Genomic DNA, 64,046 nt, shown 5'->3' on the forward strand with positions numbered 1-64,046 from the left:
GGCAATCTGGTAATGTCCATTTTCCATTTTCTCAATGGATTCATCAACTAATTTCAAAAATTGTTTATCTTGAATACTGTTCTCGAGTTTTTCTGATACAGGATTTTCAGGAAAGTCAAAATTAATAGATTTATGTAACAATTGTTCAAGTGTGTCTATTTCACTCACAACATTTACTTCACATCTATTGACAATAATACTATTAACAGTTTGAATGCTCGTAGTAGGAGATCTTACAAGATTACACACACTCCAACCTAGTTTAGTCAAACATGCATGAGGCATATGTGATTCACTGTTAATTACTTCAAGGGGTGTGTAAGCATCAGCAATTCTGCTACCAATTAATAAACCAATTTCTGCGTTGATTTGAGGCAATTTGATGTTCTTAAGATGATCCAATGCAGCGATATCGTGTTTTGTTGGAATCAGTTCATGCGTCACAGGAATTTTGTCTAGTTGATTCATTAAATTTGTTGTACAAAATGTTGCACTACTGCCATTGTCCTTAAAAGTATAGGTTTTGATTGTCCTAGAGCTACCTTTAAGCTTCACTATAACTGGTATAATGTTCATTGTACATACACCGTCACCAGCCTCCGTAGAGTCACTACATGCTGAAGTTATTTGTTCTGTCACAGATTGTTTATGCTTGCCTTCGAAGTTTGCATCATGTAGAATAGTTGGATGCCATCTATAACAACTATCACATTTTGCCTTTGATTTACAGTTCTTAATTGAATGTCCAGGTTTTAATCAACCATAACATAATCTTGAAGATTTTAGACAATCAATACGTTCTTGATAAGGTTTTTTTTCTGGATTGTTCTACATTCTGATAATTGATGTGGATTTTACAGAATAAACCAGGTTTCTGAAATGCTAATTGTTCTTTTACTTCATTGTTGGATGAGACAGATGTTGTCAGAACTTTATGGTTGGTAAAGGATCTTTTAGGTGTATTTGAACTAGAATGTTTATTCTTATCACTTAACGCTTCTCTGCCAAATGTTGGGTCATTGGATTTTCGTGCTTCGCGTTTAACAAATTTGACAAGATCATGAAACTTTGCCCTCTTGTGTTTATCACTGTCTTTAAATGTTTTGAACTACTGTCCCCCATTTATCATGAAGGTTATAAGGAAGCTGTTTTACTAAGGATTTTAGACTGTCACGATGATCTAATACACCAATATTTGACATACTACCAACTGCGTACTCACACTCGCATAGGAATATAGCAAATTTGTCAAGTTCCTTAGAATTCGTTATTTTAGGCCAAGCAAGGGCTTTATCAATATAAACTGAAGCGATGGCTTCTTCATCACCATAGCGATCTTCTAGTTCATTTAATGCAGCTTTATAACCTACTTCTGATTCCATGTGTCCGAATCCATTTACGATAGTACCAGCTTCACCATCTGTATAGAACTCTAATAAATTCATTTTTTCATCATGACTATCTATACATGTCACCACATAGTTAAATTGTCTGACGAATTTCTTATAAAGCATAATGTCACCACTAAACTTTTCTATTTGAGCCTTAGGTTTTTTAAGTTCTTTAACAACTGTCATAAGCATACCATCAGTTGAACTTTGATATTGATCAGGTTCATTGTCTGTCTGCAGTACATTTTCACTTGAAGCGTTTATAACTGGAGATATATTTCTTGTAGGTGTAATAACTACAGGAGAAGAATGTTTTTCAGTTTTTATTACAGAATTCCGACTTGTTCTAGAATGCAAGCTATGTCTACTACATGATTGACTAATATGACTGCCACATTCAGATTCAATGTCAAGTTTTGCATTTGCTAATGCAAATTCCATTTTTAAAGCTAACAATTCTTCTTGTTTCTGAATTTTAAGTTTAGCCTGTCATCAGCTGTGATGGATTCTTCGGAATTCTTAATAAACCATGGTAGATCAAAATCACGGGTTAAGTTCTTTTTCATTTCACTGGCTTCATACATTTTTGGTTGTGGTGAAACCTCATCAAAATCAAGAATTTGTAAAGTTTGTCTTTTACTCATTTTGATTGTTTACCTTTCAGAAGCTGATAAAATATATGTCTTTATCCACATAAAAGGTCTCGATATGTTATATATGTTGAAATACTTCATACTATAAAATGTCTAATACGTTAATAGAATATTGTGGCTGCCAGCGGGTCAGGAGGAGGGAGTGGTACGATAATGCGCTGTGGATATAGTTGAACAAGAATCTGGTTTTTTAAATGTTTATATAATTAAAAGCATAAAACATAAGATGAATGAAAAGTTGAATTATTATACATCTGATAACTGTAGAAGTAGAGTGTAGAGCGTAGAGCGATTAACGTATTATTAGACATTCCTGGCCCCTTTTACAATATTGATATAACAATCTGATAAAGTCTGAGAACTAACTGAAAACTGATAAGTTCAAACTGATAAAAAATGTTAATTTGAGAATTCTACATTCTGTCATGATGGTTCATTAAAAAAAATGGTTCTTTTATGCATCAATTGTCACAATAAGAAACGAAAAGATAATATGATATATTATTCCAGTCTAATTAGCTTGTGTACTATTGTGAAAAAACGAAATAAGTTTAAAACATTCAATAAATGCTAAAATGGCCATAACAGAATGTTGTCCCAACATTTTCACATACAAAAAGTAAAAGTAAACTAACTTTATCATTAGTGATGGGCAATCGGAAGAAAATAATAGTCGATTAATCGAAATAATCGGATAGGCATAATCGATTATGTAATCGATTAATAATCGAAAATTAAATGAACATGTACATGTTTTAAGGCTTTATAAATTAATTTCATAGCTGTTGTGTAAATTATGATAGGTTTGATGCAGGTAATTACACTGTAAGTCAACACTCTGAGAAAACAAATTTGCGTACCAGCTTTTTGCTCTATGGACCGAAATTACACAGAAGTTTAAAATAAGCACGTTTTAAAGATGTAGAAGTCTTGCTATAAATTAATTACTTTTAATAAAAGTTATTCAGTAGTGTTATAAAAATAACTTTATTCTGGAATTGTAATTCTAATACTAGTACAAAAAATAAATACAACAGTAGTAGTCTTTCTTTAACATCAAATGTATTCTTATATCCATGCGATGCGCGTCCATTTGACACACGAGACGAAAAAAACCCAACAAGTCGGCATAACGCAGACACCATAATATTACCTCACTTAGGCTTATATGACATGTCCACTTTTTATAATATTTCCTCAATAATGTCTTTTCATATACTCAGGATATCTTCAATGTTTTTGCAAAAAGGCCATATCTATGTTGTTCTATCTATTTATGTGACAAATTATCAGGATCTCATTGTTTCAGTCAACCAATCTTATAATAAGTTAAGTTTAATTTATTTTTAGAATTTTTTTTATTCAACACAAAACAAACAAAAAACAACAAGACTGACTTTTATATTTTGTTTGCCAACGTCTCCGACTTTCAGTTTTTCAGAATTTCACCGATCGATAATCGATTGTCGCCGACAATCGGAACATCACTTTTTATCATCAAAACAAAACAATACAAATCCAAGCCAAATTATGAAAAATTCTGAAAAACTTAATACTGGGTTCACTTCACAAATCTAAAAGACATCTGGAAATAGCGACTTACATAACGATGGTAACATTTCCAAAACAACTTTTATTTTAATCTAACTGGTGACATCGTAATGAAATCAGTTGGTAAAACAGATCTTTGCACGCAGCCTATTGATGGAAGCCATCTCTATCTGGTGTGACATAACATAGTTTGTGAACCTAGATGGTAATCTTGTCTCTTGTAACCATTCCTCGACACTTGAAAAAGGATAATATTTCGAAAACTTTCATCTTACTTTATATATCCCCAAACCCAGTTTGATTTATTTGCATAATTCGATCCCCACATTTTCACGCTAGCATATACAGTTTCCTCCTGTTACATCCGCTGTACATTCCCTTTCTAACCTCAAGTTATTTTCATTATGCTCCCCAACTGCAACAACCACTGGCAAGAAGCCAGACATAGAAACACTAATCGTCAACCAAACCAATATCACGTACCCTACAACGGCCCTGTCTTCCATCGACCTCTACCACCTACCAATCGCCGACCACCAACCAACCCATCCAGCTATATCCCACCCCATCGCCGACCTACCCACAACACCTACCAATCAAGAGGTAACCATCGACCTGACCAACAACAGAAACGACTACCTGCCCACCGACGCCAACCAGTCCCCACTCATAAGGAGGAAGAACCCTTTGTGAAGGTGTTCTTCCAAGTTTTGCAGTGCCTCCATCATTTGGCAATCCTTACCCTTCAACAGCAAGGCCAACCAGCGTTTACCTTCAAGCGCAAAGTCTCTGAGTTGGATAGTTTTATCCGTCCAGCAATGAAAACATCAGCTGTTGACGCGAATATTAGATCCCTCAATCGGACATAGCTCTCTAAGGTTACGCAGGTCCTGATCGACCATTACCAAACCACACTTCAAGAGAAGCTGACCACCATTCGTACCAAGTCTTTATCATCACCTGCCGTCGACCGCATCGTTTCTCATGCCCTGTCCTGGGCCCGTCGCTCCTATGGGAAACGTCTCACTCAAGCTGTAATCACCAAGTTCTACCAAACAATCAACGAAACAAAAACCAGAGTAACCATATCTCTACCAACTGAAATGGACACTACACCTGCACCATCTAGAGCCACGACGCAGCCGAACCAAACCCCTAAACGAGCCCGAAGTTCACCTACTCCTAGCCCAGCAGACATAGGTAAACGCTCTCGTAGAGAGGGCACTCCCCTTCTCTTTTCACTTTCAGACTCGTCTTCCCCATCCACACCATCTGAATCTTCACCACGTGATCCAGGATCCGCCAACCTTTCTTCCTTCTGTGCGTTTTTGGACCAGCAAACCACCCCTCAGTCTCCATCCAAGTCGAGACGTGTATCCAGATCCCCTCGAACGAGATCCCCGTCCGTTCAAAATGCTACAATTCTAATAACTAACATTATATCCGCTACCAAACCGTATTATCACCAAACCAAGGACAAATCATTATGGAAGCTACCCGCTCTAAAGACATCTACCTTAATTATTGGATCATCTAACCTGAATCGAATTACCAAAACCAGTTCAGACACTGAAATACATTCTTACCCCGGTGCCCAAATCCATCACATACAGTCAATCATGGAATCATACGACCATGATCCCAAACCTACTACCATTATTCTTCATGTAGGCCTCAACAACCGTGATCAGCTACCAAAGACCTCCTTTAACCAAGCCCAGAAATTAATCGCCACAGCCAACAAAACCTTCCCAAACTCCAAGATCCTCTTCACATGTATACCCATTTCAAATAAAATCTCGAAGAAAGCACAACAGAACCTCAGCACTCCCAACAACATGATGATGGAGTCCAGTATCAACAGCGCAACAATCTTACCACCCTACGAAGAAGAATTCGAACCAGTTGATAATCTTCATTGGTCTCCAGAAACAGCAAACAGCATTTATTTGTTTTGGATACACCAGCTTCAAGCATCGAGTAAGTCTTTAAACTAATTACTGGGGATAAAAATACTGAGAGGCCACCGCTAGGCCAAACTGTAGTTGACTTGAGCCGCAAAATTCTTACACCCCTTCACCCCTTGAATTATCTCCGACCATCCATTGAACGATTTCAACGAAATCTTAGCTGCACATATTTTTTTCTAAACCACCCCCCACGTGGTGCTAGAACAATGTTTATTCCTAAATCCACGTGGACACCCCTTCAGGCCGCCATCCATCCTGAAATATTGAAAGTATTTGCGAGTATGAATAGCCAAACAGTGAACCTTTCCATAACACACGAAAAGCCTAATCTCACACGAGTGGAACGTGAAGCGTTAAACTTACTTAAGAAAGACGATAGCATTGTTATTAAAAAGAGTGACAAAGGTACATGTTGTGTCATTCTGAATAGGGATGATTACGTTTCAGAAGCAGAGAATCAACTGAATAATCCTAAACATTATGCCATTTTACCAAACCAATTTTCAAAGAAACTGCTAACATGATTAACAATATTCTTGCCAATTTAGTCAAAACTAGTTATCTCAAACAGAAACAATATGACTATCTGTCTGCCAAACCTGATTGTCGCGAGAGACATTTGTACACTTTGCCTAAAATCCATAAGAATCCAACCAAGGAGTGGTTTATCTCGAATAAAATCCCTAAAGGCCACCCGATTATATCTGGCTGTGGTAGTGAGTCATATGCAGTGTCAGAATACATTGATCATTTCTCACTACCTCTAGCATGTCAACATCGCGCCTACCTTAAAGACACAACCGATTTTGTCAATGAAATAAAAAATCTTCGAGTTCCCTCTAATGCTATTTTAATTTCTATCGACGTTTCTTCTATGTATACCAATATCGATAACACTACTGGTTTAACGGCAGTTCGTAAAGCTTTTAATAGAAACCCAGATCCAAACAGACCCGACGATGCAATTCTACAGCTTTTAGAGATTTGTCTTAGTCGAAACGATTTCACATTTAATGGTAAAACATATTTACAAACTTCAAGGACAGCAATGGGCAAACGATTCGCCCCTTCGTACGCAAACCTTTTCATGGCAGAATGGGAACGTGAGGTGTTGCCCCTCTGTCCATTTGACCCACTTTTTTACGGACGCTTTTTGGATGACATTTTTATGGTTTGGACTTATTCTATCGAACAGTTTTGGGAATTCTTTGAAATTCTCAACAACCACCATCCTTCTATCAAACTAACCGCAAACGTGAGTGACAAAAGCATAAACTTTCTCGATACCACAGTCTTTAAGGGAGATTCCATAGCAGAAACAAATAAACTGGATATTAAAGTGTATTTCAAAGAAACTGATACTCATCAACTCTTGCACAAGAGCTCCTTTCACCTAAAACATACCTTTTCTGGTATAATTAAGTCACAAGTTTTACGATTTCATCGAATTTGTACAAGATCTTCTGATTTCAACCAAGCCTGTACGATTGTTTTCTCAAAACTGAAAGAGCGTGGGTACTCTAAACGATTTTCACGAAACATAAAAAATTCCACTATAGCACAGATAGCAGCTAAAAACAGACTTTATGCCGAAGTACCTCCAGGTTTAAGAAGTGCTCCATGTTTGTCCAGTAGATGCAAAACATGTCCCTTTATATCAGAAACTCATTATTTTGTAAGCAACTCTACGAATAAAAGGTACCCGATCCAGGAACATCTAACATGTGAACATTCGAATGTAATATATTTAATTTCATGCAAGAAATGCCCCAAACAATATGTAGGAGAAACTAAGAATAATTTACGAACTCGCTTTAATGCTCATAGGTCAGACATCAAATTAAAGAAAGACAAGCCTGTTTATAATCATTTCAACCTCGACGACCATTCAATAGACGATCTCGCCCTAATCCCAATTGAGCGTATAGAAATTGACTTGCCCGAAGATGAAACTACCAAATTCCGTCAATCAAGGGAAGCCCATTGCATTGAGACATTGAATACAGCAAGACCTATAGGACTAAATATTCATCATAATGTAGGCATAGCACCCTTTGTTGTCCCGTTTAATACAACCAGCAATCGGGCAAGCAAGATAGTTCATGCCCACTATAAGAGCCTTCAAGAGAAATTCCCCCATGTCTATAAGCAGAAAATGATAGTTGCATATTCAAAAAATAAGAACTTAAATGATAATATTGTTCATAGTAAACTAAAAACAATCAGTACATAACAGATACTATACTTCTCGCTATTTTTTCTTATTTCAGATCAGAATAAAAATAGAAGAAAACACAATATCAAGACCCTTAATCCTAATTTCTAAATAAAGTGTCTGCTCCACCCTAGGCCTGTACATTTGGGAGAATCAAACCCTCCCTTCCCCGAAATCTAATACTAGTACAAAAAATAAATACAACAGTAGTAGTCTTTCTTTAACATCAAATATATTCTTATATCCATGCGATGCGCGTCCATTTGACACACGAGACGAAAAAAAACCCAACAAGTCGGCATAACGCAGACACCATATATAAAATTATTGTTTTCCTTATGTTTATTTTTTTTGCAGTGCTTTGTTTTCGTAACGATTATTGCAGGGCGTCCTTCGAACGCACTGCTTTGTTTTCGTAACGATTATTGTGGGACTTTGCTTTCAGCAAAGTCCCAGTTTGTAGGGCACACAGCCTAAGCTTCAATAGCTACATCAATATTTCTACATGTGTAAACCTTCTGCAGTGGCAACGTTGTTAATGAATATGAATTGGAACATATTTGCAAAACCGTAAGTGCCACAGTGCAACATATGCAAAAACTCGTAAATTCGAAACATCAATTAATCAAATAGTTTGCTTAATTCGACACCAAAAAATAAGGAAATCTTTAAGCAATATAGAACTTCACAATCACAACCAGACATTCATTAGTCAAAATAGGTTCCGATGAAAACGGGAAGTGTCATCCGGATGATAAAGTGGTAGTCTGTGCTGGTTCATTGCCTATTTCAAAATAATTACTTAAAGTTTTATAGAATGCCAATTCTGAAAAAATTTTAAAAATCAGATTGTGTTATAAATAGGTAAAAGGAAAGCATGTTGTTAAAATTCAAATCATGATCATATTAGTATTATTCAAGTTTTGATGAAAACACTATTGCTTGCTGATTCCACTTTCAACTCTATTGCACCTGACTTCACTTTTATAGCACGATTATTTGCTCGGTTCAGTGCAAACTCTATTTCTCTGTTTTTCTAGCTGTTTTCACTGTTGACACTATTGCTTACTGATTTCACTGTCAACACTTGCTTGCTGATTTCACTGTCAACACTATTGCTTGCTGATTTAACTGTCAACACTATTCCTTACTGATTTCACTGTCAACACTTGCTTGCTGATTTCGCTGTCAACACTATTGCTTGCTGATTTCACTGTCAACACTATTCCTTACTGATTTCACTGTCAACACTATTGCTTGCTGATTTAACTGTCAACACTATTCCTTACTGATTTCACTGTCAACACTTGCTTGCTGATTTCGCTGTCAACACTATTCTTTGCTGATTTCACTGTCAACACTATTGCTTGCTAATTTCACAGTCAACACTATTGTCTACTAATTTCACTGTCAACACTATTGCTTGCTGATTTCACTGTCAACACTATTGCCTACTAATTTCACTGTCAACACTATTGCTTACTAATTTCACTGTCAACACTATTCCTTGCTGATTTCACTGTCAACACTATTGCTTGCTAATTTCACTGTCAACACTATTGCTTACTAATTTCACTGTCAACACTATTCCTTGCTGATTTCACTGTCAACACTATTCCTTGCTGATTTCACTGTCAACACTATTGCCTACTAATTTCACTGTCAACACTATTGCTTACTAATTTCACTGTCAACACTATTGCTTACTAATTTCACTGTCAACACTATTGCTTGCTAATTTCACTGTCAACACTATTGCTTGCTGATTTCACTCTCAACACTATTGCTTACTAATTTCACTGTCAACACTATTGCTTACTAATTTCACTGTCAACACTATTGCTTGCTAATTTCACTGTCAACACTATTGCTTGCTGATTTCACTGTCAACACTATTGCTTGCTCTTTTCACTGTCAACACTATTGCTAGCTGATTTCATTGTCAACACTATTGCTTGCTGTTTTCAATGGTGACACTATTGCTTACTGATTTCACTGTCAACACTATTGCTTGCTGTTTTGTAGTTAATAGTGACTGTAGATAAAGGTTAGTGTTGAAAGATGGTGATATGGTAGTTAATAGTGACTGTAGATAAAGGTTAGTGTTGAAAGATGGTAATATGGTAGTTAATAGTGACTGTAGATAAGGTGAGTGATGGAAGATGGTAATATGGTAGTTAATAGTGTCTGTAGATAAAGGTGAGTGATGGAAGATGGTAATATGGTAGTTAATAGTGACTGTAGATAAAGGTGAGTGATGGAAGATGGTAATATGGTAGTTAATAGTGACTGTAGATAAAGGTTAGTGATTGTATGATATCAGTTGGTAGTTAATAGTGACTGTATAATGATAAATGATGGTGGTTTGGTTGTTAATGATGATAGTAGATAAAAATAAGTGATGGTAGATGATAATTTGGTAGTTAATGGTTACTGAAGATAAAAATAAGTGATAGAATATGACAAGTTGGTGTTTATTGGTTATTGATTGTAGATGGTGATATGGTTTTTAAATGGTGTTTTATATACATGTTATGGTAAGTGGTGATAATGATATTTGAACTCACTGATGGCATTAGATAAAATAAAGTTAATAAAGAAATTTAATGTGCTAAATTACAAATCAATTTTTCCATCTAAATTGTTTCAAGTTATTTAAGAGTGTCCAGTCCCTTTAATTGATACAATTTAATTATTTCGGCTACAAATGAACCAACAACTTAGCAGTAAGCATAAAACCAGGCCAGATTACATTTGGCATGCATGCACTCAAAAGCCTCTGTCTCTGGATTTTGAAAGTTGGCTTAATTCTTTTTATTGATTTTACATTTCAGTAATGTCTTCAAGATTACAGGAGACAATATTGATCAACTAAAAGAGGAAATTATTGCTTACCAATAATAAAGAACTGTTCATAGTGGTGGAAATATGTGGACAGTGAAACAATAATAGTTTGGACAAATGAAGCTTAATAGATTTAATCAAATAAATTTCTGCTAATCTGTCAGATCAGTCTGTCAAATGTGTTGCATTTTCTTCACTTGCAGCTGGTGGCCTTGGAAATGGTTCTCTTAATTGTTCATTATATTAAAGTTATTGTGCATATTGGGTGTACATCTTAGAATATTTATAGATTTTCAATGTGAAGCAAATGAAAATTTTTAAAAGTTACTGTTATAATAATTGTTAGATAAGATTGTATATAAATATTTAATGAATGTGTTGTTTCGTTTTAAAATCCTATGTTTAATATGGTTCAAAACTCCATCCGATAAGTAGTTTTTGGAGAGACGGCCTATGCCCAACCTAAATAATCTCCATGATATAGTCTGATCAGTTCCATGTAAAACAGTCGTTTCCGCACAACATTCATTTTTTGCATAGATAAAGTCGGATTATAAGTAAGGTCTACCCTGTCGGTATATGCACATTTCCAATTTTTTACGCATTTTCACTCTGGAATTATGCCTATAATGGGTTTGGGTGAAATGTTAAGAAGTTTTGAGGGTTTGACACCCCTCCCCTAGCCCATTTAACCCCAAATACGTCATATAATACTCAGAAATGTCGGAGTTATCTCCAAAAAATTGCCCCTTTTCGGACCCCATTGGATTCTAGGCGCTGAAACTTTTCCAGGTGATAGTCAGATATACTCTCCAACTTTCCTGCAAATTTCGACTCGATCGGTTGAGGGGTCCATTTTTGGCATCCGTTTCCGCACAAAATTGAATTTATGCATAGATAAAGTTGGATTATAAGTAAGGTCGACCCTGTCGGCATATGCACATTTCCAATTTTTTACGTATTTTCATCAAACTCTGGAATTACACATAAAACTTGCTTGGGTTAAATGTTAAGAAGTTTTTAGGGTTAGAAAAGGGTTTAACACGCCTCCCCTAGCCCATTTAACCCCAAATACGTCATGTGATACGCAGAAAATGTCGGAGTGATCTCCAAAAAAATGCTCCTTTTCGGGCCCCATTGGATTCTAGGCGCTGAAACTTTTCCAGGTGATAGTCAGATATACTCTGCAACTTTCCTGCAAATTTTGACTCGATCGGTTCAAGGGTCCATTTTTGGCATCCGTTTCCGCACAAAATTGAATTTATGCATAGATAAAGTTGGATTATAAGTAAGGTCGACCCTGTCGGCATATGCACATTTCCAATTTGTACGCATTTTCGTCAAACTCTGGAATTACACGTATAATGGGTTTAGGTGAAATGTTAAGAAGTTTTGAGGGTTAGAAAAGGGTCGGACACCCCACCCTTAGCCCATTTAACCCCAAATACGTCATGTGATACGCAGAAAATGTCTGAGTGATCTCCAAAAAATTGCCCCTTTTAGGGCCCCATTGGATTCTAGGCGCTGAAATATTTCTTGGTGATAGTCAGATATACTCTCGAACTTTCCTGCAAATTTCGATTCGATCAGTTGAGAGGTCCATTTTTGGCATCCGTTTCCGCACAAAATTCAATTTTTGCATAGATAAAGTCGGATTATAAGTAAGGTCGACCCTGTCGGCATATGCACATTTCCAATTGTGTACGCATTTTCGTCAAACTTAAATGTTAAGAAGTTTTGCCCCTTTTCGGGCTCCATTGCATCTTAGGCGCTGAAATATTTCCTTTTATATAGTCAGATATACTCTGCAACTTTCCTGCAAATTTCGACTCGATCACTTGAAGGGTCTATTTATTTGCATCCGTTTTTGCACAAAAAAAAAATCATGCATCAATCAAGTCTGTTGACCTAATTAACATAATATCCTTATTATGAGACCCGAAAAGAATTACTTTATTGATTTTTTGTCAAAATCCCAATTGTTTCTCCGTCACACGTCAGTACGTCAGTCAACACGTCAAACACGTCACACGTCGATGCTACCTTATAAAATCAAGAATCATATTATTTTTAGTCACAAAACGAAATAAAAACGATATTTTGAAAATGGACACGTCAATGATACCTAACAAAATACAGAATTTCAATATATTTCAACGAAAAACGAAAGATCATTTAGAAAATTCTGTTATGAAAACAAACACGTCGGTAAACACGTCAAAAAAGTAGGAATTGCCAATATTGTTCTTTCTTTACAGAGTTTTTATAAAAAACGCATTAACAATAGGAACTTTCTCAAAGGGCTGCTTTTTTGGAAAACTCAAGATCTGTGTGGCATCGGGTATTCTAGAAAGGTTAAGTGTGCGTCAATACGTCTGGGCCGAAATTTCATCACACGGTCGAAACATCGTCAGTAAACAAATCAAAGAACTCGTCTGCGTCACACGTCAATACGTCAGTACACACGTCAGACGCGTCAAATAAATGAAAAAACGTCAAACGCGTCAAAGAACTGTTATCCCTCACAAGTCAGTCCGTCAGTAAAGAAAAGTTAATCAAACTATGTGAACTCTCTTAAAATACCACATTTTAGACAGACTCAATCGCAAAGTGGCCTCAGGTGTTCCAGAAAGTGTAAACATGCCTTAAAATGCTTAGGCCGAGTTTTAAACACACCTCATTAGGTAAAAACTTCAATCCGTCAGTAAACACGTCAAAGAACTGGTCTTCGTCACACGTCAATACGTCAGTACACACGTCAGACGCGTCAAAGAGATGAAAACACGTCAGACGCGTCAAAGAACTGTTATTCCACACAAGTCAGTCCGTCAGTAAAGGAACGTTAATCAAACTATGTGAACTCTCTTAAAATACCACATTTTTGACAGACTCAATCGCAAAGTGGCCTCAGGTGTTCCAGAAAATGTAAGTATTCCTTAAAACGTTTAAGTCGAGTTTTAAACACACTCCAGTAGGTTAAGACTCAAATCCGTCAGTAAACACGTCAAAGAACTGGTCTTCGTCACACGTCAATACGTCAGTACACACGTCAGACGCGTCAAAGAAATGAAAACACGTCAGACGCGTCAAAGAACTGTTATTCATTACAAGTCAGTCCGTCAGTAAAGAAAAGTTAATCAAACTATGTGAACTCTCTTAAAATACCACATTTTAGACAGACTCAATCGCAAAGTGGCCTCAGGTGTTCCAGAAAGTGTAAACATGCCTTAAAACGCTTAGGTCGAGTTTTAAACACACCTCATTACGTGAAAACTTCAATCCGTCAGTAAACACGTCCAAGAACTGGTCTTCGTCACACGTCAATACGTCAGTACACACGTCAGACGCGTCAAAGAGATGAAAACACGTCAGACGCGTCAAAGAACTCTTATTCCTCACAAGTCAGTCCGTCAGTAAAGAAGAGTTAATCAAACTATGTGAACCCTCTTAAAATACCACACTTTAGACAGACTCAATCGCAAAGTGGTCTCAGGTGTTCCAGAAAGTGTAAACATGCGTTAAAACGCTTAGGTCGAGTTTTAAACATACCTCATTACGTGAAAACTTCAATCCGTCAGTAAACACGTCAAAGAACTGGTCTTCGTCACACGTCAATACGTCAATACGTCAGTACACACGTCAGACGCGTCAAAGAAATGAAAACACGTCAGACGCGTCAAAGAGCTGTTATCCCTCTCAAGTCATTCCGTCAGTAAAGAAAAGTTAATCAAACTATGTGAACTCTCTTAAAATACCACATTTTTGACAGACTCAATCGCAAAGTGACTTCAGGTGTTCCAGAAAGTGTTAGCATGCCTTAGAACGTTAATGTTGACTTTTAAACACACCTCAGTTGGTTCAGACTCAAATCCGTCAGTAAACACGCCAAAGAACTGGTCTTCGTTACACGTCAATACGTCAGTTCACACGTCAGTACACACGTCAGACGCGTCAAAGAGATGAAAACACGTCAGACGCGTCAAAGAACTGTTATTCCTCTCAAGTGATTCCGTCAGTAAAGAAAAGTTAATCAAACTATGTGAACTCTCTTAAAATACCACATTTTTGACAGACTCAATCGCAAAGTGGCCTCAGGTGTTCTAGAATGTGTAAGTATGCCTTAAAACGTTTAGGTCGAGTTTTAAACACACTCCAGTAGGTTAAGACTCAAAACCGTCTGTAAACACGTCAAAGAACTGGTCTTCGTCACACGTCAATACGTCAGTACACACGTCAGTAGGTAAAAACTCCCTTTCGTCAGTAAACACGTCAAAGAACTGATCTTACTCACACGTCAATACGTCAGTACACACGCCAGACGCGTCAAAGAAATGAAAACACGTTAGATGCGTCAAAGAGCTGTTATTCCTCGGAAGTCAGTCCGTCAGTAAAGAAAAGTTAATCAACTATGCTCTCTTAAAATACTGCCTTTTTGACAAGCTTAACCGGAAAGTGGCCCCAGGTGTTCCAGAAGGTTTAAGCATGCCTTTATACGTTTAGTTTGAGTATTTGTGGCATGATTGACGCATTGGCTTTTTTTTACCTGTTGATCGTGTGAAAGATGGAATGCTCTATCTAAGAACTACTGTTTCCGATGAACTGACAGACTTCTTGGACTATGTTGATAATACATATGTGTCTGATGGATTTCGTGCTATACAGCCCCCCTGTTATTGTTCCAGGAGGTCCTCTTCCCCCAATAAGAATGAGTAGGCGACCAGCTCTTTTTCCTCCCGAGCAATGGAATGTACATCTGGCCACCTTAGATAAAGAAAGTCGTACCAACAACTTTTGTGAAGGGTGGAATTAGTTGGTCACAGTCATCCTGGTATCTGGACTGTGATCGACAACATTCGGAAAGATGCATGTCTCGTAGCAACTGCTTTCTATCAAGATGTTAGGGTGAACTACCATCCAAACGCACCAAACGCTCTACCCAGCAATTGCAGGTCCGTCTTTATAGTTCACTATTTAGCATTTAGCAGCTATCCAGAGTAGTAATCCATTACAATAGTGACACTACTTATTTTCCTGTTATCCTAGGTGTAAGGTTTAAAATTTTAGTAACCTTTCAAATTTTTTTCTTCTGCTTAATTTACCTGCATTTTACACCCTATAATTCCTAATCACTACCGATTGGACTAGAAAATTAGTCAAAAGTATGACCAATTACGAATCTTTCTTCATGAGTTATTAAATTGCCCTTGTACAAAACCTTATATGTCATTAAGCCGACAAACATCAAAGTCCTAATTACTGTGCTTAACTTAAAACATGTATTACCTTTATTACTTTATGACATTCAGAATACCCACAATCTTAAGTTAACTTTGTTGGCTACTTCTACTACTGAAGTGTGATGAATACTCAAACTAAAGGCATGCTTAAACCTTCTTGAACACCTGAGGCCAATTTGCGATTGATGGTATTTTAAGAGAGTTCACATAGTTTGATTAACTTTTCTTTACTGACGGACTGACCTGAGAGGGATAACAGTTCTTTGACGCGTTTGGCGTGTTTTTATTTCTTTGACGCGTCTGACGTGTTTTTATTTCGTTGACGCGTCTGACGTGTGTACTGACGTATTGACGTGTGACGAAGACCAGTTCTTTGACGTGTTTACTGACGGATTTGAGTTTTAACCTACTGAGGTGTGTTTAAAACTCGACCTAAACGTTTTAAGGCATGCTTACACTTTCTGGAACACCTGTGGCCAATTTTCGATTGAGTCTGTAAAAGAAACAGTCTTTAAAGAGAGTTTACATAGTTTAAGTATGACATGTGACGAAGACCAGTTCTTTGACGTATTTACTAACGTACTAATGTTTTTACCTACTGAGGTGTGTTTAAAACTCGACATGTACGTTTTAAGGCATGCTTACACTTTCTGGAACACCTGAGGCCACTTTGCGATTGAGTCTGTCAACAATTAAGGCAGTTGTTTTAAGAGAGTTCAAATAGTTTTAAAAACTTTTCCTGACTGACTGACTGAAGTATAACAGTTCTTTGACGCGTCTGACGTGTGTACTGACGTATTGACGTGTGACGAAGACCAGTTCTTTGACGTGTATACTGACGGTTTTGAGTCTTTACCTACTGGAATGTGTTTAAAACTCGACCTAAACGTTTTAAGGCATACTTACACTTTCTGGAACACCCGAGGCCACTTTGTGATTGAGTCTGTCAAGAATGTGGTATTTTAAGAGAGTTCACATAGTTTAATTAACTTTCCTTTACTGACGGACTGATTTGTGAGGATAACAGTTCTTTGACGCGTCTGACGTGTTTTCATCTCTTTGACGCGTCTGACGTGTGCACTGACGTATTGACGTGTGACGAAGACCAGTTCTTTGACGTGTTTACTGACGGATTTGAGTCTTAACCTAGTAGAGTGTGTTTAACACTCGACCCAAACGTTTTAAGGCTTACTGACACTTTCTGGAACACCTGAGACCACTTTGCGATTGAGTCTGTCAAACATGTGGCATTTTATGATGGTTCACATAGTTTGATTAACTTTTCTTTAATGACGGACTGACTTGCTGACTTGTGATGAATAACAGTTCTTTGACACGTCTGACGTGTTTTCATCTCTTTGACGCGTCTGACGTGTGTACTGACGTATTGACGTGTGACGAAGACCAGTTCTTTGACGTGTTTACTGACGGATTTGAGTCAAAAAAAAATCGACCTAAACGTTTTAATGCATGCTTACACTTTTTGGAACACCTGGGGCCACTTTGCGATTGAGTCTGTCAAAAATGTGGTATTTTAAGAGAGTTCACATAGTTTGATTAACTTTCCTTTACTGACGGACTGACTTGTGAGGATAACAGTTCTTTGACGCGTCTGACGTGTTTTCATCTCTTTGACGCGTCTGACGTGTGCACTGACGTATTGACGTGTGACGAAGACCAGTTCTTTGACGTGTTTACTGACGGATTTGAGTCTTAACCTAGTAGAGTGTGTTTAACACTCGACCCAAACGTTTTAAGGCTTACTGACACTTTCTGGAACACCTGAGGCCACTTTGCGATTGAGTCTGTCAAAAATGTGGCATTTTATGATGGTTCACATAGTTTGATAAACTTTTCTTTAATGACGGACTGACTTGTGATGAATAACAGTTCTTTGACGCGTCTGACGTGTTTTCATCTCTTTGACGCGTCTGACGTGTGTACTGACGTATTGACGTGCGACGAAGACCAGTTCTTTGACGTGTTTACTGACGGATTTGAGTCAAAAAAAACTCGACCTAAACGTTTTAATGCATGCTTACACTTTTTGGAACACCTGAGGCCACTTTGCGATTGAGTCTGTCAAAAATGTGGTATTGTAAGAGAGTTCACATAGTTTGATTAACTTTTCTTTACTGACGGACTGACTTGTGTGGAATAACAGTTCTTTGACGCGTCTGACGTGTTTTCATCTCTTTGACGCGTCTGACGCGTGTACTGACGTATTGACGTGTGACGAAGACCAGTTCTTTGACGTGTTTACTGACGGATTGAAGTTTTTACCTAATGAGGTGTGTTTCAAACTCGACCTAAGCGTTTTAAGGCATGTTTACACTTTCTGGAACACCTGAGGCCACTTTGCGATTGAGTCTGTCAGAAACGTGGTATTTTAAGAGAGTTCACTTAGTTTGGTTAACTTTTCTTTACTGACGGACTAACTTGTGAGGAATAACAGTTCTTTGACACGTCTAGCTGTTTTGTGAACTGACGTATCAACGTGTGACGAAAACCAGTTCTTTGACGTATTTACTGACGTACAGATGTTTTTACCTACTGAGATGTGTTTAAAACTCGACCTAAACGTTTTAAGGCATGGTTACACTTTCCGGAACACCTGAGGCCACTTTGCGATTGTGTTTGCCAACAATTAAGGCAGTTGTTTTGAGAGAGTTCACATAGTTATTTTATTTTTTATTTATTGACGGACTTGAGTTTTTTACCTACTGAAGTGTGTTTAAACTCGACCTAAATGCCTTAGGGGACGATTACACTTTCCGGAACACCTGAGGCCACTTCGCGATTGAGTCTGCCAACAATTAAGGCAGTTGTTTTGAGAGAGTTCACATAGTTATCTTATTTTTCATGTACCGACGGATTGATTTGTGAGGAATAACAGTTCTTTGACGCGTTTTCATATCTTTGGCATGCTTACACTTTCTGGAACACTTTATCCCAGTTTGCGATTGAGTCTGTCAACCAGGCAGTTGTTTTAAACCCCATTATAAATCATTGAGAAAATATTCTTTTTCTCTTTATAAGTAATAATTCTTAATTTGTACGCGGCACTAATTGAATTGAAATGACTGTAAAGAATGGCGATTTGTTTTGCAAATTTCTTGAAATTTCGTTTTTGGATGTAGTAGTTTTTATAAACATAAGTTATAAGTTTGTAAGGTAGCATCGACGTATTGACGTGTCTGGCGTGTTTACTGACGTGTTTGACGTATATACTGACGGGTCTGACGTGTTTACTGACGTACTGACGTGTGACGGAGACCTTACTCCAAAATCCCCCTCCACTCTCACTCTCTTGACCACGTGATCCGTGATTGACAGTCATTTCACTCACTACTATTTTATACTAGCTACGATTAAGAATTTATCATCTAGAACTCGTAGAAGTATATGTTCATTGCAGTCTGGTTGTCAGAGACTAGCTTCTGGGGAAATCCTTCGAGCTATAAATAGGTTGATTATGTCATAATGTAAATCTCCAGTTTCTGAGATTAAAATAGTACAAAGAATGATTTCCTGCAAGAAGACAGACTCTCTCACTCTTTTATCCATTATTCTTTCAGGTTTGTCCTGCCAGCAAAAAATTGTTCGTAGCTTGTAATTCAACTTTCAAGACTTTTCTCCTTACTAAGTAAAAGGTGAGTTATAAAGTTTAAATTTTGAATGCGAGTGATAGGCCCAGTTCAATCGAGACAATCGACTATTCACATCCACAAACTCCGAATGATGATTTTTGATACCTAGTCACATAGGTGAGGGCTAGGGACGTCAATTTGTATGTCAGACAGGAATGTTTTTTTTTTCTCTATTTAAGAATCCATGCATATACTCATGGAAATGTGAATGTATATTGCAGTCATTAATATTAATGAGATCTTGGTCAAGTTCGAATTTGATGTTTTCTAGATGAACATTTCTTGAGTTATTTCCCTTCCAAGTCTTCAAAATTGTTCATGTGTAAAATAGAGACAGTTTTTATGTGATTTTTATGAAATTTGGTGTGATCATTTATGTTGATAAATGAATGAAGTGAACTGAATGGAGTTATACGTGCTATTTATTTATATTGATGATTGGTCAAGACGGAATTTGACGATTTCTTGCTTAACAATTTTTAAGTTATTGCCCTTGACACTAGAGCTGTGTGATTTAATAATTATATGTATTTGGGTTATTCACCTTGATTTAAACAATGTTATGGAAAAACTCAGTCACTCAACACTGTATCATCATTTCTGCCAGCAGGGATGTGTGATTTTTAAAAGTCATTTACGCGTAAAAATCTCTTTTCCGCGGATTTCAAGCTCACAACTTTATTAAAAAAAAATCAGACTTCGTATTTCATTCTCCGTTTTACTGCCGCGGATTGTCCATGTTTTATCCAAAGACATATTAATCTGCTATGTTTATTGTTTTAACGTCAACAGGAAACAGTTTGTACGCATGCTCCACTCAATTGTTTCGTTCGATACATCTCGTGATTATCGTCATTATAGGGTAAATGTTGTGAAATCCGAGCGGGCCTTCACCGCGAACGTGTGTAAAAAATATCAAATATTGCAAGAACGTTTTTAACGTTTTTCGACCAAACATGTCAGTTTGCAAGAAAGTTGTAAACACCATTTCACGGAAGGTATTGAACGAAGCATTACATGATTATATGGCGAAAAGCACAGCACTTCGTGATTCCTCGAAAGTTGATTCTGGAGTGAAAAATCTGTGGCGCACTGTTTGGCTCGAAAAGAAAGTGGATGATGTCAGTTAAGGAAGTGTTTTTAAGAAGGTCAACGAACCTTGTATGATTTTGACTTGATTTTTCAAAAATTTGGGCGTACATAGTATAGTCATCGCCCCTGTCTGTCTGTCCGTTTGTCTGTCTGTCTGCAATAGTTTGTGGACAAGATAGAGAGCTGGTTTCTTGATGGGTTTTGACAAAACTTGGTGTTAGGGTGTATTGAGACGAGTCTCAATGAAAGCACTGGCCTAGTGAGTGTTTGTAATCATCCAAGGATAAACCCTATTGAAAATCAGACGAATCGAAAAATATTTACTATGAGTTATTGCCCTTGTTCTTGAATTGTTTGTGGACACGATAGAGAGCTGGTTTCTTGATGGGTTTTGACAAAACTTGGTGTGAGTGTTTGTAATCACCCGAGGATAAACCCTATTGAAAATCAGAAGAATCGAAAAATATTTATTATGAGTTATTGCCCTTGTTCTTGAATTGTAAGCTGTAATTTAACTCTCAGTAACATTCATTTACTGATAACTCTTGTCAACCTCCCGGACAAATTAGCTGCCATTACAATTAATGTGGGCGTATTACGATGGCATCACTATTTTTATATATATAACTCTATGGTCTTATCTGCGTAAAAACATTTCTAATATCCTGACACTGAATTGAATAACCTTTTAATAATTGTGGGACTTTGCTTTCCAGTTTGTTATCGAAATGTCAATTCTTTTTTTTTGTGTGTAGAAGCAAAGTCCCAGTTTGTTATAATATTTCCAAAATTTTTTTTTTTTTTTTTTTTTTTTTCGATTTTTACACACCTTCCTGAGCTTAGACTACAATAGTTGCAGCAACCATTCAACATTCACGAACCTTAGATATAGGCGACGATGTACATAAATATATTTTGGATCTTTTTTGCAAAACCGGAAGTGCCACAGTTCAATATGTGCAAGAATAGATAATCGGCTCTAGAAGTCGTCACCTCTTTCCGTCCGTCCGTCCGTCCACAATTGCTCGTAAACACTCTACAAGGTACAATTCTTGACTGATTTCAATGAAACTTGGTATGGCTGTTTGTAATCACCCAAGGATGAACCCTATTGAAAATTAGACGAATCGAAAAATATTTACTATGAGTTATTGCCCTTGTTCTTGAAACGCTCGTAAACACTCTAGAAGGTGCAATTCATGACGGATTTTGATGAAACTTGGTATGAGTGTTCGTTATAGCCCAAGGATAAACCCTATCGAAAATCAGAAAAATTGAAAAATATTTAGTATGAGTTATTGCCCTTGTTCTTGAAAACAAGTTCAATTTTAGCTTGTAAACACTCTAGAAGGCACAATTCTTGATGTATTACGATGAAACTTGGTGTGAGTGTTTGTAATCACCCAAGGATAAACCCTATCGAAAATCAGAAAAATTGAAAAATATTTAGTATTAGTTATTGCCCTTGTTCTTGAAAACGCGTTCAATTTTTAGTTTGTAAACACTCTAGAAGGCACAATTCTTGACGGATTTTGACGAAACTTGGCATGAGTGTTGCTTATCACCCATGGATAAACCATATTGAAAAACAGAAAAAATTGAAAAATATTTAGTATGAGTTATTGCCCTTGTTCTTGAAAACGCGTTCAAATTTTAGCTTGTAAACACTGTAGAAGGGACAATTCTTGACAGATTTTAAAGAAATTTGGCTTGAGTGTTGGTTATCACCCAAGGATGAACCCTATTGAAAATCAGAAGAATCTAAAAATATTGAGTATGAGTTATTGCCCTTATACTTGAAAACGTGTTCAATTTTTAGCTTGTAAACACTCTAGAAGCACAATTCTTGACGGATTTTAACGAAATTTGGCTTGAGTGTTTGTTATCACCCATGGATAAAGCCTATTGAAAATGAGAAAAATCTAAAAAATATTTAGTATGAGTTATTGCCCTTGATCTTAAAAAACCTGTTCAATTTGTAGCTCATAGCATGATTCTTGCGAATTTTGACAAAACTTGGTTTTTATACGCCAACATGAATATGTGGTCGTATATTGTCGTCGCCCCTGTCCGTCGGTCCGTCCGTCAACATTTCTTGTGAGCGCTATAGAGACTACAGTTTTTATCTGATTTTAATAAAACTTGGTGTGATACTTTAGATTGATAAGATCTCGGACAAGTTCTAACTTGACGCATTTTCAATGAACGGTTTTTGAGTTATTGCCCTTGACTTTGTTAAAATGCGTCGAAATTTGTTAAAAATAGTTTGTGAGCAGGATTGAAGCTACAGTTTTCAACCGATTCTGATGAAACTTGGTGTGATCATTGGAATTGATAAGATCTCGGACAAGTTCTAACTTGACGCATTTTCGATGAACGGTTTTGAGTTATTGCCCTTGACTTTGTTAAAACGCGTCGAAATTTGTTAAAAATAGTTCGTGAGCAGGATTGAAGCTACAGTTTTCAACCGATTCTAATGAAACTTGGTGTGATCATTGGAATTGATAAGATCTTGGACAAGTTCTAACTTGACGCATTTTCGTTAAACAGTTTTTGAGTTATTGCCCTTGACTTTGTTAAAATGCGTCGAAATTTGTTAAAAATAGTTTGTGAGCAGGATTGACGCTACAGTTTTCAACCGATTCTGATGAAACTTGGTGTGATCATTGGAATTGATAAGATCTCGGACAAGTTCTAACTTGACGCATTTTCGATAAACAGTTTTTGACTTATTGCCCTTGACTTTGTTAAAATGCGTCGAAATTTGTTAAAAATAGTTTGTGAGCAGGATTGACGCTACAGTTTTCAACCAATTCTGATGAAACTTGGTGTGATCATTGGAATTGATAAGATCTCGGACAAGTTCTAACTTGATGCATTTTTGATAAACGGTTTTTGAGTTATTGCCTTTGACTTCGTAAAAACGCGTCAAAATTTGTTCGTGAGCACAATAGAAGCTACAGTTTTCAACCGATTCTGATGAAACTTGGTGTGATCATTGAAATTGATAAGATCTCGGACAAGCTCGAACTTGACGCATTTTCGATGAAATGTTTTTGAGTAACTGCCATTAACTTACGAAAAACGCGTCAAAATTTGTTTGTGAGCACAATAGAAGCTACAGTTTTCAACCGATTTTGATGAAACTTGGTGTGATCATTGGTATTGATAAGATCTCGGACAAATTGTAACAAGAGATATTTTTGATGAAAATTTTTTGAGTTATTGCCCTTGACTTTGTAAACACGCGTCAAAAGTTGTTTTTTGCCCTTGATTAGAGCTGTGTGATTTAATTGTTTGTTGTATTTGGGTTATTGATATTGATTTTAAAAAATTTTGTGGAATTATTCAGCATAAATAATTTCTTCAATATGATAAAATTCGTACTTTAGTCACTAAAGACTGTTTTATTATTTCTAACAGCTGCCAGTGGGCGTATGTTATCTTGCATAACATGTTTGCAGGGCTGTCAAAACATTAAAAAAAATCTGAAGGATACAGTGGCTCACATACGACATATTTCACTTTTAATTTTGAATTAAAAACATTAATTATCACCTAGGTGAAAATTTGGTAATTATTCCTGTAATTTTTAATTTAGAATCTTGTAAAATGTTATTAATTAAAAATTCTTCAATTATCACCTAGGTGAAAATTAAAGTTTTTAATTAAAAATTACACGAATTATCACCTAATTTTCACCTAGGTCAAAATAATTATCATCTGGGTGAAAATTAAAGTTTTTAATTCAAAATAAAAAGTGGAAAATGTTGTATATGAGCCACCGTAGAAAGACATAAAATCAACTTAAAACTGAAGCGAAGGACCCCAAATCTTCATAAGATGCACAACCATTCTCAAGAAAGTTTTTCCTATTATAACAATTGCATCATGAATTATGTGAAAAAGACCAGTTAAGGCCCTTAATAATGATTATCTACATTTGGCAATTTTCATTGTGGGACTTTGCTTTCAGCAAATGTTATCGAAATGTCAATTCTTTTTTTTTTTTTTTTTTTTTTTCGAAATTTACACACCTTCCTGAGCTTAGACTACAATAGTTGCAGCAACCATTCAACATTCACGAACCTTAGATATAGGCGACGATGTGCATAAATATATTTTGGATCTTTTTTGCAAAACCGGAAGTGCTACAGTTCAACATGTGCAAAACTCGAAAATTGGCTCTAGAAGGCGCATTTATGCGTCGATTTTGCTGGGGTTTTCAATTTTAACATCCGGTGGCTAATGTCGACTAGATAGCACTTGAAAAATTTCGAAATTCGAAACTTTGTCGCAAACTTTTTGCGATCAAATTTTTCAATTTTTTTGCTACTTTTTTGTATTTGCATCGATTGATCTGAAATTAAAAAGGAAATAGACATCACTTAAGTAAATGATATGATACAGTCAGATTTTTTACGTCATTTCCGGTTTCGAAGTTTGAGTCACTTCAAGTCCAAAATCGAATTTGTCGAATAACTTCCGGTGAAATTTATCAAAATGAACGGAATTTCGTTGATCGATATAAAATAAAAATCTATGTCCGATTTTAAAATAAAATTCCGACCGGAAGTGATACTTTGGCCGCCATTTTGATTTTCCTGAAACTCTTCGGTTTTATTCAGCCAATTTGGCTGAACCGAATTTCAAAGTTTTGGTGTCAAATGAAAGAACATAAAAATCAAGAAAAAGATCGCAGGAAGCCGATTTTTGAATTTCGATTTTGCTTTTTTGTAATTTGCGATTGAATTTTTTTCAATATTTGATGGCGTATATCTCGTGACCTTGACCTTTGATGACCTTGACCCTTATAGGGTCAAAGGTCATTGACCTTGGCTATCTTTTGATACTTTGACCTTTGACCCCCAACATGTACTTCCGGTTTTATAGCTATCCGTAAAAAGCCAAATTCGCAACTTTGGACTGCTCTAGCACGTGACCTAATTAACCTAGAGGGTTAATTTTTTCGGTTTCCTAATGTGCTTTTCATGCACTTTACATAGATATAGAACAATCGTTCTTTTAAAGCAAAATTGAAATTGGTGATTTTTTCAAATTTGAGTTTTGTTTTACCATATTTGTGTCATTTTGATCTTGGTGTATGTATATCTTATGACCTATTTTATGTAGAACCTTGATATTTGGAATACTACTAGACACTTTGAATATGAATTCACCTATGACAAAAAAATTGGGGTGGGCGTGGCACATCCGGGTTGAATTACTAATTGTTTACATTTTGGGGCTGGGGCATAACTCGCATAGGATACGTTTGTTAAAAAAGGGCCTTTGCACACAATGACCTCATCCTTTTTGGCCAGTTTGTGTTAACAGCTCAGTTGTTTCAGCTTTATAGTTCCAAAAAAGGAACGGGTTTTAACATTTGGATATTTTCATTTTTCGATTTTGACCTTTGTTGACATTTGTTGACCTATATCTTTTGACCTGAATAATGTAGAAGCTTGAAATTTAAAACACAACATAACAATTGGAATATCAATTACCCTATGCAAAAAAAATTAAGGTGGGCGTGGCACATCTGGGTTATATTACTCATTATTGATATTTTTGGCCAGGAGCATAACTCGCAAAGTATAAGTTTGTTCAAAATGGAACTTTGCATACAATTACCTCATATTGTGAGCCACTTTGTCTTAGAATTTCGGTTGTTTCCGCTTCTTAGTTCAAAACAGGTTTTCGAAATTCAAAATTTTCAATTTTTGACCTTGACCTTTGTTGACCTTGACCTTTGTAGGATCAAACGTCATTGGCATTGGCTATCTATTTGTACTTTCATATTTGCTGTCCTATGTCAACTTCAGGTTTTATAGTCGTGTGCAATTAGAAATTTTGATGACGTATATCTCTTGATCTTGACCTTTTTAGACCTTCTCTTTTACAAGATCAAAGGTCATTGACCTTGGCTATCTGCTGATACTTTCATTTGTGAGGTCTGACGTCTACTTCCGGTATTAGAATCTTCTAAAAAATGAAAATTTCTCAACTTTAGACTGTTCTTGCGCTTGATCTAATTATCGTGGAAGGATGATTTTTTCGGGGTCTTTTGCAATTTGCTACATTTGCAAAGTCCCACTCTGTGCCACGAGTGGCTCTAGTCTCTTCTTGTTTCTAGGTTTTTGGAACATAGATAGCAGAAATGTTTAGAAAACATTGGTTTTATGAAAGACAAGCATCATAAAGTTCTTTAATATATGAAAATTTGTATTGTAAATCTAACATTGTTATGTATTTTTGACAGCATGGTATAGTGGTATGTAACCTTGCCTTCTAAGCTATCACATAATATTAATCAACTATTAGTCATTTCCCTTTAGACTTGAAATTTGAATAAAGTATCATTTTCTTTTATTTCAATATGTACGCCTATATTTTAATCTGTTTCATAAAATAGAAAACCACACACCATTTCACACAATAAATTTCAAGTCAAAAAAAAAAATCTGCTAAGAAAAACAAGAGTAGTTTCAAGAGCATAAAAGGTGCCTTTCCACATGGACAGACACACAATTCAATATGAATTTCTAATTCATCATTTTTTATACTCTCACATGAAAGGGGGGGGGGGGGGGTATATTGTTGTCACTCCGTCCACAACTGCTAACACTGTAAACTGTACACTATAGAAGGCACAATTCTTGACTGATTTTGATAAAACTTGGTATGATTGTTTGTAATTCCCAAGGATGAACGCTGTTGAAAATCGGAAAAATTGTAAGATAATTAGTATGTTATTGCCTTTGTTCTTGAAAACGCGTTTAATTTTGTAGTCTGTAAACACTCTAGAAGGCACAATTCTGGACAGATTTTGACGAAACTTGGTGTGAGAGTTTGTTATCAACCAGGGATGAACCCTATTGAAAATCAGATTAATCGAAAAATATTTACTATGAGTTATTGCCCTTGTTCTTGAATTGTTTGTGAACACGATAGAGAGCTGGTTTCTTGATGGATTTTGACGAAACTTGGTCAAACCTATTGAAAATCAGAAAAATATTTAGTATGAGATGACAATATTTTCATTTTTTGAGGCCAATTAAGGTGATATTGAGGACTATAATGAGTAATACCATATATATAACTCTTCATCCTAATTCTTTCTTGAGCTGGCTGTCCATGATTTATTGTGATTGTGTGCCCTCTAATGTCCACAAGGATTTTTACGCCCTTAACTTTTGTATCTATTTTCCTTCACAAATAAAGAAAATTAACGTGGTATTTCCTGAATGTAATAATATACTTGATTTATTTCCAAGATGCCCTAGAGTTTTAATTTCTTGTTCACAAATTGTAGGCTTAAAAGCACTGGGGCTGAAAGCTAGAAGTTTCAAAATGTTCATATAAGGTCTCACTGCCATGCTCAGAGCTGTGTATTACACAATTTTTGTAAGATTTAGACGAAACTCAGTAAAATTGTTAATTATTACCGTATTGAAAATCAAAATAATTTAAAAATATTTGATATGAGTTATTGCCCTTCTTCTTGAAAACTTGCTAAATTTTAGTCTGTTAACACTGAAGAAGGCACAATTCTCAACAGATTTTTAAAGAAACTTATTGGAATTGTTTATTGTCACCGAGGATGATAATCAAAAAAATAAGAAAAAGGCTGTGAATAAACTTCTTGTAAGATGAAAAGTAAATCTCGGAATGTTTCATTTACTGATAGCTTTTGTACCAGACAACTTGGCTGCCATTACAATTGTGGGTGTATCATATGTCTGTCTGTCTGTTCGCATTTCCTGTAGGTAAAATATAGGCTGCAGTTTTTGTCTTATCTTGATGAAACTTGGTATGCATGTATATATAGATGATATCGGTCAAGTTCGTAATTGGTAGTAATCAGATGAACGGTTTCGGAGTTATTGCCCTTGACTAAATAAAAATGCGGCAAATATGACTTGTAGGCATAATAGAGGCTGCAGTTTTTATACGCTCACACATAAGATGGGGGCGTATATTGTAATCACCCTGTCGGTCCGTCCGTTCACATTTGGATCATGCTCACTCTACAGGCTACAATTCTTTACAGATTCTTTTGATTTTGATTTTGATTTTGTGTGTCAATGTCATTATGAAGATGATCCCTATCAATTTTCGTGATGATCGGATAATTTTTCATCGAAATATCGTGTCTGACTTGACGTTTCACTCTATTAGCTATATTGTGATCATTTATACTGATGAGATCTTGGTCAAGTTTAAATTTGATGATTTTTCCATGATCGTTTTTTGAGTTATTGCCCTTGACTTAAAAAACATGCGTCAAAATTTGTTTGTGAATACAAAAGAGACTACAGTTTTCAACAGATTTTAATGAAATTTGGTGTGATCATGTATATTGATGAGATCTTGGACAAGTTCGAATTTGATGATGTTTCGATGAAAGGTTTGACTTATGAAAAACGCGTCAAAATTTGTTTGTGAACACATTAGAGACTACAATTTTCAATTGATTTTAATGAAACATGGTTTGATCATGTATATTGATGAGATAATTTGATGTATTTTGGTTAATTGATTTTTATTTGTAATTTGGTATATTGATTTTTAAAAATTTGGTGAAATTTCTTAGCATAAATAACTGTCGGTAAATATAATTATATATCATTGAATTCAAACTATTAAAATTTCTTTGATATGAGAAAATTCATACTTTAATCATTAATGACTGTTTTATCATTTCTGACAGCTGTCAGTGGACGTTTGTTACCTTGCCTGGCAAGCTATCTTTATTCGATCTTGTTGAAACTTTGTATGCATATTAGGGCTGGGCGATATACCAGTATCAAGATAGGAATTTATATCCTTAGTTATATTGCCTGATTAAAAAAGAATTATCACAATATTGTGATATATGGTTGGTATCATGATATATCGTCAAAAGTTTGTTATTGCCCTTAACTCAGCAAAAACAGGCCAAATTTGGCTTGAAGGCACGATAGAGGCAGTTTTAATATGATCTTTTGAAACCTTGTATGCATGTATGTTGATCAAATAGCACTCATCTGATTATGGAGTTATTGCCCTTGACTTAGAAAAAATGGGTCAAATTTGGCATGTAAGCACAATAAAGGCTACACTTATTTACCTGATCTCGATGAAACTTGTTATACATTGATATTGGTCAAGTTCGAAATTGACAATATTTTGTATTTTTTAGGAATTGGCCTTGACTTTTAAAGGGTGTTATATTTGATCTGTAAAGATTATAGAGGCTACAGTAGTCTTATTTATTCAATTTTGATGAAATTTGAAAAAAAGGTGTATGTTGATGAGACCTTGTCTATGTTTAAATTAGCTGATTAACTGTTTTTGAGGTATTGCTTTGACTTATAAAATATATCTAAAGGGGCATTCCTCTGATTTGGTCAAATTTTTGAAAACTATACACCAAAACCTGGAGAAATATGTTCCTTAACAGGCCTGAACGCATCTGAAAGTTTGAAATAAAAAAATCCAGCCGACTATTTGAAATGTTAAACTAAGCTTGCATATACTGTTAAAGTTTGTTATACTTTTTGGAAGCTAATAGAAAATTACAACTGAATGGATTTAAGTAACATAAAAGCTCAATTGTGGGGAAATATGTCTACTAGTATTTTAAAGGTTTCAATTTATAACATAGAGCCAATGCAAAGCCAAACGCTAAAACTAGGTCAAACTGCTTAATTAACAATTAGTCATCTCTGTTTTTGAGTAACCCTTTTAAAACAAATTCAGCATAATTTAGAAATATTTTCAAGTATAATTTACAATGTTTTTGGTAATGAAAACTTTTTACAAAAAAATGTCCCTTTGAGATTATGAGAAAACACATTACTAAAGACTTTACCATTTCTGACAGCTGGTGGTGGGTGTATGTTACGTTGCCTGGCAAGCTATCTTTTATTATTTTATTTTCAGGTGGAATGGCCAGTCAACATAATAAATGTATTGGTAATTGTTTCAACAAATATGGTAGAATTATAGCCAATAATCCATGGTGGTTTATAATAATACCAGTTATTATATGTGGATTGTTTGGGATTGGACTAATAAAACTTACCAGTGAATCAGATATAGAGACACTCTATGTACCTATAAATAGTCAATCTGAAGAAGATAGAAGGACTGTTGAAAAATTGTTTCCTGATAAATCTGATTCAAATTACTTTGTTCAGAGTTTAGCTAGACTTAATATGTATGGTGATATTATTTTTAAATCCAAAAATGGTGGAAATGCTTTAAGACTTGATGTAATAGATGAAATTAGAAGTGTTGTGTCCAAGGTGAAAGAATTTACTATTAATTATAATGGTACAGATATAAATTATTCCCATGTTTGTGCTGTACTTGGTGGACAATGTTTTATAACTGGAGAATACATTCTTCATCCCAATTTTCTAACTTTATTTGAAACTGAGGACATTACCTATCCAATATGGAGAACTATTAACGGTACTCAAGAGGATGTATCAAAGTCAATGAATGGTATCAGTAAAAATGGAACATTGCAGTCAGTAATTACCATCAAAATTATCTTCAACCTACGCCAAACTGATGTCGCCATGAGTAAAATATGGGAAGAAAAGTTTGTAACTGAAATGTCAAATCTCACAACTAATTTAACTGATTTTGTTTTTTCAACATCAACATCTTTGGACAAAGAACTCTCTGCTAACACTGGACAAGATATTACTTCCTTTTCTTTATCATTTACTGCATTGATAGTTTATGCTTCTTTTGTTGCTTCAAGTGGTAACTGTGTAGCTAATAGAAGTCATTTGGCCCGTGCAGGAGTTATGGGGGTAGCATTTGCTATCCTAGCTGCCTTTGGTCTCTGTGCACCAATCGTAAATTTTGTTGACATAGTTGGTGTGATGCCATTTTTAGCATTAGGTAAGTAATCTATTTCACATTGTAATTATGAATGTTATTGCCAACAATGTCGATGAGTTTACTTTGTGCAATTTCAAATCTCTAACAAAACAATTGACCCTGCTTTGGGTACTATTTTGCTGAAATATAAAACTTGGTGTGATCTTTGGAATTCATAAGATCTCGGACAAGTTCTAACTTGACGCATTTTCGATGAATGGTTTTTGAGTTATTGCCCTTGACTTTGTTAAAACGTGTTGAAATTTGTTAAAAATAGTTCGTGAGCAGGATTGAAGCTACAGTTTTCAACCGATTCTGATGAAACTTGGTGTGATTATTGGAATTGATAAGATCTCGGACAAGTTCTAACTTGACGCATTTCTGATAAACGGTTTTTGAGTTATTGCCCTTGACTTTGTAAAAACGCGTCAATATTTGTTCGTGAGCACAATAAAAGCTACAGTTTTCAACCAAATTTGATCAAACTTGTTATGATCATTGGAATTGATAAGATCTCGGACAAGTTCTAACTTAAGGTATTTTCAATGAACGCTTTCGGAGATATTTCCCTTGACTTTGTAAAACGCTGCAAAATTTGTTTGTGAGCACAATAGAAGCTACAGTTTTCAACCGATTTTGATGAAAATTGGTGTGATCAATGGAATTGATAAGATCTCGGACAAGTTCTAACTTGACGATGAACGGTTTTTGAGTTATTGCCCTTGACTTATGAAAAACGTGTCAAAATTTGTTAGTGAGCACAATAGACGGTACAGTTTTCAACCGATTTTGATGAAACTTGGTGTGATCATTGGAATTGATAAGATCTTGGACAAGTTCTAACTTGAGATATTTTTGATGAACTTTTTTTGAGTTATTGCCCTTGACTTTGTGAACACGCGTCAAAAGTTGTTTTTTGCCCTTGATTAGGGCTGTGTGATTTGTTGTATTTGTATAATTGATATTGATGTTAAAAATTTTGTGGAATTACTCAGCATAAATAACTGGCATATATATGTAATTGAATTCAAACTAATTAAAATTTCTTCAAAATGAAAAAATTCGTACTTTAGTCACTAAAGACTGTTTTATCATTTCTGGCAGCTGCCAGTGGGCGTATGTTACCTTGCCTCACAAGCTATCTTAGTAGTATTTTATGTATAATAATGAAAGTTTATTTTAATTTTAGGAGTTGGTATTGATTGTATGTTTGTTATCATGTCAGAATGGGCAGAACATTATGATGAAACTTCTGTAGAAGATCAAATGGGTGCAACATTGGAGAAATGTGGTGGATCTATTAGTATAGCATCGTTAACTGATATCATAGCTTTTCTTATTGGTGTTTCATCGAGTTTTATCAGTATAAGAAACTTTTGTGTTTATACAGGTAACCATTTTCAGTATTACTCATTGAAAAAAGTCACTTGCTGATCTAATAATGTAGTGTCAGTTCATAGACTGACTTGTAACAGCTGCTTGTGGTTCATTTACCTTGGACAAAATAAAGGGAAACTTTAATCTCTGTGATAAGCATTGACATCTTTCGAAATCTAACCTTCATCAATGCTGTGCAAGTTGTTAGATGGATCTTGCCAATGAAGCTAGTCTTAAGGTAATAGAGACTACAAGTTGCTGTACAATTCTCAAAATCACAATTTGATTTGGTTAGAAATATTTGATGGCAAGGGCAAGAAGGTTCATTTTGACCAGCAAACTATGATGCAATACAGGTTAAATTGATCCCTGTACATGTATTAGGAAATAGGGATAAAAATCAGTGACTTTTTAAGCACAAATTTTATTTTGTTTCATTTCAGCCATGGCGTTGTTCTTCAGCTTTGTCCTTCACTTAACATTTTTTCTGGGTTGTTTGGCAATTCACGGTAAAAGAGTAAGAGACCGTCGACATTGTGTCACTTGTCAGAAGATTAATGAAGATCATAAATGTAAGAATGAATGGAAAGTACCAACAAAACGAGAAGATGATGAAAGTTTATGTGAGAAATTACCTCAACTTCTTTTGAGAATTTCAATTTCCACGCCCATTATAATAGTTGTTAAGATTGTCATTATAATTTTATTTTTAGGTTATTTAGGTGCATCTGGTTGGGGTATTTATAATTTACGACAAGGTTTGCTTTTAAGTAATTTAGTACATGAAAAGTCATATTTTTACAGTTATCAAATATGGAGTCGTGAGAATTATCAGATGGTCTTATCAATATCTGTTGTGTTTAAAGATGTTGATTATTTAGACCCAAATCAAGTCTCTGGTATGGAAAAGATCTTAAAGATTGTTGAAGATGATTCTATGATTGCTGATGGTTCGTTGATATGCTGGTTTAATGCCTTTAAAAGTAGTGTACCAGGCTTTAATAATGATACAGATAGAAATACATTTATAGCACAGTCACAAAGTTTCTTGTCGCAAGCAATTGTTTTTTCCAATGATGTTACTTTCATGTCTGATGGGTCTGATATTCTGGCATCAAGATGTCACTTTATAACAGAGGCCATCCCTGATTCCAAAGACCAGGGCAATCTAATGTTACGTCTAAGGGAGATAACTTCCAAATCTTATTTGAATATTTTCCCGTTCAGTGCTCCATTTATATATTTTGAACAATATGTAATGGTGTTACCAAGTACCCTACAGACAATGGGTATTGCAGTAGCTTGTATGTTTGTTATTACTATTTTATTTATGCCCCACCCTATCATGGTAACACTGGTCACCCTTAATATGTTCAGTATCTTGGCAGGAATTTTAGGTTTCCTTTACTACTGGGATTTATCATTAAGTTCTATCACTATGATACATTTAATCATGAGTGTGGGATTTTCTGTAGATTTCAGTGCCCATGTTTGTCATGGTTTCATTTCCTCGGATTCAGTATCCAGACATGAGAGAACTAAAGATGCATTAAGAGTGTCGGCTGCACCAATTTTAAATGGAGGAATATCATCTCTGCTTGGCATATGCACTCTTATTTGGTCTCAGTCTTACGTCTTCAGATCCTTTTTCAAAATTATGGTCTTGGTCATAACTTTTGGCTTAGCTCATTCTCTGTTGCTATTACCAGTTGTTTTGTCTATATGTGGTCCAAAGAAAACACAAGGAAAATCAGAGGATGAAGACGTAGAAGAAGAAAAGAGTCACATGGTCTAAGTTAAATATAGAAAATACATATATGTTGACTTTGCTAGACATAAAACGAACTAAAATTTCTATCTCTGGTAGAAAATATCCTTGATGTGAACAGGTTCAACTTTTTATCACATTGTGCTTCTTTAGGTCAAAGATCAGGGGTTGAGAAATATTGCTGTTCCTTAAGTGTAGTAACCATTGATATTGTTACCCTAGGCTAGACTGTCTGCAAGTTTCAGTGTCACAGGCTAGCGCAATTAATTATTTTTCCTTAATCCCCATTTATGAGTAGACATCACATCAAATAATGGGAAAAATTTTCAACATATACTATCTATATACTAATCAGGATGCATTCTGTAAAGCTAATTATGATTTATAACATATACCGTGTAGTAATAGATCATAGATTATAAAATTGTCCAACATAAACACTTAATATGAGAATTAAGGATCGTATTTGAAATCTCTACCCTCATGTTGATTGGTATGCATTGATAAATGGATAATATCTCAGTCAACTTGATTTTTATTAAGTGTCTTTGACTTGTACTTGTAATTTGTTAAATAAAGCTTGTCAACGCGATTGAAGCTTTACTTACATCCAGTCACGTTGGTACTTAATATTCATAGGAATGTTGATCATATTGGAGTCAAGTTAGAAATTGACAATATCTTTTATGTTTTTTTTTTTTCAATTTTGACTTAAACACAGTGCTTTTTATACACCCACATGAAATGGGGGGCGTATATTGCCGTCACCCATGTCCATCTGTCGGTCGGTCCACAATTGCTCGTAAACACTCTACAAGACACAATTCTTGATGGATTTTGATGAAACTTAGTTCGTTAATCACCCAAGGATAAACCCTATTGAAATTCAGCAGAATCGAAAAATATGTAGTATAAGTTATTGCCCTTGTTCTTGAAAACGTGTTCAATTTTTAGCTCGTAAACACTCTAGAAGGGACAATTGTTGATGGATTTTAACGAAACTTGGCATGAGTGTTCGTAATCACCCAAGGATGAACCCTATTGAAAATCAGAAGAATTGAAAAATATTTAGTATGAGTTATTGCCCTTGTTCTTGAAAAGGCGTTCAAGTTTTAGCTTGTAAACACTCTAGATGGGACAATTCCTGACAGATTTTGACGAAACTTGGTTTGAATGTTCGTTATCACCCAAGGATGAACCCTATTGAAAATCAGAAGAATTGAAAAATATTTAGTACGAGTTATTGCCCTTGTTCTTGAAACACGTTCAATTTTTAGCTCGTAAACACTCTAGAAGGCACAATTCTTGACAGATTTTGACGAAACTTGGTGTGAATGTTCGTTATCAGCCAAGGATGAACCCTATTGAAAATCAGAAGAATTGAAAAATATTTAGTATGAGTTATTGCCCTTGTTCTTGAAACACGTTCAATTTTTAGCTCGTAAACACTCTAGAAGGCATAATTCTTGACAGATTTTGACGAAACTTGGTGTGAGTGTTCATAATCAACCAAGGATGAACCCTATTGAAAATCAGAAGAATTGAAAAATATTTAGTTTGAGTTATTGCCCTTGTTCTTGAAAACGCGTTCAAGTTTTAGCTTGTAAACACTCTAAAAGGGACAATTCCTGACAGATTTTGACGAAACTTGGTGTGAATGTTCCTTATCACCCAAGGATGAACCCTATTGAAAATCAGAAGAATTGAAAAATATTTAGTATGAGTTATTGCCCTTGCTCTTTCATATTTTTATTTAAAATCAAAGATGCCAGTGATCGTATATTACCTTGCCTGGCAAGCTATCTTTAATAATCTGAAGTATTTTTTTGACCTAGTCATTTTTGTTTGTATTTATATATAAATTTTATCAGTTATTGTTTATGTTTTATATGTGTATTTACATTAAGCATAATATGTAATATTATATAATAATGTATACAAATTCTGTCACTTAGAATAAAGGTAATTGTCATTGATTGTCTTGTTATTCTTCTTATAGCAACTTCTCTTTAAATATAACAAAGTAAAGATGGTTTCCACCCAGACTGGATCTTGACCAGAAATCTCTTGTTAGAGTCTCTATAGACTGACTGAGAAAAAAGGATGCTTAGCAATCAAAAAACGTGTTGTTTTTTTTCTGAAACATATTTGCATAATACCTCTTGAAAATATTTTGAAGTTGTAACTTGGAGACCAGTGAAAGCAAAGTTTAAGTTGTATGCTAATTTCATTTCATAAACTACAATATATTTGAATAATAACAATTTTGGAGTAAGAATTTTTAGGTTGACAGATGAAGAATACTATACTAACTCCCAAAAAAAAAAGACCTAAATTCCCTACAAAACATCCTACATTTCATAAATTCTTACACTTAAAAAAGACCTAAATTCCCTACATTTCATAAAACATCCTACATTTCATACACCAAAAAACACCTTCAATCAATTTCCTTCATTCCATCAAAAAAGCATATTAAAAATACTCTTATATAAAATAACATCCTTGTTTCGCTTAACATCCGGTTTTTAATAACCTCGTTTTAAGTAATGTTATTTTCAGTCTAGAAAAAGGGAGATAACTCTTGTTTTGAAAAAAAAACAGACTAAATTAATTCATTTAAAAATAGGATGAGTTAAATTCTAAAAAACGAACAACACAGATTCGAAGATTATTCGGGCGACGGTTTCTTTTCTTCATTATTTTCTCTAGGTAAAACAATAATTCCAAAAGTAGCTACCATTGTTTCAAAAAACAAATCACTCATTTCAACCGGAGCGAAAGCCATCGGCTCAATCGCGGAAGCGGGAAAGAGTATAAGCGACGCAGTGAAAAAGTCTGACGAGTTGAAAGAATTAGAGCTAATAAGAGATCTTCGAAACAGGAGATTAGAAGAAAGGAAAGGAAAAGGTTTTAAAGTCATAGGATAAAAATGATAGTCGCTCACGCTCCAAAAACTTATTTCGGTTCAGGAGATATACAAAAATCATTGGGTTCTCTTCCTGGATTTCCATGGGCGAAATATCCCGGAGAAAAACATCTTCCCGGTCATAATTACACCGGTCCAGGTAGTAGGTTAGATCTACGATTAGACGAAAACGATAAACCCAAACTAGGGGAAGAACCAGTCAATAGAGTTGACGCCGCTTCGCTTAAACACGACATACTATACAGAAACACAGACATAAACTTCAGACACGAAGCAGACAGACAAATGATAATCGAGCTTGAAAATATTCCAAATCCAACTTTCAAAGAGAGAATGGAAAGAGCATTAATCATAAAACTCTTGAAAGCAAAGATGAAATTAGGCATGGGATTAGCGGATGAAATTCACAAAGAATTTAGAAAAACTAAAAACTTTTTAAAAGTAAAAGTGTTTGAAAAAGATGAAATATGATCAGCCGATTTAATTCATATGCCAGTCAAAAGAGGATTTAAATATTGCTTAACAGTTATAGATTTGTATACGAGATATGTATGGGTTATTCCTTTGAAAAACAAAACGGGATTATCAGTCAAACACGCATTTGAAACGATTATGAAACAATCTAACCGACATCCAGAAAAACTGTGGGTAGATAAAGGAAGTGAATTTCATAACAAAAATATGAAATCTCTGGGATTTGAAATTTACAGCACGCATAACGAAGGTAAAGCTGTAGTAATAGAAAGATTTAACAGGACTCTAAAAAATAAATTATTCAAAAAATTCACGGAATAAAATATTACCAGTTGTTGTCGATGAATACAATAACAAAATTCATTCTTCTATAGGTGTCACACCAACAGAGGCCTCGAGTAATCCAAATACTATAAAGTAAATTAACGCGCAACATAACTACGAAAATGAAATAAAGAATTTAAATATCAAACCTAAATTTAAAGTCGGAGATCGAGTTCGTATTTTCAAATATAAAAGCAAATTCGAAAAAGGTTACGTTGGATACTGGACGAACGAAATATTAAATTTAAATTTATGTTCAAAATATTATTGAATGTGTTTTATCAGAATGTAATACAATTTTTTTCAAACATAAACTACGTATATATTTAAAAAAACCGACTTTTAAAAATGAATGAATTTCTCGATAAATATGGAACCGATACAACCACAAACTTTCAACTTATTAGATGGGCAAAAGAGTTAAATATATCACCGTTTTATTATTGTATGAGAGATGAAATAAATGATCTGAAATATAAGAAAGGTAAATTTTATGCGATAACAAATATACATACTTCCGATCAAAAAGTTCATCATTCTGCTTTGTACAAAGACTCTAACTTATATTTCTTCGATTCTTATGGATTAGAACCCACTGAAGAGATAATGCAATTGACTAATAAACCAATCAAATGTTCTTCCTTTCAAATTCAATTACCGGGACAAAAGTTTTGTGGTCAGCTTTAACTTTGGGTCTTATATCAATTGAGTTTAGGAAAACAGTTCGAAGAAATTGCAATAAATTTAACTCAATAAAAATGGCGAACAAGTTTGGATTAGGTTCTTTATCTTTAGAAACTAAAAAACCTAACACTACAACGTGGATTAATAAAGCGAAACCTTACTTCGTGGATCAAATCGGAGACACTCTTCAAGGTGATTTAGATATGAACAATTTTAGCATAACTAATTTAAAGTCTCCGGAAAACGATAATGACGCTGTTCACAAGAAACATTTACGGGAACAAATAAATTCAATTGAAGTAAATAAAAACCATTTAGAAGATAAAATAAGTAATGTGAAAAGATTCTTCAAACGTCAACTAAATAATAAAAATTTTGTTAATGATACTAAACTACAACAAGAGGTACAAAGATTAATAAGTTTTATTCAAAAAGAATTGGTCAACGTAGCGAATAAAACTGAGTTACAAAATTTAATTTCATTAATATCTGAATTAGAGGATAAGATTGCAAAACAAAAATTAGACATTCAACAATTGATAGATAACATTCCAGATGAAAATGAAGATACGTTTCAACAGGAATTAAATGCTCTGGAAACTAAACTTAACACTGAATTACAAAAAGAACTAACAAATATTAAAAAACAAATACAAAACATAGATGATAGCGAAATCAAAACCTATATTCATCAACAAATACAAAACATAGATGATATCGAAATCAAACCCTATATTCAACAACAAATACAAAACATAGATGATAGCGAAATCAAAACCTATATTCATCAACAAATACAGAACATTGATGATAGTGTTATTCAACAACAGATAACCACTATTAATAACCTAGTTTTAAAACAGGATAAAAATATAGTTGCATTAGAAAAAAAGTTTCTCAAGAAAGAATCATATTATTTCAATCTTCCATTTAAAAATTTGAGATATTACAATACTTCTATTACTGATAATATTGATAAATCAAGAGATTATGAATATAAAAAATATGGATTTACACTAAATATTAGAGAATATTCTCCAACAGGTATTGATTACCCCCAATATATTTTTGATACAGATGCAGGTTTTTATTCATCACCTTTTACTTTTCAAGGAAAACTTACAATTAAAATAACATTTCCTATACTGGTAAAAGTTGATTCATTATTCTTCAAACAACACTGACGTATTTCATTAAATAATAAATTTATCGCTTTTAAAGTTCTTCAGTTTATCAATGGCACAAAAAATGTAGAAACTAAAGAATTAAAAATTAAAGACGAAAACAGCAAGGAAAATCACTTATATGAAATTAAAACAAATGAAAATATATAGATAGGTTTAGAATGTTAATCATACCAGATAATAAAATAGATCAATTTGTATTGATTGAATTTGATATGTTATTGGAAACGGAAACTCCACCATCAATGAATATTATTAGAAATCCAGAACCACAAAAAGAAACAAACACTTATGAGTTTTTACAAACATCAGACTTTGAATAAGTAAAACTATATTTTGTTAATAATGATATATTTACCTCAATTGATATTCATAAAAGTCAACAAAAACAAAAATTTCATCTCGTGGATTGATTACTTTAGGTTTTACATCAAAACAGAAAGCTCATTATAAAAGGAAAACAGAAATTTTAAATACAGATCTTAATAAATTGTTTATATTTTTCGAAAGATCGAGAGAAGACAAGAACATAACAGTTGAAGAATTAGAAAAATTCAATGAAATTTTAGATAAATTTGATGTAGAAATATCATCAATAAAAGTTAAAAATTCCCAGTTAAAAATAGTTACTTTAAAAATATGAATAAAATTGAAATTTTAGACGATGAAAAATTCATATCAAATGAACTTTTTTACGATGTTATTAAGCTTATCACTAATGAATTTACAACATTTAAAGGGCAAATTGAAATAGATGGAGAGATAACTCAAGATGGAAAATACAAACAAGACATGAAATTTGTAGGTTTTAATACCAAAACTTTTGTCAATTTCTTCACTGCGGTGGATAATAAATCGGATGCTTCTGATTGGTATTTTACAGGAATTATAATTTTTCGTAAAAACAATTTCAAAGAAATAAAAAGATCAAAAAAGGGTAGTGGTGTTACTCTACTCAAAAAGATAAATGAATATATCGGTATAAATTGTTATATACCGAGCGATGGATACTGCTTTGTAAAGTGCGTTAATCGTGTTTTAAACGAAGACTACACGAGATTTTCAAGATTTCATCAACAGTTTTTCAAAATCAAACAGAAAAGGAGTTATGACATCTGCTAGAATCGGCGAAATCAATAAGAAATTTAATACTTATTTTCAAATTTATATGCCCAAACATGGACATTTTCAACCAAAGAAAGTATCCGAAGAATTAGATTGGGTATTTTATTTACACAAAGAACATTTCTGTTTGATAAGAAGAAATAACAAAACCTTAGGCATTAAAGAAATAGAAGATGATTACGATGAAAATGTATGGAGAACTTGTAAAGATGATAATGCGGTAACGCAAGTTTCACCTCTAAAACTAAACGTTTTTCCAACCATTTCCGATGATTGTTTATACGCGTGGGATTGCGAAATCTATAACGAAAATAAAGCCATACCTTATTCTTTCATGTTAATTAATTTAGAAAAACTAAGAAAAATGTTAAACAGAATAAATAATCTCTTTCCAGATTTAAAGCCGACAGATCCCATTCCAGAAGAATTTTACAACAAACTCATGACTAATATAGTAGAAATATTTGTAGGTACAAATTGTATCGATCAAATGATCAATAGATCAAAAAAGAATAACATTAATTGCTCATAACGCTAGCGGTTTTGATGGATCATGATCAAAAACGTAAAAAAACTAACACAATGCCCATTAAAAACGCCCAGAGGAATTCTGTCTCTACCTTTAAGTAATTCATTCACTGATGAAGATTTACAGAAAAAATGGAAAAGACAGAAAGAAATAAAGACACTTGAAAAAGGATAATATTTCGAAAACCGGTTCGTGTCAATTGCGTAAGTTTTTGTTTTACTTGTTATAATTTTTCACATCATTGTTAGCGTTATTTATCACCTAAATATATATTTTTGCATTTTTCATCATAACTTTCATCTTTCTTTATATATCCCCAAACCCACTTTGACTTATTTGCATAATTTGATCCCCACATTTTCACGCTAGCATATACAGTTTCCTCCTGTTACATCCTCTGTACATTCCCTTTCTAACCTCAAGTTATTTTCATTATGCTCCCCAACTACAACAACCACTGGCAAGAAGCCAGACATAGAAACACTAATCGTCAACCAAACCAATATCACGTACCCTACAACGGCCCTGTCTTCCATCGCCCTCTACCACCTACCAATCGCCGACCACCAACCAACCCATCCAGTTATATCCCACCCCATCGCCGACCTACCTACAACACCTACCAATCAAGAGGTAACCATCGACCTGACCAACAACAGAAACGACTACCAGCCCACCGACGCCAACCAGTCCCCACTCATAAGGAGGAAGAACCCTTTGTGAAGGCGTTCTTCCAAGTTTTGCAGTGCCTCCATCATTTGGCAATCTTTACCCTTCAACAGCAAGGCCAACCAGCGTTTACCTTCAAACGCAAAGTCTCTGAGTTGGATAGTTTTATCCGTCCAGCAATGAAAACATCAGCTGTTGACGCGAATATTAGATCCCTCAATCGGACATGGCTCTCTAAGGTTACGCAGGTCCTGATCGACCATTACCAAACCACACTTCAAGAGAAGCTGACCACCATTCGTACCAAGTCTTTATCATCACCTGCCGTCGACCGCATCGTTTCTCATGCCTTGTCCTGGGCCCGTCGCTCCTATGGGAAACGTCTCGCTCAAGCTGTAATCACCAAGTTCTACCAAACAATCAACGAAACAAAAACCAGAGTAACCATATCTCTACCACCTGAAATGGACACTACATCTGCACCATCTATTGGATCATCTAACCTGAATCGAATTACCAAAACCAGTTCAGACACTGAAATACATTCTTATCCCGGTTCCCAAATCCATCACATACGGTCAATCCTGGAATCATACGACCATGATCCCAAACCTACTACCATTATTCTTCATGTAGGCCTCAACAACCGTGATCAGCTACCAAAGACCCCCTTTAACCAAGCCCCGAAATTAATCGCCACAGCCAACAAAACCTTCCCAAACTCCAAGATCCCCTTCACATGTATACCCATTTCAAATAAAATCTCGAAGAAAGCACAACAGAACCTCAGCACTCTCAACAACATGATGATGGAGTCCAGTATGAACAGCGCAACAATCTTACCACCCTACGAAGAAGAATTCGAACCAGTTGATAATCTTCATTGGTCTCCAGAAACAGCAAACAGCATTTATTTGTTTTGGATACATCAGCTTCAAGCATCGAGTAAGTCTTTAAACTAATTACTGGGGATAAAAATACTGAGAGGCCACCGCTAGGCCAAACTGTAGTTAACTTGAGCCGCAAAATTCTCACACCCCTTCAGCATTCAATCTTAGACCGTGGACTTAAATTTATTCCCACACCAAAGATAGCTAACTTGAATTATCTCCCACCATCCATTGAGCGATTTCAACGAAATCTTAGCTGCACATATTTTTTTCGAAACCACCCCCCACGTGGTGCTAGAACAATGTTTATTCCTAAATCCACGTGAACACCCCCTCAGGCCGCCATCCATCCTGAAATATTGAAAGCATTTGCGAGTATGAATAGCCAAACAGTGAACCTTTCCATAACACACGAAAAGCCTAATCTCACACGAGTGGAACGTGAAGCGTTAAACTTACTTAAGAAAGACGATAGCATTGTTATTAAAAAGAGTGACAAAGGTTCATGTTGTGTCATTCTGAATAGGGATGATTACGTTTCAGAAGCAGAGAATCAACTGAATAATCCTAAACATTATGCCATTTTACCGAAACCAATTTTCAAAGAAACTGCTAACATGATTAACAATATTCTTGCCGATTTAGTCAAAACTAGTTATCTCAAACAGAAACAATATGACTATCTGTTTGCCAAACCTGATTGTCGCGAGAGGCATTTGTACACTTTGCCTAAAATCCATAAGAATCCAACGAAGGAGTGGTTTTGAATAAAATCCCTAAAGGCCGCCCGATTATATCTGACTGTGGTAGTGAGTCATATGCAGTGTCAGAATACATTGATCATTTCTTACTACCTCTAGCATGTCAACATCGCGCCTACCTTAAAGACACAACCGATTTTGTCAATAAAATAAAAAATATTCGAGTTCCCTCTAATGCTATTTTAATTTCTATCGACGTTTCTTCTATGTATACCAATATCGATAACACTACTGGTTTAACGGCAGTTCGTAAAGCTTTTAATAGAAACCCAGATCCAAACAGACCCGACGATGCAATTCTACAGCTTTTAGAGATTTGTCTTAGTCGAAACGATTTCACATTTAATGGTAAAACATATTTACAAACTTCAGGGACAGCAATGGGCAAACGATTCGCCCCATCGTACGCAAACCTTTTCATGGCAGAGTGGGAACGTGAGGTGTTGCCCCTCTGTCCATTTGACCCACTTTTTTACGGACGCTTTTTGGATGACATTTTTATGGTTTGGACTTATTCTATCGAACAGTTTTGGGAATTCTTTGAAATTCTCAACAACCACCATCCCTCTATCATACTAACCGCAAATGTGAGTGACAAAAGCATAGACTTTCTCGATACCACAGTCTTTAAGGGAGATTCCATAGCAGAAACAAATAAACTGGATATTAAAGTGTATTTCAAAGAAACTGATACTCATCAACTCTTGCTCAAGAGCTCCTTTCACCCAAACCATACCTTTTCTGGTATAATTAAGTCACAAGTTTTACGATTTCATCGAATTTGTACAAGATCTTCTGATTTCAACCAAGCCTGTACGATTGTTTTCTCAAAACTGAAAGAGCGTGGGTACTCTAAACGATTTTTACGAAACATAAAAAATTCCACCTTAGCACAAATAGCAGCTAAAAACAAACTTAATGCCGAAGTACCTCCAGGTTTAAGAAGTGCTCCATGTTTGTCCAGTAGATGCAAAACATGTCCCTTTATATCAGAAACTCATTATTTTGTAAGCAACTCTACGAATAAAAGGTACCCGATCCAGGAACATCTAACATGTGAACATTCGAATGTAATATATTTAATTTCATGCAAGAAATGCCCCAAACAAAATGTAGGAGAAATTAAGAATAATTTACGAACTCGCTTTAATGCTCATAGGTCAGACATCAAATTAAAGAAAGACAAGCCTGTTTCTAATCATTTCAACCTCGATGACCATTCAATAGACGATCTCGCCCTAATCCCAATTAAGCGTATAGAAATTGACTTGCCCGAAGATGAAACTACCAAATTCCGTCAATCTAGGGAAGCCCATTGGATTGAGACATTGAATACAGCAAGACCTATAGGACTAAATATTCATCATAATGTAGGCATAACACCCTTTGTTGTCCCGTTTAATACAACCAGCAATCGAGCAAGCAAGATAGTTCATGCCCATTATAAGAGCCTTCAAGAGAAATTCCCCCATGTCTATAAGCAGAAAATGATAGTTGCATATTCAAAAAATAAGAACTTAAATGATAATATTGTTCATAGTAAACTAAAAACAATCAGCACATAACAGATACTATACTTCTCGCCCATCGGGCGAGTTATTTTTTCTAATTTCAGATCAGAATAAGAACAGAAGAAAACCTAATATCAAGACCCTTAATCCTAATTTCTAAATAAAGTGTCTGCTCAACCCTAGGCCTGTACATTTGGGAGAATAAAACCCTCCCTTCCCCGAAATCTAATTATTTGCAAAATATTAATTTCATATGTTCCTATCAACACGAAACATCTAGTTTGGCAGCATGGGGAAATTCATCTAATCTACCAATGAATTTGAGAAAGATCGAGGATGTTAATATTGCAAAATACACTAAAGATAATTGGGAATCTTTAAGACACGAATGGGAACCTTACGCTAAAAGAGATACGTTATGTCTCGGAGCTTGTTTGATAAAATACAATCAAGTATTGAAAGAAGTTGTATTTCAGAATATTTCCAATAATCTAACGGCTCCTTCTTTATCTTTAAAGGGTTGGTATTATTTATATCATTACGATAAAGAAATGATTGAAGAAGAATGGTATGAAACTACTAGAATGGTTCCGAAACACACCGAAAAAGAAAACGTAGAAAAAGTTTACTCACATACTCACCCTTTTATAAGATATTTTATCAGACAAAGTATTAAAGGAGGAAGAGTTTCGGCAAATCGAAAATCATTTGAAACGAATAAAAATGGATGAAATTTGTAATATATTAAAGGAATACAATGCAAGTGACACTGATAATATAATTGATTTATTCAAAGAATATAGCGCTAGCACGAAAGATAAAACGGAGGTTCATTCGAGACTTAAAAAAATAAAATGTATTAAACTGATGGCATTTGACGCTAACGGTTTGTACGCTTCCGCCATGTCGGATTTAGATAGCGAATATCCGAGAGCGGAAAGTGGTAGACCATTTCTACCGGAAGAAAATAAAAAATTTGTCAAGCTCTTTAATGAACAGAAATTCAGACCTAGAACTGCCATTTTAAAAGTGTGGTTTGAATATCCCAAAAACATGTTCTTCAAACCCATACCAGCTAAAGATAAAATCACTTTCACGAATAAAGAAGGTAAAAAGGAAACTGGCACTAAAATCAGATTCAGAAATGGTTTCTGTCACGACGTTTTAACATCGGTCGATATTCAAGAAATAGTGAAAGCCGGTGGACGAATTATTAGAATATTAGATGGTATTTTAAAACTCCACCCTATAGAGATTATATTTTAATTTTGAGAGATCTAAGAAATAAATATAAACGAGAAGGTAATATCGTAGGTAGTACAGTGGTGTAACCTATTTTCGTGGATATAAGGATTCGACACCGAATTTCGTCAAAGTTAAAAAAACGAAATTTTTTTTTTATGTCTTAGATATTTCCTCAGATAGTCTACAAAATAATTAAAATTGGTTTATTTCGATTTTCTTTATGAATCCTTCACTTTGACCCACATTTCATGAGCAACCAACTCGGCAACAGCGGCAACAAGCGTCACCTATTTTCGTATACAATGTTTGATCTATAAATAAGTCTAGAAAAACACGTTGTATGGATACCGGGTGGTATAATTAACTTCTCTTAGTATTCATCTATAATATCAATTCATTATAACTAGTGACAATTCCTTCAAAGAACCACGAAAAAAAAAAAATAGTTACTGACAAAATCAAATACGTAGCGTGATTTATTGCTAAAAGTCACTGAAACAACATAAGAATATGGTCCACTTTGTGTTCCATAGAAATTTTCTGCTGACACAGAATCCGCTAGTTGATCACGTGACTTCATTCGTTGGAATATATTCTAGCAGACGACACTTGGAATTCCGATTACCGCTTGGGATTATAAGGAAATTCGGCCGATAAAAAATGGTGACGTTTGGTAATAAGTGAAATCCGCCATTTTGTATTTGTCAAAGTATACATTAATACATTGTACCTTGGATTAAACTAATGGATTCATTCTACTAGCTGATATTGTAGAGAAAACCCATGTTTATCAAAACAAGCAAATGCGGAGGTCACGCGAGATCGCACATGTAAATGATTAATCCTTTCCGGAAATCCACGAATAATAGGTTTCGACGAAATTAGGTTACTCGACTGTAATTGCATGAAATTATTAGGCAATTCGTTGTATGGTAAATCTATTCAGAAGGATATAAATACATCGAAACATCTATGGAGTGAAGCGACTTTAAAAGCCAACTATGATTCACACTTCAAAAGCTATGAAAAAGTAAATGATAGTCACTATATAGTTGAGATAAATGAAGAAGAAAAAGAATTTATTCCTCCTAAATCTACACGACTAACACCTAGTCATTTGGGATCATTCGTTTTATCTCACAGTAAAAAATAATGAATAATTTTATTCGCGTGATAGATGGATTTTATAAGCCTGAAATATACTATACGGATACCGATAGTTTATACATTTCATCTAGCAATTAGGATAAATTAAATGAAGCTGGGTTGGTGTCCGAAAATGATTATTGTAAAGGAAAGAATGATTACGGTGATGGTGGAATTATATTTGGTTTATATTTAGCGCCAAAAGTAAAATACAATATCATTCTAACTTCCGATTGTGTTTTAAAAGAAAAGAAAACGTTTAAGGGTTACTCAAAAGATAAGATATCCGCAGAGGATTATATTCGATTAGCTAGTGGACTCGATGTAACGAATGAATTTAAGAAACCTTGGGTAAAAAGTTTCACCAATGGAGTAGTTATTCCAAAGGATAAACAAAAGAAAGTTTTTAGAAGTTATCTAAATCTCGTTAAGAGAAAAGCACCAAACAGTGAAGGAATCATGTATCCTTACAACGACGGAAAAGAATTGAACATAGATGAAAACTACGAATTTGATGATTTTGATTATCTAACTATTCAAGAAGAGAATGAAGAGTGTTAATTTTTTTGTTTTAAATGAAGTTGAATAACAATTTCCTCGTTACCAAAATCTATAAACCTATTTTTACCATCTTTAATTTCCAGATTTATATCTTTAATCATAAAGGAATTAAGTGGTAAATACGTCGTTTGAAATGGTTTCTCTATAATTCTATATCCTATCGGTACAGTGAATGTTGGAAGACTGTAAATAATCTGACGTTTGTATTTATTGAAAAATCCACCGTTTATCAAATTGCAATGTATATTTATCACATCGATATCATTCTCGATATTAGCTTTGTGTGGTGCTAAAGTGGATTGGGTGTATACTCGTTTATCAAATCCTAGTAACGTATTCAATGAATTTTCTACGTTGAAATCAACTTGACTATTATTTCTTAATATTAATTTTATTTTGTTCAGATTCAAATTACCTTCGAATTCAATATTGTTTTTACCATTGATACTTCCTCCATATTCAGATAGGTATTCGTTAATGGCTATGTATTCAAAGCTTCCTGGTAGTAAACTTATGGTTTTGAACGTAACTCCGTTATCTGTTGATATTTTTATTTGGTTATTTTTTTCGTTGATATTTCTAATGGAATTGTAAACTGAGAAATACTTTAATCCCAATTCATATTCTTGATTGCGATCGAGTTCGTACTCATAATCTAGAGATAATTTAATGTCTGATTTATTTGAGGTGATAACGAATAGCTGTTCTATATTTGACATTTTTAATCACGCTTTTATAATCATTTTTATCTATGATACCTTTTTCTAGGAGTCTTTTTAATATACAATTTACTTCATTATATTGTCTGTGTGATCGATGACCTTCCTTCATTGCCGCTAATATTACTCGTAATCTATTAAGCAATTCTTCGTTGTTGTCGGATAAAAACGTTATACCTTGTCCACTAGATATCTCCTTTTCCAATTCGTCTATTTGTTCTGTGATTGGTGGATAATTTTCTTCATAATCATCTGATTCCTCATCTTCATCATTAACTTCATCATCTGATTCCTCATCTTCATCATCAACTTCATCATCTACTTCATCAATTTCATATTCATCAGGAATAACTTTTTTTAAATGATCTTCAACTGCCATCAATCTTCTTGTTTTGCGCTTAGTCTTTATCATATACAGAAATTTTAAGTATTGTTCTAAATCCTTGCGATTGGCAATTTCAACATCCCCGCCATTCATTAAATCTATTAATCCTTCTGTTGTTGTAAATGTAAAGTCTTTTGTATCGATTTCGAATAAAGGGTAAAATTTTTTTAATTTTTTTTCTATATGCATTAAACAATAACCCATCATGATCAACAATTGGTTAAATGCCCTTTGGTAATTTTGGAATTTTAGGTTATAACATTGCGGTTAAGCACAGGCACAGGCATGTAGGCGTAACCTCTAGTGATAGAGCAATGTTTGTGAAGTTAGTTTAAAAGAATGATATAGAATATTTGAAATACAAATCCATTATCTTCCGAATCTGAAATATATAAGAAGAATACTGGTTCCAACGGGAACATTAATAACCATGGAAATCATAATAGACATTTTCACTGGTGAAACTGAGGAATTGTCCTATATTAAATGAAAAGGAAAATGTGTATTTCATATAAAAATATATATAATTGGGTTAGGGTTTGAAAAATAACGTTTTATATCATATAATGACCTAATTATGATTTCATCATCTTTAATGGGATATTCTATAGAAGGAAGCGGTGATTGTTGAATTTGTTTAGTTTCTAATTTCTTTTTAATATCCTCTTGAGATTTCAATATGGGTTGAAATAGAGTTTGTAGATTTTCCGTTAATCCGAGTTGTTGTAATCTGTTATTTTCAACTTGGGTTTTTATTTTATTCTTTGCTTTGATATATTCTTTATTTCTTTTTAAAATATTATTCCAATCAAAAAAATAAAATTTAACAAATGTCTGTCTTTCACCCGCAGGTTTTCTAGTATTAACGAATATATATCCATGATCTGGGTTTGGCCATTGATCTGGGTTTTTCCATTGAGCTTTACAAACCTTTTTAAATGCATCTCTGTCCATACCGTGATTTATCGACTGAATGATTTGAGATAAGTCTTTATCGTTTAATTCAAATAATAAAAAACAATTTGCATTTTTTCTAATAAACATAGAATCCATCCCGTAAAAATATTGGGATTGGTATATGCAGTGACAGTTGTGATGTCTTCCCTTCGTGAAGAATTCTTGTTGAACAGCTTGATTTCTTTGCGCTATGCAGTCGTCAAACAATATTAAGCTCTTTCGTTTACTATCAATATTAGACAAGTCTAGATCATTAACATTTTTCGTAAGAAAAACTTTTATATCCGTTGGATTCTTTGCTTCGATGAAGTTATCTATGATATCTTTTATTTCCACTTCTTCTTCGTTTTCTTCGTAATATTGAAATAGGTCTTGAACATCTTTCTTTTGTAGATATTCTAAAGCTTTGATAATACGATTGCTCTGGTGTTGTTGTGTAGATATACAAAGAATCGAAATCTAAAAGGTTTGGTGTTGTCAACATGTTAAAAGTGAGATGAGTTTTTCCAGAACAAGAACTACCGCATATACACATGAGCATTGGGTTATTAGGAAATATTTCTGAATGATTGAATTTTTTACCCATTTTTTATTATTTTAATTTGTTCCAAAAATCACTCCTTCTCCTTTATACTTTGAAAGATATATTCCTTCTCCAGTGCGTATATTTTTTTAAAAATATTCCATTACCCTTATGTTTGACTTTGATTTCTCCTGTGTCAATACTATCTACTAATTTATTTAATCCTTGTTTAACAGTTTTCTTGGTTTCTTCACTAAATCTTTTTCCAAATTCTTTTATTGTGCCTATCATATCTCCTACTCCTGAACCTTTCTTTTCCGTTTTAGGTTTTTTAACCTCTGCTGCCAACTTTTCCATTTTTAAATTATGTTTATGTTCTTCGGCTGCTTTCTTTTCTTCGGTAGCTTTTGTAGCAGCAGCTTCTGCAATAGCAGCTTTCTTTTCGCTGACAACGCTTACTCCACCAGCTGTAGCACCAGCCACTGTAGCCGCCGCGGTAATACCAGCAAATATTAAAGGTAGGGAAAATATAAATCCACCTTCTTTTGCGTTCGCGTCAATTCTTTCTAAGTCTATATCGTCTCTGACTTTACAATATTTATATTTATCAATAAGTTTTTTTAGTTATGCTGATTTTTTTACCATTATAAGTTATTGTAGTTGGTGAAGCTGTTTCTATAGCTTCTATTATTTTCTTGACTAAAGTTTCTGGTTTCATTTTTAAAGGTGTATTTTTTACTCAATTCTTATCATTCTTCTATCTGCTATTTTAATTAAATGTTTTGCTTCTTCCAATAATAAACAATAACCTGTTACATCTCCTTGTGTTTTTTCAATATGAATATTTATGTTGACTCCTGTTTTGAAAAGATCTTCTTGGTGAGCTGATAGATCAAAACAGAAGATTGGATGATTAAGTGCAAAATCTACATATTCAAACTGAGGCAGATTTCCAAATAATTCACACATATTTTTATAGTTTCTATACAATTCATTATAATCCTTTGTGGTTGGATTAATTGTTAAAGGTTGGTTAGGATAATTATCGTTGTTTAATCTTACTTGAACATTATGGATTAAAGGATTTTGAGTTTGGTTCATTGCCACTCTGAAGACATTATTGTTATTCGTTTGAGAATCTGGTAAGTTCTTGAAACCAACCATTAAATATCTTGCTGGTTTTATAGTGTTAGTGATTGGCCATGTGGTGGATTCTCCAGTTAAAGTCATGCTACCTACCGTGTTACGATGAAGAAAAGCTATTTCGATATCTTTAGTTAACGAGTTGAATATTCTCGTTTCTACTTCAATTGATGGTGTTATTACGGGTATGAAAAGTTGGAGATTCGTTATTTCTAATTTTGCATCTGAACCATTCTCTCCAAAGAATATCTTATCATCGTTGATTTCTCTTTGTAGATGAATTTTATATGGTAACCCTATGAAAACTTTTTTATGTTCCAACAGACCGAATAAAGGATATAATTTCCAATTTACGTAATTACCCCACCTATTATTCTCAACAATATTATTATATTGAAGTACTCGTTTTTCGAATCCATGATTAGCTGCTCGTCCTACTCTTTCTATTGTGTTTCGAGCAACAACTCTCACTCTATCTAAATCGGCATCATTTGCAACATTTCTTACCGGTTCTTTTAAAACACTTCCATCACCAACATCGGGTATCCAACCTGAGACTGAATCGAAATCTTTAGGATATAAAACTGTTTTCAACATTGTGTCGAATTCCCCAGGGTGTTTGATTGTTTCTATCGGATTTGAACCAGCATCCAAAACCATCTCGCTAAATAAAGATGGAAAGAAATTATTTTCTAACGTTGTATTAGTTTGTGGAACTTGATTCTGAGTTCCATCTTTAATTTTGAAATCGCATCTGGAATAAGCATCGGAAAGAAGCAACCAATTCGATAATGAATTTATTTCGAAGGTAATTCTACCACCATCATTCAATTGGGATTTAGAACCAACAGTTGGTGAGATGATAATATAATCCTCTTTTTTCTTGTTAAACGAATAACGAATCGGATCATATAATCTCAAGATTGGATCTAGTATTCTATTTGCCATTTTTAAGGTTTAAAATTTGAGTAGAAATTTTCCAAAAAAGAGTTATCTCCCTTCTACATTATTTTAATATGCTTTTTTGATGGAATGTAGGAAATTGATTGAAGGTGTTTTTTGGTGTATGAAATGTAGGATGTTTTATGAAATGTAGGGAATTTAGGTCTTTTTTAAGTGTAAGAATTTATGAAATGTAGGAGGTTTTGCTGTAAGAATTTATGAAATGTAGGGAATTTAGGTCTTTTTTTTGGGAGTTCATAGATTGGTTGCATTTTTCCCATGAAATGAAATGGAATGTGGAAAAATGCGACCAATCTATGAGCTCATATACTACTTATATTACCTTGCCTGGCAAGCTATCTTTATTAGATTTGAATGAAATTTGGTGCGATCATTTGTTGAGATCTTGGACAAGCTGGAATTCGACAAGTTTTCGTGGTTAAAAAGTCCTAGGCATAGTTCCCTCCCCCAACATCTTAACCACGAAAATATTACGCGAACGTGTTCACCTCTTTACCACGCAAATTTAACCTACTATGATCTAACCTTAAATGGGACAGGTGCGCCTTTTTTTACCTATCATACTTTAGTCTCAGAAACGGGAATTTTTTTTAGCTAGGCCAATTAGTAGGCCTAATAGTGTTCATAGCTCACCGTCAAAAATTGAGCCTTCAAATCTATGTGTGTCCAGAATTATCCGCGATTGTATGTTAAAATGACGACTCGTCAATTTAAGATACTCTGTGATATATAGAGACATATAATATAGGAAAAGTGAGTAAATTTCCTAGTTTAAAGTATTTTTAAAGGAATTGGCCTATGCGATTTTCGTACATTTCTAGTATTTCTGGAGATCATTTAGATGTATCCAAGATTAAAACCAACCCCCCAAAATGGCGCACCTGTCCCTTAAAAGATATACTACACCTTAGGATGGCCAAAAAGTTCAAATTGGCCAATATGAGTCTTTTTTTCATCAAAACTATACCACAGAATCCCTTCCAATAAATCCATAAAACTAAGTATTAATTCATTAAGATAAGTAATTTCGAAGCTTTTTTAAATTAATTATTTTAAGGGGCTTTCTGATTTTGTCGTTGTTTGAAAACTATACACAACAATCTAGAGAATTGTATCCTTTAAAGTATCTGAAAGTTTTAACTCATAGAATCCAGCCGGTAATTTCTTTACACCAAAACTAGTTAAAAAAAGTTTCAACTAAATCTAGGTCAAATTGCTTAATTAACAATTAGTAGGCCTACTTTCCGTTTTTAATTAACCCTTTTAAAATGGAATGAAATGAATGGAGTTTTACGTCCTACTTTTCTGCACAATGTAGGCAAATGAAGACGGGCAACGCCATGTAGGGTTCAATGAGGGAAATTTTGTCAGGACAGCTGCGGCATTAGCCTGCTCTTTTTCGATTGTCGAGGGATTTGTAATGTGCACAGCCTGTAGCACACGGGGCCTCGGTTTATTGTCTCATTCGAATGACTAGACTCTATTTCCATCCCCTTTAAAACATATTCAAGTAGATACATACATGTCGGTATTAATAGCATACTTTTTCAGGTAAAATGTACGATGTTTTTGATAAAGAAAACGTTATTCGAAAAAAAGCGGAATCCACCTTCAATTTTATGTATAATACCGTCTTGTATAGAGATTCTATTCTCAAGTCATTGGACCTGGTCAGTTTAACTGATGCATATTTACTATCATTGACCAAGTTTGAGAGTTTAAATTTTATGACCAGTCTAAGAGGTAGTAATTTCTATAAGAATGAATTAATGTGAGTATACAAAATACACGTTATGGATAAAACTCAAGTTAACATTATTTCAAACAACTGTTAAATATCATGTAAATAAATACTGAAAAATTTGCAATTTAAAATTCACAATTATAACAGCAACGAATGAAATGAAATGAATGGTGTTTTACGTCCTACTTTTCTAGATGGATTACAATCCAATAATCCAAGAGAATATTGGAAGCTGGTAAATTCATTAATAAAAAAACGACTCAGATTCGGTCAATGACAACATTCCACTAAATAAATGGCAAAGTCACTTCAAAAAACTATTTGAGGTGAGTAAAGTAACATCAAAATTAGACAATAAAATCTATAAAAAAAAGTTGTGCCAAATATGGAATTATATAAAGAAATAAGTTATCAAGAAATACAAACTGCCTTTAAATGCCTGAGGAAGAACAAATCACCCGGCCCAGATATGATTTTAAAGGAAATGCTGATGAGTTCTATAGATACTTTGAAAGATCACTATCACAAATTATTTAATCTGATACTTACAACCGGTATATTTCCGTCATCATGGTCAGAATCTCTCCTAATACCCGTTTACAAAAAAGGTCAAAAACATGACACGAATAATTATCGTGGTATCGCTTTAAGTAGTTGTTTATCAAAAAGGTATTCTTATCAATAATAAATAAAAGAATAACTAACTATTTGGAACTAAATGACATGATCGATACAGCCCAGCATGGATTTCGAAAAAATCGCAGAACCGTTGACAATATTTTTATTCTAAAAACAATTATTAATAAATACAAAAGTAAACTAGAGCCACACGTGGCACAGAGTGGGACTTTGCAAATCTAGCAAAATGCAAAAGACTCTGAAAAAATCAACCTTCTACGATAATTACATCACGCGCAAGAGCAGTCTAAAGTTGAGAAGAATTTTTTGGAAGATTGTTATAACGGAAGTAGACAGACCTCACAAATGAAAGTATCAGAAGATAGCCAAGGTCAATGACATTTGACATTGAAAGGGAGACGGTCAACAAAGGTCAAGGTTTGAAGTTGAGATAGGACAGCAAATATAAAAGTATAAATAGATAGCCAATGTGAATGACCTTTGATCCTACAAAAATCAGGATCAAAAAAGGTCAAGGTCAAAAATTGAAAATTCATAATTTTCAAAACCTGTTCCTTTTTTTGAGCTATAAAGCTGTGGAACTTCTAAGACAACGTGGCTCAACGGATGAAGTAAAGTTCCATTTTCAACAAATATATACGTTGCGAGTTATGTCCCTTGCTAAAATTGTCAATAATGAGTAATTTAACCCGGATGTGCTAGGCCCACCTCAATTTCTTTTGCATAGGTTAATTGATATTCTGAATGTATGTTGTGTTCCAAATTTAAAGCTTCTACATCATACAGGTCAAAAGATATAGGTCAACAAGAGTCAATAAAGGTCAAAATAGAAAATTTCAAAACCCTTCCTTTTTTGGAAATATAAAGCTGAAACAATTGACCTATTAACACAAACTGGCCAAAATAATGAGGTAATTGTGTGCAAAGTTCCTTTTTGAACAAATGTATCCTATGCGAGTTATGCCCCTTTCCCAAAATGTAAACAATTAGTAATTCAACCCGGATGTTCTACATAAAATAGGCATAAGATATATACACACCAAGCTCAAAGAAACAGAAATATTGTAAAAAAAACCTCAAATTTGAATTTCAATTTTGCTTTAAAAAACGATTGTTATAAATCACTTGAAAGAGCATGAAAAGTACATTAAGAATCCGAAAAAATTAACCCTCTAGGTTAATTAGGTCACGTGCTAGAGCAGTCCAAAGTTCCGAATTTGGCTGTTTTCGGACAGCTATAAAACCGGAAGTATATGTCGGAGGTCAAATGTCAAAGTATTAACTGATAGCTAAGGTCAACGACCTTTGACCTTATGAAGGTCAAGGTCATCAAAGTTCAAGATCACGAGATATGACCCTTCAAACTTTGAAAAAATTCAACCGGATGTTGCAAAAAAGCAAAACTGAGAATCGAAAAACGGCTTCCTAATGTCATGTTTTTTTTTTATCTTCTTTCATTTGACACCAAAATCATTTAAATCGGATGAGCCATTATGTCTGAATAAAAATCGAATCATTTCAGAAAAATCAAAATGGCGGCCAAAGTTTCACGTCTGTTCCGGATTTTTTTTTCTTCATTTTTTTTTGTCATAACTTTGTCTACCTATCAGCATAAAATATTTTGTCCTATACAAATTACACCGGAAGATATTCAACCGGAAGTGAACATCGATTTCCTGTTTAAACCGGAAGTGAAATTGAAAATTTGACTGTACCATTTTGTTTACTTTCTTAAACTGTCTTTGCTCAATTTTTTTCAGATTAATCAGACAAAAAGCAAAAAAATGAAAAAAATGCAAAATTTGGCAAAAAAAATGTCTGCGACAAATTTTCGAATTTTGAAATTTCGAAACTGCTATTCTTTTAGATTTTGCCAGTAGATTCCAAAAATGCAAACCCAAAGAAAATCGACCAAAAAATACGACTTCTAGAGCCGATTATCTATTCTAGCACATATTGAACTGTGGCACTTCCGGTTTTGCAAAAAAGATCCAAAATATATTTATGCACATCGTCGCCTATATCTAAGGTTCGTGAATGTTGAATGGTTGCTGCAACTATTGTAGTCTAAGCTCAGGAAGGTGTGTAAAATCGAAAAAAAAAAACTAGAGCCACACGTGGCACAGAGTGGGACTTTGCAAATGTAGCAAATTGCAAAAGACTCTGAAAAAATCAACCTTCTACGATAATTACATCACGCGCAAGAGCAGTCTAAAGTTGAGAAGAATTCTTTGGAAGATTGTTATAACGGAAGTAGACAGACCGCACAAATGAAAGTATCAGAAGATAGCCAAGGTCAATGACATTTGACATTGAAAGGGAGACGGTCAACAAAGGTCAAGGTTACGAGATAAAAGTCATCAAAATTTTTAAATATATACGGCTATAAAACCGGAAGTTGAGATAGGACAGCAAATATAAAAGTATAAATAGATAGCCAATGTGAATGACCTTTAATCCTACAAAAATCAGGGTCAAAAAAGGTCAAGGTCAAAAATTGAAAATTTTGAATTTTCAAAAGCTGTTCCTTTTTTTGAACTATAAAGCTGAAACAATCGAACTTTCAAGAAAACATGGCTCAACGTATGAAGTAATTGTATGCAAAGTTTTGAACAAATGTATACGTTGTGAGTTATGTCCCTTGCCAAAATTGTCAATAATGAGTAATTTAACCCGGATGTGCTAGGCCCACCTCAATTTCTTTTGCATAGGTTAATTGATATTCTGAATGTTAAGTTGTGTTCTAAATTTAAAGCTTCTACATCATACAGGTCAAAAGATATAGGTCAACAAGAGTCAATAAAGGTCAAAATAGAAAATTGAAAATATGGAAATTTCAAAACCCGTTCCTTTTTTGGAACTATAAAGCTGAAACAATTGACCTATTAACACAAACTGGCCAAAATAATGAGGTAATTGTGTGCAAAGTTCCTTTTTGAACAAATGTATCCTATGCGAGTTATGCCCCTTTCTCAAAATGTAAACAATTAGTAATTCAACCCGGATGTGCCACGCCCACCTCAACTTTTTTGTCATAGGTTAATTTATATTTAAATTGTCTTGTTGTGTTCCAAGTTTCAATGTTCTACATAAAATAGGTCATAAGATATATACACACCAAGCTCAAAGAAACAGAAATATTGTAAAAAAAAAACTCAAATTTGAAAAATTCACGAATTTCAATTTTGCTTTAAAAAACGATTGTTATAAATCATTTGAAAGAGCATGAAAAGCACATTAAGAATCCGAAAAAATTAACCCTCTAGGTTAATTAGGTCACGTGCTAGAGCAGTCCAAAGTTGCGAATTTGGCTGTTTTCGGACAGCTATAAAACCGGAAGTACATGTCGGAGGTCAAATGTCAAAGTATTAACTGATAGCTAAGGTCAATGACCTTTGACCTTATGAAGGTCAAGGTCATCAAAGTTCAAGATCACGAGATATGACCCTTCAAACTTTGAAAAAATTCAACCGGATGTTGCAAAAAAGCAAAATTGAGAATCGAAAAACGGCTTCCTAATGTCATGTTTTTTTTTATCTTCTTTCATTTGACACCAAAATCATTTAAATCGGATAAGCCATTATGTCTGAATAAAAATCGAATCATTTCAGAAAAATCAAAATGGCGGCCAAAGTTTCACGTCTGTTCCGGATTTTTTTTTCTTCGTTTTTTTGTCATAACTTTGTCTACCTATCAGCATAAAAACTTTTGTCCTATACAAATTACACCGGAAGATATTCAACCGGAAGTGAACATCGTTTTCCTGTTTAAACCGGAAGTGAAATTGAAAATTTGACTGTACCATTTTGTTTACATTCTTAAACTGTCTTTGCTCAATTTTTTTCAGATTAATCAGACAAAAAGCAAAAAAAATGAAAAAAATGCAAAATTTGGCAAAAAAAATGTCTGCGACAAATTTTCGAATTTTGAAATTTTGAAACTGCTATTCTTTCAGATTTTAACAGTAGATTCCAAAAATGCAAACCCAAAGAAAATCGACCGAAAAATACGACTTCTAGAGCCGATTATCTATTCTTCCATATATTGAACTGTGGCACTTCCGGTTTTGCAAAAAAGATCCAAAATATATTTATGCACATCGTCGCCTATATCTAAGAATAATTGACATTTCGAAAAAACTAGAACTGTTCTCATAACAGTACTGATGCAGGACGGGTTACGACATTCAGGTACATACGAAGATGGTCTATTGCAATTACTTTATGTAAATACCTTTCTGCATCTCTAAATGCAAATATCCAAAAGTGACTGGAGTTTAAAGTATATTTACTAGGAATAAAAGAACATTTGTCAATTAATAAAGAATAAGTTTGATGAAATCCGGATAAGAAATAAGAAAGTTTGTAATGTACATGCGCTCAACAAATATTAAATGTTTCCATCAAATTTAGAATTGAATTAAACACATACATACCAAGTTTGGTGAAATTCGGATAAAAAAATAAAAAAGTCGGTAATGCGCAAGCGCACAACAAAAATTCAATATTTCCATTAAATTTAGAATTGAATTATTCACATACATACCAAGTTTTATGAAAATCGGAAAAGAAATAAGAAGGTTGGCAATGCGCATGCAATACTCAAATTCGATAATTCAATCAAATTCAGAATTTGATTATACACATACATACCAAGTTTGATGAAAATCGGATAATAAATAAGAAAGTTGGCAATGCGCATGCGCACTACGCAAATTCGATAATTCCATCAAATTTAGAATTTGACTATATACACATACCTACCAAGTTTGATGAAAATCGGATAATAAATAAGAAAGTTGGCAATGCGCATGCGCAATTCGCAAATTCGATAAATCCATCAAATTTAGAATTTGTTTATACACATACATACTAAGTTTGATGAAAATCGGATAAGAAATAAGAAAGTTGGTAATGCGCATGCGCACTACTTAAATTCGATAATTCCATCAAATTTAGAATTTGATTATACACATACATACCAAGTTTGATGAAAATCGGATAGTAAATAAGAAAGTTGGCAATGCGCATGCGCATTACGCAAATTCGATAATTCCATCAAATTTAGAATTTGATTATACACATACATACCAAGTTTGACGAAAATTGGATAATAAATAAGAAAGTTGGCAATGCGCATGCGCACTACGCAAATTCGTTAATTCCATCAAATTTAGAATTTGATTATACACATACATACCAAGTTTGATGAAAATCGGATAGTAAATAAGAAAGTTGGCAATGCGCATGCGCACTACGCAAATTCGATAATTCCATCAAATTTAAAATCTAGTTATACACATACATACCAAGTTTAATGATAATCGGATAAGAAATGAGAAAGTTGGTAAATTAAGTGGTGATATACCTTCAATATGCTTCCGTGAGCTTAAACTAAAATATGACATGATTCAATCCACGTGAGAGCTTAATTTTATACCATAACTGGACAAAGATCATTTTTAAAAAATATAAAAGGGAGGGTGTCTTTAAAACAACTTAAAATTTGATTTCTGTTGGGGTTGACAGCCAGATTAATCTAATTAGCCGATTTATCTAATAATAACCCCATGTTAAGTGAATGGAGTTTTGAATTTGCATGGAAAGCTGAGAATCTCTACATTACAAAATCGAAAGAATTATTGCCATATCTCTATTAGGGACCGAGATATAGCATTTTAAAGGCTCAAAATGGTCCATATTTAGACCCCTTTAAAATCGGAAATAGATATCTGACCCCAAAGGTCAAAAGGTCATCAGATAGACAAGGTCACAAATTATCATCACAGTAAATATGAAGGTCATCAAAGGTCAAGGTCATGAGATATACGCCTTCAAACTTTGAAAAAAACAATCTGGTCGAACAAAAAAGGCAAAACCGAAAATCAAAATTATGCTTCCTATCATTTGTAGACAAACATTAAACAGATCGTTTGACACAAACGTTACGCAAATCGGATTAAAAATGAATTCTGGGAATCGATTTGGGCAAAAATGAGGCAAACCAATATGGCGACAAACATGTTACTTCTGGTACGATTTTTTTTAGTTTAAAAGGTTTGTATTAAGGCTGGTAATATAATGCATATGTTACTTTTGACATAAATCAATTCCACCGGAAGTGACGCCACCGGAAGTACTAACATCGAAACCGGAAGTAATGAAAAAATTTTGAATGTGTGCTTTTATTCCACTTTGCTGGCGGTCTACACCATGTAAGTTTCAAGTCAATCCGCCAAATAACAACCGAAATAGTATTTTTCGATTAATTTCGACAAAAAAAAGTATGCAACGAATTTTCGAACATCGAAAATTTTTTAACTGCTGTCATTTGCCCTTTGTTACAAGAAATACAATGAAAGAAACCCGATCAAAATCGGTTGATAAACATGTCCTCTAGAGGCGATTTTCTGTTTGTTGCTAACGTCGCTTCATGTTGCTCAGAAAATTTTCGTTTTACATTCATTCCACAATTCTCCACAGGTTAGAAAACATGGTGAAATCCGTTTTGCCGTACCCGTTGCCGTTTCCGAGAACTAAGCTCCCGGGATGAAGAAAAAAAAAAACTAGAACTGTTCTAATAACAGTACTGATGCAGGGCGGGTTACGACATTCGGTACATACGAAGATGGTCTATTGCAATTACATAGATGTAAATACGTTTCTGCATCTCTAAATGCAAACATCCAAAAGTGGTTGGAGTTTAAAGTATATTGACTAGGAATAATAGAATATTTGTCAATTAATAAAGACCAAGTTTGATGAAATCCGGTTAAGAAATAATAAATTTGGTAATGCGCATGCGCAGAACAAAAATTCAATATTTCCAACAAATTTAGAATGCGCATGCGCACAACAAAAAATCAATATTTTCATTAAAATTAGAATTGGATTATACACATACATATCAAGTTTGGTGAAATTCGAATAGGAAATAAGAAAGTTGGTAATGCGCATGCGCACAACGCAAATTCAATATTTCCATCAAATTTAGAATTGGATTATACACATACATACTAAGTTTGGTGAAAATAGGATAAGAAATAAGAAAGTTGGCAATGCGCATGCGCACTACTCAAATTGGATAATTCCACCAAATTTAGAATTTGATTATACACATACATACCAATTTTGATGAAATTCGGATAGTAAATAAGAAAGTAAGCAATGCGCATGCGCACTACGCAAATTCGATATTTCCATCAAATTTAGAATTTGATTATACGCATACATACCAAGTTTGATGAAAATCGGATAGTAAATAAGAAAGTTGGCAATGCGCATGCGCACTACGCAAATTCGATAATTCCATCAAATTTAGAATTTGATTATACGCATACATACCAAGTTTGATGAAAATCGGATAGTAAATAAGAAAGTTGGCAATGCACATGCGCACTACGCAAATTCGATATTTCCATCAAATTTAGAATTTGATTATACACATACATACCAAGTTTGGTGAAAATCGGATAGTAAATAAGAAAGTTGGCAATGCGCATGTGCACTACGCAAATTCGATATTTCCATCAAATTTAGAATTTGATTAAACACATACATACCAAGTTTGATGAAAATCGGATAGTAAATAAGAAAGTTGGCAATGCGCATGCGCACTACGCAAATTCGATAATTCCATCAAATTTAGAATTTAATTATACACATACATACCAAGAAAATCGGATAAGAAATGAGAAAGTTGGTAAATTAAGTGGAGGTATACCTTCAATATGCTGCCGTGAGCTTAAACTACAATATGGCATGATTCAATCCACCCCAGAGCTTAATTTTATACCATAACTGGACAAAAATCATTTTTAAGAAATATAAAAGGGAGGGTATCTTTAAAACAACTTAAAATTTGATTTCTGTTGGGGTTGACAGCCAGGTTAATCTAATTAGCCGATTTATCTAATAATATTTACATTTCTACTATCACTCCCTTCAATAAACCAGTTAGCCAAACCGGCGTTTATTTTCCAATAACTGTACTTTGTCACGTGACAATAAGGCGTATGAATACATCGAAAACGAAAACAAGGATTGACCCAAGTTTTTTTACCTAGAGTCTAATCTAATTTTACAATTTATTTAAATTTACAATTGTTGTTAATATTTCAATGGAATAATAAATATTTGATAATTCTATCATCCAAATAAGACTGTCTATTTATAAAACTATATTGTTAGGGGTGGGTCGGTGAACTTGATTGACAGATATCGGTGAATTAAGAAACAACGGTTTCGGGTATTTTTACAATTAAAAAATAGAACATTTTAGCGTATTTTATCACAAAAGATAAACCTATGTAA

The 64,046-nt window shown here is 34.2% G+C and overlaps 6 protein-coding genes across 6 annotated transcripts; 4 read left to right on the top strand and 2 right to left on the bottom strand.

Moving 5' to 3' along the window:
* Positions 1 to 30,535: 30,535 nt before the first annotated feature.
* Positions 30,536 to 34,656, top strand: LOTGIDRAFT_213342 (hypothetical protein; the record flags this gene model as incomplete). The annotated part of the gene is made up of 3 exons (XM_009051548.1): positions 30,536 to 31,505; positions 32,674 to 32,874; positions 33,305 to 34,656. 3 exons carry the CDS (start codon positions 30,536 to 30,538, stop codon positions 34,654 to 34,656), a joined length of 2,523 nt encoding a protein of 840 aa, XP_009049796.1.
* Positions 34,657 to 39,114: 4,458 nt separating this feature from the next.
* Positions 39,115 to 40,867, top strand: LOTGIDRAFT_158386 (hypothetical protein; the record flags this gene model as incomplete). Its single annotated transcript, XM_009051549.1, has 2 exons — positions 39,115 to 40,084; positions 40,647 to 40,867. The coding sequence occupies 2 exons, from the start codon at positions 39,115 to 39,117 to the stop codon at positions 40,865 to 40,867; spliced, it is 1,191 nt and encodes a 396-aa protein (XP_009049797.1).
* A 1,445-nt stretch (positions 40,868 to 42,312) lies between these two features.
* LOTGIDRAFT_158387 (hypothetical protein) lies at positions 42,313 to 46,440 on the top strand (the record flags this gene model as incomplete). The annotated part of the gene is made up of 2 exons (XM_009051550.1): positions 42,313 to 43,179; positions 46,228 to 46,440. The coding sequence occupies 2 exons, from the start codon at positions 42,313 to 42,315 to the stop codon at positions 46,438 to 46,440; spliced, it is 1,080 nt and encodes a 359-aa protein (XP_009049798.1).
* Positions 46,441 to 46,612: 172 nt separating this feature from the next.
* LOTGIDRAFT_158388 (hypothetical protein) lies at positions 46,613 to 46,975 on the top strand (the record flags this gene model as incomplete). The annotated part of the gene is made up of 1 exon (XM_009051551.1): positions 46,613 to 46,975. One exon carries the CDS (start codon positions 46,613 to 46,615, stop codon positions 46,973 to 46,975), a length of 363 nt encoding a protein of 120 aa, XP_009049799.1.
* A 1,682-nt stretch (positions 46,976 to 48,657) lies between these two features.
* Positions 48,658 to 49,969, bottom strand: LOTGIDRAFT_158389 (hypothetical protein; the record flags this gene model as incomplete). The annotated part of the gene is made up of 2 exons (XM_009051552.1): positions 48,658 to 49,316; positions 49,420 to 49,969. The coding sequence occupies 2 exons, from the start codon at positions 49,967 to 49,969 to the stop codon at positions 48,658 to 48,660; spliced, it is 1,209 nt and encodes a 402-aa protein (XP_009049800.1).
* A 1,381-nt stretch (positions 49,970 to 51,350) lies between these two features.
* On the bottom strand, positions 51,351 to 53,336 carry LOTGIDRAFT_158390 (hypothetical protein; the record flags this gene model as incomplete). The annotated part of the gene is made up of 2 exons (XM_009051553.1): positions 51,351 to 51,828; positions 51,985 to 53,336. 2 exons carry the CDS (start codon positions 53,334 to 53,336, stop codon positions 51,351 to 51,353), a joined length of 1,830 nt encoding a protein of 609 aa, XP_009049801.1.
* Positions 53,337 to 64,046: the final 10,710 nt, after the last annotated feature.

This window comes from Lottia gigantea, assembly GCF_000327385.1.
Source record: "Lottia gigantea unplaced genomic scaffold LOTGIsca_17, whole genome shotgun sequence".
Lineage (NCBI taxonomy): Eukaryota > Metazoa > Mollusca > Gastropoda > Lottiidae > Lottia > Lottia gigantea.